The 71,150-nt window shown below is 41.2% G+C and overlaps 5 protein-coding genes across 6 annotated transcripts in view; 2 read left to right on the top strand and 3 right to left on the bottom strand.

The window, feature by feature from the left end:
- LOC111224327 (phthioceranic/hydroxyphthioceranic acid synthase-like) overlaps window positions 1–4,238 on the top strand; it is a 6,730-nt gene extending 2,492 nt beyond the window's left edge. The window contains exon 6 of the mRNA XM_022748764.1: window positions 1–4,238. This exon is cut by the window's left edge and continues 1,258 nt beyond it. Within this exon, the coding sequence (XP_022604485.1) occupies window positions 1–4,238 (4,238 nt within the window).
- A 1,996-nt stretch (window positions 4,239–6,234) lies between these two features.
- On the bottom strand, window positions 6,235–13,878 carry LOC111224325 (phthiocerol synthesis polyketide synthase type I PpsD-like). The gene is made up of 6 exons (XM_022748763.1): window positions 13,821–13,878; window positions 13,535–13,688; window positions 12,797–12,957; window positions 12,419–12,625; window positions 12,063–12,244; window positions 6,235–11,793 (listed from the first exon to the last, which is right to left on the bottom strand). The coding sequence occupies exons 1-6, from the start codon at window positions 13,876–13,878 to the stop codon at window positions 6,235–6,237; spliced, it is 6,321 nt and encodes a 2,106-aa protein (XP_022604484.1).
- Window positions 13,879–15,358: 1,480 nt separating this feature from the next.
- LOC111224335 (retinol dehydrogenase 12-like) lies at window positions 15,359–20,498 on the bottom strand. Its single transcript, XM_022748779.1, has 7 exons — window positions 20,328–20,498; window positions 19,978–20,093; window positions 18,940–19,095; window positions 18,731–18,835; window positions 17,054–17,263; window positions 16,764–16,956; window positions 15,359–15,825 (listed from the first exon to the last, which is right to left on the bottom strand). Exons 1-7 carry the CDS (start codon window positions 20,339–20,341, stop codon window positions 15,723–15,725), a joined length of 897 nt encoding a protein of 298 aa, XP_022604500.1. The 5' UTR covers window positions 20,342–20,498; the 3' UTR covers window positions 15,359–15,722.
- Window positions 20,499–52,034: 31,536 nt separating this feature from the next.
- On the bottom strand, window positions 52,035–57,431 carry LOC111224337 (carbonic anhydrase 1). Its single transcript, XM_022748784.1, has 7 exons — window positions 57,249–57,431; window positions 56,780–56,977; window positions 54,898–55,016; window positions 54,190–54,282; window positions 53,979–54,041; window positions 53,717–53,872; window positions 52,035–52,213 (listed from the first exon to the last, which is right to left on the bottom strand). The coding sequence occupies exons 1-7, from the start codon at window positions 57,274–57,276 to the stop codon at window positions 52,094–52,096; spliced, it is 777 nt and encodes a 258-aa protein (XP_022604505.1). The 5' UTR covers window positions 57,277–57,431; the 3' UTR covers window positions 52,035–52,093.
- Window positions 57,432–59,264: 1,833 nt separating this feature from the next.
- On the top strand, window positions 59,265–61,815 carry cunh8orf59 (chromosome unknown C8orf59 homolog). Of its 2 annotated transcripts, XM_022748785.1 has the most exons (5): window positions 59,277–59,342; window positions 59,783–59,863; window positions 60,765–60,880; window positions 61,007–61,123; window positions 61,229–61,815. In XM_022748785.1, the coding sequence occupies exons 3-5, from the start codon at window positions 60,770–60,772 to the stop codon at window positions 61,295–61,297; spliced, it is 297 nt and encodes a 98-aa protein (XP_022604506.1). In that variant the 5' UTR covers window positions 59,277–59,342; window positions 59,783–59,863; window positions 60,765–60,769; the 3' UTR covers window positions 61,298–61,815. The 2 variants fall into 2 exon arrangements, with proteins under 2 accessions (XP_022604507.1, XP_022604506.1); XM_022748786.1 differs by lacking the exon at window positions 59,783–59,863 and having other exon boundaries at window positions 59,265–59,342.
- The last annotated feature ends 9,335 nt before the right edge of the window (window positions 61,816–71,150 follow it).

Here is a 71,150-nt window from a genome sequence, read left to right as displayed (position 1 = left end):
AAGTCTTCAACGGCAAAATTTGTGTTGCAGCTTTCAACAGCCCTCAGTCCTGCACACTGTCAGGGGATTCAGATGCAATAGACGTCCTCTATGAAAGGTTGAAGATTCTGTTTACGGATAAAAACCTCTTCCTCCGTATCTTGGATGTTCCGGCGGCATACCATAGCCATATGATGGATCCCATATTAGAGAACATTGAGAGAAGCATAAATCTTTTAGATGCCAACGAAATGGAATGCAAACTTTTTTCCACAGTGACTGCGGACAGGTGTTCAGACGGTGACTTCTGCACTGGCAGGTACTGGGCAAAGAACATCCGAGAGCCTGTTTTATTTGAGCAAACACTGCATGCTGCCACTAAACCCCAGCAATCTAGGAGAAATGTGGTCTTAGTGGAGATTGGACCTCGTAGGGCTCTCCAAAGGAACATACATGAGACGCTGGGAAACGACACCATAGTTCTCTCCTCTGTCCAGCCAGAGAAGGGTTATGACACAATCTTGTCTACCTTGGCAAAAGTATTTGAACTGGGCATAAATGTGGACTGGCATCGACTCTACAAGGGTTACGAGACATCGCCCGCAGCTCTTCCAATCTATCAGTTCGACCACTCAAAGAAAGAACTGAATTTTGAAGATGTGAGGAAAGGTGACGAATTATCTGCTTTTCCTCCCCATACCTTCATATCCCAAATAAAGCTACATGACAAAGAGTACATGTGCAACCTCTCTTTAGAGGCTGCACCATATCTTTGGCAGCATAAAAACAATGGTGTTTCCATCGTGCCGGGTGCGTTTTATGTTGAGCTAGCTTATGCCTCGGTGATGGCGAGCTTAAAACCAAAGAAACCTGTTTCTCTGCTGCAGCTCAGTGTTACATTTGAGAGTCTCTTTACACTCAGCTCAGACCAGCATCAGATGAAAGTCGTACTTGAGCATGTAGACAATGAGACCTCTTTTAAAATACAGTCTTCTCTCGCAACACATGCGTCTGGCAAATACAGGATCGCAGATGGCCAACCACTGTTAGAGGAACCAATCATTGTTCTCAACATGATCTGTCAAAGGTGCAAATTGCTTATGAAGAGAAAAGAGATTTATTCAATCCTTTCTCGAGCAGGATTTGAATATGGCTCTGTCTTCAAACAGCTCGATGATGTGCATTTTGGGGATGAATTCAAGGAAGCTGTGACAAAAATTCAAGTCCCTGGAGAACTTCTAGAGCACCTTCATGACTATTTCATCCACCCTGTGTTACTGGACTATTTCCTGCAAATGACTGCAGTGGTGGCTACTGGACGGCTAACAGCCAAGCAGGGATTCCCTTCAGCTATAGGTTGTGTCGCCATTTCAGGACCATTACAAGAGGAAATGGTCCTATATTTACGGGCAACTCAAGAAACCCCGGACTTCCTTGAAGTGTGTGGTTGCTTTTCTACCACAGAGGGGAAAGTACTAGTGGAACTTAAGAGAGTGAGGATCTCATTTTTGGGCAATTGCTCGAATGTTCTTCAGTCGCTGTTCTATCACAATGAAGTAATTACAATTTGTGACAAGTCGGATTTGCAAAATAGCAAAATAAAAGCACTCATTTTTGAAGACAAACTCTGCATGACTAAAAGACTTCGGCCATACTTACACCCAGAGTCAGTCGTCGTGGAGAGCAGAGATTATTGGGTGTCCGACCAACTGCGAGATTTAGTGTTTCGCTCACTCGACGCTAATGTGGATTTGGAAAATGTTCTCTTCATTTGTGGAGTAGAGAACCTCAGTTACTTGTCGTCTGAGCAGACACTGGAGAGCTTGGTTACTTGCTGTGAGCTGTATCGCCAGATTGTGTTAGCCTTGAAAGAGAGAAGACCGTCTTGCACTGTCCGCGTCATAACCTACCGATCAACAGAAATGACTGTGGACCATGTCAGTCCGGGTTTTACGCTTTCTGGTATGACAAGGGCTTGTGCAGCAGAGATGGCAGGTTTCTCTTTTCAGCTGATTGACCTCGCTTCTGTTACCAGTGAAGATATCCAAATGCTGGTTCATGTAATCAACACCTGCAAGCAACAAGAGGTCGTGATCACCAAAGGGCAGGCGTCGGCAACAAGAATCGCGCGGACCCCAATGATGGGTGTGGCTTCGTGTGAAGGTGATGTGCAGCCGGTGTGTCTGAGCAACTTTGTCCTACAGACAACTGATCCATACAGACTGGCTCACTTGTCTGCTGTCCCCTTCAACACAAATGTAAGTCCCATCCAAGAGAAGTCAGTTGAGATTCAGCTCACCAATGTGTGCACGCACTCACCTGATTACTTTCCTGTCACCACCACACATTTAGACTTCAGCAAAACGATATACTGGAACCGTCATACGTCTCAGAGTCACAAGCTTCTGGTTTTAGATTTTAGTGGCGTTGTCACAGCTGTCGGGACAGATGTTCACAGTCTAAGAGTGGGAGATCATATCGCTTCATGTTATCCCGTTGCTGCCACGGCGAAGATTAGAGTTCCTGAAGCTGTGTGCTATGGTACAAAGAGACTCCCATTTCTGAAGGAGACTCCATGCGTGTCTTACTTCATACTGGCATGGGAGATCCTGCAGAGAATGCTGCCTATAGTAAAACAGACGCACAGGAAGCTGACCATCGTCTCCTCTAACTTAGCCTCGGCTCTGATGAAAGTTTTAGCTCTGACAGCAAACAGGTCAGGTTGGAACGTTTCCTCTCGGCCACATTTCAGCGGAGCACCTCTACATTTTGATCGGAGTCATGCATTTGTTTTCCTGCCCCCATTCGATCACTCTTGGCAGGAAATACAAGACAGTGGTGGCCTCGAGAGACACGTTGTTTTTGTATGCAGCAGCCACATGTCATCCTCACACTCAGCAGACGTGTTTGCATCACAGAGTGAACACGTGCACGTGCATAAACTTGATGTGGCTAATGTTCTCCAGAGAGCCAATCTGCAGGTGCAGAGCAGGAATATCTGTAACTGGCTAACGTCATTAGGTTTTGATTCAGTATCTCTACCTTTGAAAAAAGAGATATTTCAATTACCACGCAAGAAAGAGAAGCAGACCGACGCAGATTCTGAATCTTATTTCACCAGAACAACAGTGCGGCAGGTGGTTCTAGATGATGGAGAGTCTCATTTTCCGGTGTCTGATATCCCTTTGCTCACCAGGCCAGGACAGCTTTTTAAACAAAGCTGTGTTTATATTGTAACTGGAGGCCTTTCTGGTTTGGGACTCGAAACGGTGAGGTTCATTGCCCATAATGGTGGAGGTTGTATCACAACACTGTCTAGAAGTATCCCAACAGACGCAGTGAAGTTTGAAATGGAGCTCCTCCAGAAAAGATATGGGGTTTCTATCTTAAACATCCAATGTGATGTTTCTGTGTCGATGCAGGTGGTGGATGCAATCTCAAAGATTGAACATCGATTCTCTTCCTGTCCGATCAAAGGAGTGTTTCACAGCGCCGCGGTGTTGCACGATGCGCTGATTGAAACCCTCGACAAGTCTCTCTTCCGAAAGGTGCTGCAGCCCAAAGTTAGTGGCGCTCTAAATCTTCACTCTGCGACACTCCACAACAAACTTGATTACTTTGTGTGCTACTCGTCCATCTCTTCGTTCATCGGCAACGCCTCACAGTGCAACTACGCCGCAGCCAATTCTTTCCTCGACTTGTTCTGTCATTATCGGAGGAACCTCGGTCTTGCAGGACAGTCCGTCAACTGGGGGCCTTTGAACCTTGGTCTCCTGTTGAACAAAGACCATTTCCAAAAGTTCTTAGAGGCAAAAGGGATGACGATAATGGATGTGTGTGAGGTTCGTGAGGCACTTGAAAAGTGTCTCTTGATGAACAGACCACAACAAGTCGTGTGCAAGTTCAACTTCAGAAACCTCAGCGTTCACGTTCTTTCACAAAATGCGTCTCTCAGAGAACGACTGTCAGCTTTAATGGAAACGGAGCTCAGAGATGACGTTAGTAATGAACCCAAAGTTCTGCATTTGCCTTCCACACATGAAAGCCTGAGAATAATTGTCAGTGACATAAGCAGTGTTGCTGTGGATGAGCTGGAAGATGACTCTGCTCTGTGTGAGCTGGGTATTGACTCCATGATGGCCATGACGCTTCAGAACAAGATTTTCCAGGAGACAGGAGTGAATGTACCTTTGGTGAGAATACTGGATCCTAACAGCACATTGGCCACTTTGGCAACTATTGTAATGAACAATGGATGATTTCATTTACTATGACAAAGAATACTTTGAACGATGAGTCAGAAATGGCTTTGTGAATGCATGAAAATGCTTGGATTTAATTTTACATTTTGCACAGCGACTGCACGGTTTCACTGCTGTGACATTGATCTCATAGCAGTCAGATTGTTTTTTTGTCTTGTTTATATAACTCTACATCTAAGTATATTTTATAAATGTTTTTCCACTGGTACCTTGTGCTACTTTCTGATTTTTATTGTAATGTGTATATTTATATTAGTGACATGTTCTCTGTTAAAGATCTGTACAGTAACTGTGGTTTTCGGTGTGATTCATAGCCAGTTTATAGTCTTACATAAATCTGCTTGATCATGTCTGAAATCTAGTTGCAGACCAGCTCATTAAATCATAGAGATTAGATATTTTATGCTTTAATTATTATCATCATTAAGTCCTGAGGAGAAAAACCCCACAATTAATTAAACATTAATTTTATTTATGGCCAAAGCCTGATAGAGCTTGTGTTTTGTTGCCATAGAACATTGTTTTTGTTGTGTACTTTGTCGTAGGTGCAGTGAGACACTGTTAATTCCTTTGTTAATATAATAGGATTCAAAATGAAAATGAATTAAAATGTCTTGACCTTTAAATGCTGTTTTGAAGCTGTGCATTTTTTTCCCTTTTGTTCTAAAGTTTGTTTTGTTGTGATATTTCTACACTCTTAATAAATGTGAGTTTGTGTAATCTGTAAATAAACCAAACTTATCAAGTAAATAGAGAAACTGGCAGTTTGATTTATTGTGTCATGATGAAACAAAAATGAAAACAAAAACATTACACTCGTTGCCAAGATGCAAGTTATTTGGTGTCATATTTGCAACTACAATAATGTCCATTAAAGTTTACTGTACAAAAAAAGTAGAAATAATATTTTATACACACGATTGAAGTCAGCCTGATTGTCAGGCTTTTTAGTTATAAGGGACCCAAATGCAGACCTCCCAAGAGTAGGTGAAATCGGTGATTTATTAAGTGAAAAAAACAAAAACTTTATGAAATCAAGAATCAAATACACACCAACCAGGAAGAAGAAAACCCAGAAAGCAGGACAAACTAACAAAGACAAAGGGGAACACAGAGACTAAATAGACACACGGGAGGCAAGAGTAATTGAACACAGGTGAAACATATTAGGGCGGGGCAGACAATCAACAAGGAGGGAAACAGGAAGACGACAGGAAGTAAAAACGAGACACACAAAACAGGAAATGACCAAACTAATTAAGTCCAACCCTAAATTGTCCGTCACAGCAAACCATGAAAAAGAGGAGGAATTGCTGCTTTGGTTGTGATATAATTTTTCTTTAGTAGGAAAACACTGTCGTAAACACCTTAAACTACCGTACCTGTTGTTCCTGTTGTCCTCCAGGAGAATGTCTTTGTCTTTGTCTACATGTTGTGATAAATTAGAGGTTCAAATAGTTTATGGGACATGTCAGAATACTGTATCATATGTTTTTTTTTTTTTTTCCATCAACATCATAAAGTTGACAATCAGCCAGAATCATTGAGCTTATCAGTGATAAGAAGTCACCATGACCCATAAAGATGAGTGAAAACAAAACAGGCTGACAAAAGGCTGTCACAGACTTGAAAAATTACAAAGCTTCAAAGATTGAAATTTATTGACTATTAATGAAATAATATAAAAGAATACACATTTATAAATTATTCTCTATACATTTAATACTTTCCATTTTCGTACAATTTGCATTTAATTGTAATGCTGGCAGTTTTTCATATTTTCATTGTGAACATATCAGTAAACAAAATGAATAAAATTGTGATACAAAACACCAAAAAAGTGAGTAAAATAAAATGGTGTATGGTTATATCAATGTAGAACAATGTAAAACTACGATACAAAAATGAACTGAAAATATAACCAGGGCCAAACATTTACAAAAAAATAAAAAAGGAATGATGCTGTTTACATTATATCTGCCTTTGTCATTTTTTACAGCCTGGTTGAAAGATCCTCCATGTCTTCAGTGCAGTTACTACTCACTGGGTTATCACTGGCGTCTTCGCCTTCAGCTCCTTCACTCAGTATGGCTACCACTGTTGACAGTGTGGCGTTGGGATCCAACAGTTTCACCAAAGGCACATTCACACCTCTCTCCTGAAAGATCAGATTCTGCAGAGTCATGGCCTGCATGGAGTCGATGCCTAAGGACGAGAGAGGTGATTCGTCTTTCAGCTCGCTCTCATCCATGCCGATGGTCTCAGTGAGGAGCGAGACGACGTACTCTTTCGGTGACACAGATTCGGCTTGTTTAGTTTGAGAATCTGTGTCTTCGGATTTTTGAAAAGCCTCCTCCACTAAGGCGGACAGGCGCATGGTCAAGGCCGCGTTTTGAGATAGGATGTTGTACCTGATGTTCCTGAAGTGAAACCTGCAAACGGCCTGTTGGGGTCGGTTAAGCACAAGGCACTGCTCCAAGCTTTTATGAATTTCAGCCACGTTCAACACCATCATCCCTTTCGCCTCTAGAAATCGCTGGAAATGCTCCTTGTTCAGGAGGAGGCCGAGGTTCAGAGCTCCCCAGTTGATGGACTGTCCGGGCAGCGCGAGTTTGCGCCTGTACTGGCAGAACATGTCGAGGAATGTGTTGGCTGCTGCGTAGTTTGTTTGTGATGCATTTCCCAGAAAGGCGGAGATGGAGGAGTAACACACAAAGTAGTCCAACTGACAGTGCCGTGTCGCATGGTGCAAATTAAGTGCACCGTTTACTTTCGGTTTGAGAACTTTCTCATAGAGGGATCTGTCCAGCGTCTCAATCAGCCCGTCATGCAACACGACTGCGCTGTGAAACACTCCTCTGACTGGACAACCAGGGAACTTCTGGCTGATGACACTGATAACCTTACACACCTGCTCAAAGATGGATATGTCGCACTCAATGCTAGTGATGGAGTTTCCACACTGTTTCTCTACATTGTGTAACTCCTGCTGCACATCTGGTGTTGGCCTGCTCCTGGAGAGTATGACAATATACTCGCCCCCTCTTTGCGAAATGAACTTGACGGTTTCAAAGCCCAGACCAGAAAGACCACCTGCCACTATGTACACTGCTCTCCTCTGGAAAAGTTTTTTTTTTGTTGGCAGCAGTGGAATCTCAGACACTGCACCATTGACATCTTTTTCCAGAGACACTACAGCCAGTTTCTCTGTGTTGAAGTACGATTCTGGTTCCTCAAAATGAAGGCTCTTGCTGCTGTCAGCTTTCACGCCCTGAAAGGTGAAGCTTTTAAGGGCAAATTTCGTGCTCAAGTTCAAGGACTTGAGCCAGTGATGAATGTGTGGCCTTTGTGCTCTCAAGGATCCTTTTTGCAAAATGACTGGCATCTGAATTGTCTGCACGTGAACACTCTCCTTTACACTGTGGAGCACGTCCTGAGCAAGCGAGCCCTGCGCCTGAGATTCACAGACGATGACAACATGTTGGACGCCTGGAAAATCGCAAATTTTGCCAATCAGGGATTCATCAAATGGAGGCAGGACGACAAATGCGTCAATTTGATTGACATCTACAAAAGACCCATTGTACTGTGTTCCAACAACCACATTCCAGCCTGATTTGCAAGATGTAAGCGTCAAGACTTTCGTCAGAGCAGAGTCGGGGACAGAGGATATGATTCCTAGATGATGTTTGGCTTTGGGCAAGGCTTGACGCAGGATTTCCCATGCCAGCACAAAGTAGGAAACACAGGGTGTTCTGTGAAGGAATGGGAATCGTTTGGTGCTGTAGCACACGTCCTCTGGTACTCTGACCCTGTTGGCTGCCACTACAGGATAACAGGAAGCAATGTGGTCCCCCACTTTGAGTTTCTTGACATCTTTTCCCACTGCTGTAACAGTACCACTGAAATCGAGAGCCAGCAGCTTGTGATTCTGTGATGAGTGTTTGTTCCAGTACAGCGTCTGGCCAAATTTCAGGTGTGTAGCACTGACAGGGAAGTAATCAGATGAATGAACGCATATCTTGCTGGGCCGAATTTCAACGTATGCGTCATTGATTGGCTGGGCCCCTTCGTCAAAGAGAATGGCACTAACTTGAGTAATCTTATGTGCATCGGCTGTCTGAAGGATGCAGGGCTCAGGCATTGTAGAGATAAAACTGCCCCCTGAACTGTCAGTGATTTTGGGTGGAGTACGGACAATGGAAGGTTTCAAAATCAGCCCATCTTTCACCACCAGTTCTGGGTACTTGCTGCAAGGGCACGATTGTAGGACTTGAGACAGAGTTGCAATGTCCTTAGCAGAGACAGTGCCTATATCAATCAGCTGAAATGAAAGATCTGGTATCTCTGCAGCAAATGATCTCGTCATACCAGCAAGAGCAAAACCTGGACTTATGTAGTCTAAAGTGATGTCAGAGGAACAGTAGGTTACTACTCTGATGGAGTGTGGGAAGTGAATTTGCTTGAGCTCAAGGACTATCTGGCGGAAGATCTCACAGCAGTTCACCAAATTCTGCAGGATGTCATCGGCTGACAGCGAAGTCAGGTTTTCTTTGCCCCATAAAAACAAGACCTCGTCAAAGTTTTTCCCGATATCTGTGATATTGCATTTTGCCAAGAGAGAGGGGAAGCCATGGCTCAAGATATCTTTTGCATGTGTGAATGAAATGTAACAAGATCTCGAGTCCAAATGTTGTCGCAAGCCTATATGAATCCCAATATGATCGCAGAAGACCAAGGCCTTAGGATGAGGAGGAGCAGATGTGATACTCTCAGGTACGACACTGAAGGTATTGTGGTAGAAGTACTCCTCAACCACATGAGAGTGACTGCCGAGATACTTGATTATCACATGCTTAACTTCAACCAAAACTCTGCCCTCTCTATCTGCAAAGCATCCACAAACCCCCAAGTGATCAGTGCCCACATCCGTCGCTCTCAGATAGACAATCATCTCCTCTTGCAAAGGTTCAAACACTGTCAAACTTCCTATTTTGGCAGGAAAGCCCGGCCTACCAGCAAAAATGTGCTCCACTGTAACCGGGAGAAGCTGCATCAGAAAATCCAACACAACAGGATGAATGCAGTAGTCGTGCAACTGAGGCCGCAGCTCCTCTGGAACCGAGACAACTGCAAAAGCCTCCTTGAGATGTTCTCCGTAGTGCACAGTCGCCTTATTCTGAAAGACGTCTCCATACTGGAAGCCTCCTTGGGACAGATACTCATAGAACTCCTGAAAGCTCACGACAGATTTGCATCTTTTGTAGATGGAGCTCAGTGAAATATGTTGCTCGTCAATCAGCCTCTCTCTTTTGGAAACGACTGTGCCTGATGCGTACACCGCAGATGGGGAGAATACCCTGAAACTGGTTTCTTTCTCTGTTTGTTCCAGTTGCACCTTCACTTCAGGCAAATTCGGGGTTAAAACACATGGACTGTGAAAACTGACAACAAGCTGCAGTGAGTTGAGCGGTACCTTTGGTTTGGCAGTGGCCATGACTGCGGCTAAGCCCAGCTCCACATAGAAGGCACCGGGGATGATGGGTATATCGTTGTGTTTGTGCTCTTTCAGGTAGAAACAAGAGTCCGACATCAGATCACAGCTGAAAATGTTGCTTTCACTTCCTGTCTGACAGAGCACAGGATGATTGCTCGCTGTGTTTTTCTGTGCTGCTCCGATGATAACATCTCTGTCTGAGCAGTCAAACTTGTATTTCGGGAAAGGCAGTGGCATTGTCTTGTATCCTCTGTAGAAGGTGTTCCAATCTACCTGAACACCCAGTTCAAACAACTTCGACACAACAGATGTCATTGTTTCATGATCTTTCTCTGGCTGCACCGAGGCCAGAACAGCTGTGTTGTTACCCAGAGTTTCCATGATGTTTCTCTGCAGCGCCCTTCTTGGCCCAATCTCCACAAAGACCGTATTCTTCATTCCTTTAGCTGCCGACCTCACTGCCTGCTCAAACGCCACTGGTTTGCGAATGTTTCTTGCCCAGTATTCACCTGTGCAGAAATCCCCCTGCTCGATTTCCTTGCCTGTCACCGTTGAGAACAACTCTGTGTCGAGATCGTTCACCCGTAAGGAGCCAAGTGTTTCTTCGATTTCTGGCAGAATCGCATCCATCATGTGGCTGTGGTAAGCAGCGGGGACATCCAGCACACGGAGGAACAGGTTCTGACTGTTGGCTGAGGTGCTTAGCTCCTCGTGGAGGCTCTTGATTGCGTCTGCGTCACCTGAGAGGGTGCAAGACTGCGGGCTGTTGAACGCAGCGAGGCAGGCTCTACCAGAGTAACGAGGGAGAAGAGCAGTTACCTCTGGAACTGCCATGTTGCTGATCACGAGCATTTTCCCCCCGGTGACTTTGCTCTGGAGGGTGCTGCGGACATGGATGACTTTCACTGCATCCTCAAGAGAGAGGAGGCCCGAGCAGTGAGCGGCCGCAACCTCTCCCACAGAGTGTCCGAGTATTGCATCAGGCTTGACACCCCATCGCCTGAGTAGCGTGCTAATGCCAACCTGGATGGCGAAGAGTAAAGGTTGGACAACCTCTGGGTTCTTGAAGTCAGCGCTCTCAAACTCGCTCTCGAGTGTCTCCAGGATGTTCAGTGCGCTCAGCCTTTGGAAAAGCTGCGCAGTCTCTTTGATTTTATCTCTGAACACAGGCTCGTGTTGTAGTAGCTGCTTGCACATGCCATGGTAAGTAATGCCGTTTCCACAGAACACAAACACTAATCTCAGATCTGACTGGGATGGGCTGACATTTTTGCTCAGAGCAACTCTTATCTTCTCTTTAAGATCGACCACAGATGACACCGTGACGGCCTTTCTGTATTTATGTTTTAGATGGCTTCTTCTGCAAGCTGATGTGTACAGCAGAGAGTCTAGATCAACTGTACTGTCTGCCTCGAGCTGTTTAACGGTGTCTTCCATCATCAGGGAGAGAGATTTTGTTGAATTTGCCGACATGACGAAGTACTTTGGTTGTGTCTCATCATTCTTTTGCCTTGTGGGTGACTGTTTGTACTGTTTGACAATAGCATGCGCATTCGTTCCCCCAAAGCCAAAGTTGTTCACCCCTGCGATTCTTGCACCGGAGGCTTCCCACTTTTCCGCTTCCTTGGGAACCTTGATGTTCAGGGCTTTGGCATTGACACTGGCAGTTTCCTCAGAGTAGAAAACGGAGGGAACAATGGTCTCGTGCTTCATCATTAGCAGAACCTTAATGAGCCCGGCCACCCCAGCTGCAGATTCTGTATGTCCGATGTTGCTTTTCACAGAGCCGATCCGCAGTGCTTCTGAACCAGGAGGTCTGGCTTTAGCGATGACGTTGGAGATGCTCCCTGCCTCCGTTGGGTCTCCGACTGGGGTTCCAGTCCCATGTGCCTCTATGTACTGAACGTCTGCAAGGTCAGACTCGGAGTAGATTCTTCGCAGCAGCTCCTCTTGTTGCGTCATGGAGGGTTTGGTGATTGGAGTGACCATGCGTCCGTCTTGGTTGACCGCTGTTTTGCTGACGATACCCCAGATATGGTCATGATCTTGTATTGCCTGTAAAGCAACAACCAGACAGAAATTACACGATGAGAGGCGTCTTAAAATTATGATGTTTAGTCCTGATTCAAATTGTGTATAAATATGTTCTGAACTTCTACAAGAGACACAGGGTTAACTAATAACATTTATGGGTGCTATTCAGACTGGTTAATATTTAAAAGAAACAAAATGTTTATTTATACTGAGTGAGTCAGTTATTAATTGATGTTGCTCTTATATCTGATATGAAAAGTAAGGATGGAAATTGTCACATTTATTTTGACCTTTTTCAGAGGCTTGAGGAGAACAACCCCGCAGCCTTCCCCTCGACCGTAGCCATTTGCTCTGTTGGAGAAAGGTTTGCTGGTCCCTTCGGGTGAGATCATCTTGGCCTTGCTGAGAGCAACAAACACTCTGGGCTCTATGATACAGTTGACTCCTCCGCAAACAGCCATATCACAGTCGCCTGATAAGATAAAACATTTTATCATCGCACACAATAATATTTTAATGCCCTTTTTAACACGGATCCTTGTCATAAAAATTACAATCCTGAGGTATGACTTTCCATTAGAGTTACGATTACACATTGCTCTCCAAAGTGCTATTGCCATCAGTTACACATGTGCTACAGACGGACCTTGTTTAATGGATTGGCAGGCGAGATGAAGAGCCACGAGGGAGGATGAGCAGGCACAGTCTATGGACATCGAGGGCCCAGTAAAGTTGAAAATGTACGAGACTCTGTTTGCTGCTATACTCATGGCGAGCCCGGTGCCAGTCCAGTGGTTGATCACACTTGGGTGCACATGTGCAGCATTTGTTTCATAATCTCTGTTCATGAGGCCTACATAAATATAAAGGAAAACATGTTGGATCACTATTTAGTATTTAGAAATTTTGGAATGGGTGATTTAGTCAGTTTTTTAAAAATTGGATAGAAAGAAAGAAAAAATATTAATGTAGAAAAGAATTATATCTTTAGTCATGACAAGCCGGTATGTTTTTACTGTCTCACCGAAATACACTCCTGTCCGGGTCCCACTGGCCTTCTCCATAGGAATCCCAGCATCCTCCAAAGCTCTGTAAACACACTGAAGGAGCTGCTTTTGTTGAGGGTCCATTTGTTCCACTTCACTGTCACTGATGCCGAAGAACTTGTGGTCAAATTCATTGAACCTGAAAGCAATCGATCAAAACCTCTGGGATCAATTTAAGTTTCTGATAAATATGTTTATTTCTCTCCATATATATTTATTCATTTAATTCTTTTATACTTAAAAATAAAATCTATTTTATGTGAGAGACTTCCCAAACACCTCTTGCTTGGTTTGAGTAAATATCAAAGTCTGAAGTTTTTGATGTGAGGAAAATAAAACACTTCTATCAGGAGTTACACTGCTTTTCTTAGATTTTATATATTAGTGTGTTTGGTTTAAAGATATATATATACTCCCCACACCTGTTGGTAATCTTCAATCAGTGACATCATTAACAAGCGATGCACACCTGAGTTCATCACAATTACTTAACAGTTGGAAAAGTCAAGTGAATAAATCAACATTTCTCATTAACTCAATGTAAAGCGCATATAAAGTAAGGGCTACCAAGAAATGCACAAATAAATAATATAGAGACATAAAATGTGATACAAACAACATACAAACAACATTAAAATATAATTTATTTTCTATTGCATGTTTACAAAACACAGGTTTATCTAGATGGGTTGTATAGTAAGACTGAAATACCATACCCATCAATGAGAGCAGCCTTGGCTGTGCGGGATTTACCCGCTTTGTTGTCGTCAGGATCATACCAGTCGGCCAGGTCAAACCTCTCTTTGGGAATCGGCACAGAACAGTTTCTTCCATCCACAAGAACCTTCCAGAAATTGTCAAGCCCTTCTCCTGTTTGGAAACACAGAAAGCAGAAAAGCCACCTGTTTGTATTCAGCATTTTGTAGTTGCCTGATTTCATATATACAAGTTATGGTGAAAAGAAGAAAAACAAAAACATGGCTCCCAAATCTCGTGGCTTACCCCCAGGAAAGTTGCATCCAATGCCCACCACTGCAATGCCGTCTTCAGCTTCCTCCATCCTGACTGTACATCACTAAGACAGAAAATCAAAAACCTTTACTGCACCATCATGTCAATATCCCTCCTCCTTCTCTTGGCACCATCACATCCAGAAACTAATGTGGTTAGTATTTCTCTAAGACTTGCGTAATTAGTCCAGTTTAGTCATGCACCACATCATCCTTACATCCATACCGTTTGCCTTTTCCCCCGGTGATGCTATCGCTGTCGGACCTGCAGCTGATTCTTATAGCCAGCCTCTTTTCTCTATTAAAAATTAATGATTGATTGTATACGTGGCCATGGAGATGAAGGACCTCAGTGAACACATTTATGGTGCCTTGCAAATGATTAGACTAAGTTTAATGAGTAAATCAATATGTTATACAACAAAGAGGTGATTCTAGGTCTTGTCTCATTGAAGCTTATCACAGTTTTCCACAACTGACAATCAACCAATCAATAAAGGACATTCGGTTTTGAATTATTCTTGTCTTCTTCTTCAAATTAAACCTTTTCATTGCTTTCCTCTTAAATTTGATATATCAATAATAATATTTTACCAAACTTTACATCAAGTAATAGCAAATATTAAGAAATAGGCGATGTAGTCAACAATATTATCAATACTCCAATACCTTACATAATATAAAAAATACACACTGTGGAAGAGGGTGTCCTTAGTTGATATTAACTTTATGTTGTTGATTAGATAAGTCAAGGTCAAGGTAGATGTGGAAAATGTTACTGAAACAAACTGGAACAAAGAAGCAGAAAAACTTTTTAAAAGCTTTTTGTTTTTTTAATCACAGTCTTTAGATGATTTAAAACATCCAATTGATCCTCAGCTTCTTTTTTACACACAATCCAATAAATAACCGCATAAATGACAATAACAATGTATGTAAAGTTTCCTTTGGACACTGTGCAACTCCAAACATCCTCAGAACAAACAGAGCATATGAAAACATGTAGAAATGATTGTAAAAAAACGATGTTTCCTACATCTAAATTCCTGCATTTGCTTTAATTTTTAATTATTTCTGTTGAAGCACTTCCGCTTTCTTTACAGTCAGATCAAGTTCAATCAATGATTTCACTGAAATCAATCAAAACCAGCGTCACATTTGAAGACAGGATTAGGGTTTTTTTTTTGGTTTGGGTAGGTGATGCACATATTTAGCTGTAATCTTTGTTTCATTGCCTTTTATCAATCCACCACAGTCACACACAGATCATACAATGGTATTAAAGGTATTTCCGTGGGTGTCTTTATTACTCTTTGTCAAAGCAGTGAGAGAGGTTGTTGGTAATAAAAGACCTGGGTAACCTGATGAGGAAGAAACTTATATACTTAGATATGGTGAATTAAAAATGAAAATATACTGTTTTGTCATGTTGTTTTGTCACTTTTTTCCACATGTAACTGGCCAGAAATGTGTTTTTTTCCTATTACCTTAAATGTGAAACATGTGCAAACAGGGACAGAAACAAACGTGTGGAGTGTGTGAGAGAGTTTAATAAGAAAACACCAGCACAGAAAATCGGTTGATACGTGTAAAAAAAAAAGTAATCTGACTTATTAACTGTGAAACTTTTATCAAGAGAGATTATGGTGATTTCTGTAAACTTAATGTGACATATATACTTTTGCATTTTAGAAATAGTGCCATGTTGTGCAAGTACTTTATGTTACTATGTAAAACAAACACAAACAAAAATACATATTTAACTGTAACAAAAGTCATTAAGATAATATTTTGGTACGTCATTTCTTCACAAGCAGCATTAGAGCAACAAGACGAAACTGCACTGATTTGTGGAGGAACACGTGAGACTGTAAAAACTGGTCGGTTTATTGATTCATTCCCACGTCACGGAGAGCAAACGACAGCTCAGCTCCCACAGCTTCTGCGCCAGCTCGTCGTTCTTTCCATCCGCCGAGCAGTTCGCCGGAGCGCAGTCACTGTTGGCAAAGACAAAAGATCAGCGACTTTTTATTTACTTTATATCAGACTTTATTTTATAATTTACTTCCTGCACATATCTGTCCTTCTCCGTTTTCTGCTCCTTTGTTTTCTGATACAAAGGTTTTATTGTGAGGGAATTTTTTTCCTTATCTGAATCAAAAGGTTTTAGGACTGAGGGAGTAAACAGATTGTAAAGTCCTCTCTGAAAACCGAAAATAAACTTGACTTAAGAAGTTCTCTCTTTAAATCCCTGTGGCCTTGCCTGTCTCTAGCATGTCGCATTAAAAACATAAGATTTGTCACATTTAAAACATAATTTGAGCTTTAAATTGTTACTTACTTATATAGTTTACATATTTGTGTCATTTAAAAAATATATTTTTATGATGTTATTTTATATTTCATATTTAGTGCTATAGGTTACCATGGTAACAATACTGGGAGAACAAGTCCGACCGGGCTTGTATCCCCCAGGTGAGTGAATGAAGATCTGTGAATATTAATATATTAATGTATATCCAATCTGAGGGAGAAAGTAATCATATTGATTTACAGAATGATAATCTGTGTGTGTTAATTAATCTTTATCAGTATTTATAATTGAATTTTTCATCATTAGTTTCATCTCATTAATATTTTAAGTTTCCTTTAATCATGTCTTTCCTTCAGGCTGAATTGTTTTATTCAGACCGGGTTTGTCTCCCTCAGATCCTGAAGCGTTTGTAAGCAATAAAAAAAATTCAGTGACTCGACATCGGAGCTCAACATCGTCTTCCACACAACGCAGAGACTGCAGCCGTCATCGTTTTCAATGTAAAAGAGATTTACCGGGGGAATTGTGAACTGTATATATAAATATTCAGGAGCAGAGTGAACAAATGTGGATAGTTCAGGATCAGATCTTGTTGTGTATGCATGTAAAAATAAAAAGGACCTGTAGTATCCGCCGCTCTCTTTCTCCAGCGACGGCTCCACTGCGCAGTAGATGGTCGTCTGAGCTCCCTGGGAGGAGTTCTTGGTGAAGGGGGTCGCCATCTTCCATAGGATCTGCTGGGGGCCGTTCAGATGACGCCATAATTCCGTCTGGACGACTCCAGGGTGGAGGGAGTACGTCGTCACACCCGTGCCTGTGAAAGAAACAAAGTGAATGAGCTTTTACGTTAGAAGGAAATGAAGGAACCAAAATGAAGGAAGCCAGATAGGATGAAATAACAGATCCTCAACCTTCGAGTCGTTTCGCCAGCGAGCGTGTGAAGAGGACGTTGGCCAGCTTGCTCTGGGAGTAGGCTTTATTCTTGTCGTAACTCTTCTCGCTGTTGATGTCCTCCAGGTTGATGGAGCTCCAGTTGTGAGCCATGGAGGACACATTGACAATCCTGGCCGGTGCCGACTTTTTAATCAGGTCGAGCAACAAATACGTCAACAGGAAGTGACCTGGAGAACGAGGGGGATATGACGTTAGAGAAAGCAGAGTAAAAGATAGTGTATCTTTTGAGGGATTGCAGCAAAGGTGACCTTTAAGAAAAAATGTATTTGCTTGATAAACTTGATAAACAAGAACCAACTGTGCTTCAAATAGATGGTCAAACCAAGAGTTTTCTCACGTCTAAAATTCTGTCACTTTTGTGGAAAATTTAAAAAAGTGATTTTTAGTAACACAGAAATTTGAATCTACAGTAGAAGTGTCTGTTGTAACAGAAAAACAGCTGGTAAAAAGTTCTGACAAAGTTAATAACAGTGCATAACATATTATCTTATATTGCACCTGGTTTTACTGCACTAATCAATCCCATTAGGACCCAATAGATTAATCACTAGGCTGTTCGACAGATATTTAAAGTTTCAGATCTTTGATTAAACGTACATTCAGTCGTCATCATGACAGAAAAGAAAAATTATAACTGCTCAGATGAAAGAACATCTTAGTAGTTGAGTATATTTCAGCACCAGGTCTGAAACTACCAAAGGTCAGGAACAAACTGGGGGCAACTTTAATGTGTTGACAACAAATCAGATAAGAAAATGACTTTGGCAAACAAGGGCTTATGGGACATTCCAACAAAAAAAAAAGCTGGAGACCGATTTATCCAAGTTTAAAACTGTTGATTATATTCTTATTTTCACTCTGCGCTCTAATTTCAAACATATGAAGCTTTGAACAAAACACACATTTGACTGAACCTTTGACTTTAACTGGCAGCGTGTGACTCACACCAGTGTCCAGGTTGTCTGTGCAGGGGTCAAGAGGCAGAGCAGTGACGACATCCGAGCAACACGGAACAAATCATAGTGACCGAGTTTGCGAACAAGGAATTTATTAAAAAGTATGTCGTTAAGGCTGTGCTCTGTTAAACCTTGGCAGAATGCAATGTTCTGACAGCAGCGCGTAAAACTGTTTTCTTTATCTTCCCGGGGGACAGTTTGTCTTATCTGACATCAGCACAGCAACCTCTAATTATATCAACACCGATCAATATTTAACAGAAAAAGGATTTTACTGCCAAATACTGATGCACAACAGATACAGGGAAGGGGTTTGACACTTAAGTAAAGTAGAACATGTTCCTCAGTTATATGTATTTGCAGTTAAATTCTGATATTTTAGCTTGTTTTGATATCAGTAATTTATGGTTTTAATGTGAATCCATTAAAAACAGTGAGAACATGAAGAAAGTATTATTGCATTCAAGCTATTCTGTATCCAGGAGGAACACAAAGCTGCCAAGTGGGAGGTCAAACAACGCCTCCTAGTGGACTTTAAGTGTAAGTATAGAGACTGGTGCAAGTGTGTTAATTAGGGAACCACTGTTCTAGATAACAATTTGATGGTCAAATATAAATAAAGGAAAATCGGGCTATTTTTAATGATCCTCACCACACAGATAAAATGGTTTAATTTACCCATGTGATTGACGCCGATCTGCATCTCAAAGCCATCTGCCGTTTTCCCATAAGGACACACCATCACTCCAGCGTTGTTGATGAGGATGTTGAGTTTCGGTTCTCCTGTAGAAAAAGAACATTAAGAAGTTTGTAACGCTGCGGCTTTTAAGACCCTTCTCGTGTGCAGGTTTTTCTAAGGAACAGCTGTTTTTGGGGGGTTTTTTTACCGTTGTTGATGGCTTCAGCGAATTCCCTTATCGACTTGCTATCTGCCAAGTCCAGTTTCATGCAAAGGACATTTTCGTTGCCCGAGCTCTCGATGATTTCCTTCACAGCGGCTCCTGCTTTCTCCATGTCCCTGCATGCTATGATGACCTTTGCCCCTAAACAGAGATATAAAAATAAAAAAGCAGTAAAATACAACAGCATAATACTGCTTCTCTGTATGCGCACACACACACGAATCAATAGATACACAAGTAACGAATAAGTGAGTGGGTGGAGAGCACCCTCTCATGACAGAGGGTGTGCATTACTCAATGGTTATTATAGGCAGGAGGTTTTGATTTCATTCTAATGTGGAAAAGGAAATACTCTGGTTTAACAGTGTGTTCTCAATTTCACTTTGCTTTCATTTTGCTTTGCTTTTATTTGGCCATTTGAAATCTTCCATATATCCAAGGGGTTATGACTAAGTTCTTTGAATTCTCAGTGCTGCACTTTGAAATCTGGAGTAAAGAAAGTCACATTTTCAAATATTTTCTGGTTAACTTTCATGATCTTATTGTATAAATGTGGGTATTTAGGGGAAACGAGTGCATATCATTTTTAATTTAAACCTCTTTTATTCTCTTTTTTAAGCAGAACCTCTGTTAAAACAAAATTAAACACTGATGCATGAGACATTTGGATTATTTTGTTAAATAAAAAAGCTGCCTGGAAGTATTTTTATATTCCTTGTCAGTGGTGTAGTGGTCCCTGGAGAAGTGGGTATACTCTCAATTTTTGCCCTTTTTTAATGCAGCCCAGAAAAACACCCTGTTTTAGAAACAGTGACATGTAAGACTACTCTATTTAGTTTGCTTGGCTGGTTTATTGTACTCCTCTAATCTGTGGATCTAAAAGTCAAAATCTCCTTTCATAAAAAACAAAGGAGGGCTTGAGCAACTTTTTTTTTTTTTTTTTTTTGATTTCTAAGCATGTCAAAGCAAAAAAAGATATCAGTCAAATATCAGTCAGACTCACTCTTTCTAGTGTTGACTCACCTCTCTTGGCCAGGTCGATGGCTGTCTCTTTGCCAATACCCGTGTTGGCCCCGGTGATGACCACAGTTTTGCCATCCAGCTTTTCATCAGATGACCAGGCGGCCCGGAAGAAATTTCTAGAAATATTGAGAAATCACTTTTTTTTTTTAACTGTCTGAGCCAGTAAAACGGGTTTGATTTGACAAGACGTTACTTACAGAAAAACAATGTTTTCCTTCACACAAGCCGCAGGGAAAAGAGAAGCTATGTCAACACACTGACAACACCAGGGCTGTATTTATCACTAAAGATGAAATAAAAACCTAAAACTACAGGTTGGTCAGACAGTTGTGTGTAAAGACAGTCCTCACCTTATCGCCTGCATGTCACTTTATTACAGCAGTCAGTCCCGACGCGACTAAACCTGAACACCTGAAATCAAATCTTCAATTTCACATCCAAATAAAAACCTCAAAACCTCAAACTTCTTCAAAAAGCGTCAGGGGATTGAGTATTGGCGATGCGGAAGTGTCATTAGATGTTATCTACTAATGTTGGATTGACTGCGATTTTTAGCCAATCGGATCCGAGGCTATCGCTCTCGGAGAACGCTGATTGGTTGTGGTTTTCAGATTGGGCCCGCCCTCTACGGTGAGTGTATTCGTTTATGAATGCGGGCTGCGCCTGATGGGTGGGGAGTCCGTCCGTTTCTAATAAAAAGAAAGTACTTTTTTTTATTTATTCATTATTTATGAAGAATTTGTAGCATTGTGGCATAAACAAAAGCTAACCGGAGTCAAACCGGAAGTCCAATCAATGAAATAAGAATGGAGGTGTAGGTTAAGGCTAATTTGACCTTATTTGAAAATAAAATAAAATGGAAATAAAATAAAATACAATTAAATAAAATAGAAAATTATCAAAAAAAAAATAAAAAATAAAATAAAATAAAAATAATATAAAATGAAATAAAATAAAATAAAAAAATAAAATAAAATAAAACATTTTGAGTTTGGAAACATCTGCTGATGTGAAACAGGCCTCACAAAGAGAGCTCAGACGACATACAATCAAGAATTGTTGATTATCATAAAGCTGAAAGGGTTACATTCATCTCAAAGAGCTTACATATTCATCAGTCCACAGTCAGTCACAGACAAACTGTCTATAAATAGAAATTATTTAGTTCTGTGACTATTCTCTACAAGTGTAGTAAAGACACAACTCAGAATGATCAGTGAGGTAAAAATGAAGCCCAGAGTAACAGCTAAAAGCTTGAGGGAATCATTGGAGCTGGTTAACAACTCTGTTAAGAGGAGTCGAAAAACACAATTCATGGATCATGGTGCATGGACACCACAGAGGAAGCTGCTGCTCTCCAAAGAAAACGTCACTGCGCACGTGAAGTTTGCCAAAGAGCAGCGTGACTCTCCACAACACCACTGGGAATATGTTTTGTGGAATGATGAATCTAAGGCTGAATTGTCTGGGAAGAACACGCAGCACTGTGTATGCTGCAAAAAGGGAAAATATCATCCCAAAGGTGAAGTGCAGTGGAGGGAGAATCATGATTTGGGGCTTTGCTGCCTCTGGGCCTGAACAGCTGAATGTTGTTGGAGGGGAAAATTAATTCAAGTTTATCCAGGTCTCTTACAGGATAACGTCAGAGTGGCTGTTCACCTGCTGAAGCTCAGGAGAAGCTGGTGATGCAGCAGGACAGTGACACTAAACATTATAGTAAATCCACTATATAATGACTTTGAACGAAGACAAACCACCTGTTGCTCTATAAGAACATTGAGCAGCTAAACAAAACACTTGTTTGAGGTTACTGGTGCCAAAGCAGGTTCAACCAGTTGTTACAACCGAGGGTTTGTATATTTTTTTCCGCCAGCATTGTGAATGTTTTAGGCGTGTGTTCAGTGAAGACACAGAATAACTGTAACTGTTTGTGTGATATTAGCTTGGGGACATTGTGTTTGTCTGCACTTGTGACTTAGATGAAGATAACATCACATTTTATGATCAGTTCAGGCAGAAAATGAGTCCTGCCACTGAGTTTTCTGAGTCGAGTATTTTCAGTCTCTCAGTTGTTTTGTAACTTGTAACTCCAAGTCTGCATCTGGGTCCTTCATCTACCTTGTGTCAGTGTTGGGGAATTAACAGCTGACAGCAGGAGGACCCAGACAACGTGAAATAAATATGCAACAGACAACACCCGATTAAAACGGACATGGTAGTAGTATTTGTCCAGCTGAGTTGTGCTGCCAGTTTCTAGTCTTCATGGTTTATTTCAATCACTTTCTAACACAAAATGTTAAAAGGTTGTAGGTATAATTGGGAAAATGTACTTAAAGTATTAAAAGTACTAGTCTAGAACAATGGCACCTACATTATACATTATACATTATCATGACTCATACATCGATGTAAACTGGTTGAGGTGGAGGTAGTGTTGAACTCTTATGTATAAGGCCGCAAATAATGATTATTTTTCTTTATGGATCAATCTGCTGGTTATTTTCTCAATTAATTGATTGATTGTTGATTTAAATCATGAAAAGTGTTGCAAATTAATTTTTTGTCAATCAATTTATTGTTTCAGATGTAGTTCTGGGTAGTTTCATTTGTTTGTAGTAAAAAAATACAATATTACTCAGTACAAGTATCTCAAATTCATACATAAGTACAGAACGTACTTAGTTACATACGTAATAATCTTTTAAGGGTAAATCAGAGTCAAACAGTCAGATTCTGGTTTCTACTCAGTTTCTTTCAACTGCGTCTTGGTTTCGTTGTTCAGTCCTGGACCACACATTTTATATAAAATATAGTCTGCTTAAAGTACAGTATGATAAGAGTAAATACAATTATTATAAATGAAAACAAAGAACCCCCTCCAAATCTTCCAGGGCATGTTATTCCATGAAAATGTAATTTTATTTCATTCAATTTATGCGCACTTTTTCAGTTGTCACCACTGTGTATTACAGCATATTTAACCAATATGCTGGAACCAATTTATCATGAATTATTATTGATAAATAACATCATATTATATTCTATAAATTAGCTTATAGATAAAAACTAAGGGAAAAAAGAGAGTAACTAACTTAGATAAAGACACTAACAAAAGCATAGACATGAGCATCCCATGATTCCACTGTACCGTGCGTCTTTCTCCAGCAGGTGGCAGCCAATGACCATCTACCTGCACGCAGTAGCCCGCGTTACTGTGTTGCGTCTATACACAGATTAACAGGTTGGTATTTGGGTAAATCGTGTCCTTGGCTCAGATCTCACTCTGCTGGCAAATCATTTGCGGGAAAGACAAAATACCTAATCGCCCATCATGCTCTCTGCTGAGTTCACCACAGCGCTATGAATGGTTCATTCATACTTTACAGACGTGATTACAACATACAGTTGGATTACACTGTAGACAGCAGGTCATTAGATCAGGAAACACTGTGGCGGGCATCAGCTGATTGTGCGTAAGCAAACGTTTCCTTCCCTTTTCTCCAGCAGACCACTCAGCAAAGCAGTGTGGGGGTGTGTGTGAGTGTGTGTGTGTCTGTGTGCACATGTATGTGAAAAAGACAGATAGAGAGAGTGTCTTCATGTGAACAATCAGAGGGAGTCTAAATCAAGCTTGTTTGTGCTTATCCTGATTCCATGCCCCCCCCCCCCTCCTTTTAACTTCCCTTTTCATATTTATTTAAGCAGAAAGTGCTGGCAAGTAGTTGTTGCTACATTTTTCATATACTGTATTACAACATCTGACAGTGCAGATAATAATCTGGTGACTGCCACCCTGGTTCGACAGATAAATTAAAACACAAACTGAGTTACGTCATTCAAAGTGAGATAAAAATATCCGAAGTCTCTTTATTCTTATTCTATTATTCATTCATATTTGTGCCACAATAACAATAATCATGTCATTTTTTTCATGCCGTATGTTTGCTGTTGTTGATGAGCTAATGTTTTGTCATTACTGGTTAGGAAACATCAGACATAACAGTTTACCTAAGCTATTACTGGCGCCGCATTAGCAGCTTCCCAGAAACCAAAGACAATGGAGAGGCAAAAGGATGCGCGCCATAAACTATGAGAACAATCCATTAGCTATAATGGGACTATTAACATTACTTTGGCAGATGGTGAGTGAGAGGATGCAGATTTTTATTTTTATACAGACGGAAAAAAAACAAAAAGTAAATATAATCCTAACTGCTAACTCACCCTGCTGCGGCTCTAATCTGATTTCCCAGTGAACGTTTGCACCGAATGTGAAGGGATTCCCTTTCACAAGGCCAAAATCATGTTTTGTGAGGCCACCGTGACCTTGACCTTTGACCTTTGACTCTCAAAATCTAATCAGCTTATCCTTGAGTCCTAGTTAATGTTTGCACAAAATTTAAAGAAATTCCCTGAAGGTGTTACGGAGATATCGCGTTCACAAGGCTTAAACCGCGTGTTGTGAGGTCACCACAACCTTGACCTTTGACCTTTGACCACCAAAATCTAAGCAGTTCATCCTTGAGTCCTAGTGAACGCCTGTGCCAAATTTGAACAAGTTCTGTCCAGGCCATACTGAGATATCGTGCTCACGAGAATGACACAACCCGAAAACAATACGTCAGATCTTACTTTGAAATTCTTTAAATTCCTTCTTCTTCTTCTCTCAAATTGAAATAGAATCAATGTTTGTCTCGTTTCAAAAGTGTCACTGCTGTACACGAGATACCTTCACTAAGTCTGCTGCCAGTGTGTGCGCACTGGACAGTTCAAGTTACAGCTAAGATATCTACTCGTCTTAGACTGAGATTCAGTGTGACAGAGAGAGAGTCTCTCAAATGGATAGGCGCTTTAAATATCTCGACTATTTAATGTAGTGATCACATCCATGACAGCTCGAGGAAGGAGATTTTCTCATGACTTTGATCAAGACTCAGACTCAGACTGGGAGTTCCATAATAAACCGTCTAAACATAGTGATTTTGAGAATCACTGTGGTTGAGGAAAAGAGAAAACCTCATTTTTTTTCTTGCCCTCTGCTGCAGGTCAGAAGCAACGCTGGCAGAACGAGCAACCGTAATGTTGACATTATAACAATATCTTTCCAAGGTCACATGCCTCAGCGCCTCCCCTGACACACAAACACACACACACACACGCAGGCGACCAGCAGTCTGAGCTCTCATCTACAAAAAAAAAAAAAACCCTCAAATTATCTGAAGCTGTGGGACACACACGATAAACATCTCCAAGCTTCCTCATCTGCTGCCATCACCTTTACTGTACGGACAAACCCTCGCTGCTTCATCCATCACTCATCTTTCTGTTTAGTCTGCCTTTGTGTGTGTGTGTGTGTGTGTGTGTGTGTGTGTGTGTGTGTGTGTCGCCTCTCCCTCTCCCTCCACCCCCTGCAACGCTTCTGTATTTGGTTTCTCACCCTCTCAGCCTCCCTCACCTCATCGAGTGGTTGCATAACACATAAACGGTGCCATTCATTTTGCTCAGGCCGATCCGATCTCAGATCTGTAATGGCTTTTTCAACTGCTGCAACATTTCCCCGAGATACAAATCTATACCTTCATAATTACACCCCCTTTTTTTTTTTTTTTTTTTTTTTGAACAGTGGTGTTGTTATACACCAGATGACAGACCCCTTCATCTGACCAGACACACTGCACCATTTAGCTCGGCCACACCGGCTCCCTTGATGATTGGGCTCGAGTCTTTTTCTCAGAGCGTTCCTTTTCTCTGGAGAAATCGAACTGGAAGGTCATTTAAAGGTTGTTGTGGTTAGTCTTTTTTGAGGAATGAAAAGTGTTTCCTCCCTCGTGTATGTAAATCATACAACATGTTAATGAGGAGAAGAAGAAAGAAAAAAAAAGTTACACAACACATCCATGTTTTCTCTTTGAGCTCTTGTGATATCGAGGTTTAAATCTTGAGATATTTGTTTATAGATATCTGCGTCGAACACTGGAAATGTAATGAAAATGGCATTTAAAAAACAACAATCAACAGCTTTCTCTCTCTAGAAACGGTGTCCCAGTTACTCTGGTTAATCCACAAACACAGTGTTTCTATGTTGTTAAATAGGTGAAGTGAGCTAGCTGGGAAATGCAGCATAACATTTTTAAGTCTGGTGGGTTGGTAAGTTAAAATGAACTTCCAAGCACGTGTAAAACTTGCAAAATGTGGTGTCAAATCTTACAGTATTTTTTTGTAGAATTAAACAGTCATTGCTACATGCTGCAAGGTTAGAGGCGTCAAGGTAAAAGTTTGGACGTGGTTCGGTCACATTTGCTCGCACGTAAACAAACAGCCCCACGACTATCGTTATTCAAATGTTGCTAAATCTTATTGGGCGAAAAAAAATTCATCACTTTTTTTCCACAAGAGCAAACATTAAATAAAAGAAATGCGCAAATGTCTCATGTAAAATAACAAAAAGTTACGAAAAGCCCCTTGTGGCCGAAATGAGTACTACAGAATCACTTCATCACAAATTGCACAAAAAAATAAATTAACAGATAAATAAAATAAATATATAAATATCACTTGCCTCTCAGAGCTTCTTTAAAGAACAGAAAATATATATATATTTTTCAGGGCCTTTAACTTGCCCTTACCTTACTTACCTCTCTGCCACAAGAGATGCATCAGTGTCCTCCACCTTTTGATCTTCACCGTTTCATCTTGGCGGCGCCATGCATCGTCGCGAGCCGAGCCCTGAAGTCACTTTGTGTCTCTCTGAAAAATTGGGAAACAAAAGAACAGCATCAGCGTCGAGGTGCTTGTGGTTTCAGAGACAAACAGACCTAAAGCCGTTACTCTGCTCCGCTCTGTCCATTAACGGGATATAATTCAAGCGAGATGCAAGATGGCACTGTGGTGAATTTAGGTTGTGTTGCCCTTTGAAGGTGAGCAGACAGTCATTAGTGCCCTGCTTTGAGCCGCAGGAAACAGGCGTGCGGTGCTATTTATAGAGCTGTCTCAAGGAGTCAATACTGAAAGTGAGAGTTGTGTAAGTGTAGTCCTTTGGGGGACAGGGGCAGTCTGCTTTAATGGCTGCTTTATGACATTTATAACAATATGAGACACAGTAACGTGTTTCATTGTAAAAGTCTGGGAGTATCACTTTATAGCACAGAACGTGAGATAACGTAAGGATGTTTTAGTTAATGAGGCAACTGTAACTCGTTGACTGAGGAAGCGCCACATTGTTGACAGCTCTCGATGGCCTGTACATAAATAATAAACTCTAATACAATTTATTTAGTTTTCCTTTGTTTCAGCTTTGTAACTCCATCGCCTGCTTGTGCCGCTGACCTCCATCTTTGAGCTGCTCAAACTGCAAGTAGGTCAAGGAACGCTGAGAGCATTTGAAATGCCAAAAGGTTGGCACACTTTTCTTTTTTTTTTTTTTGTTAACAAGGCACCAAAACACCAGCCAGAAATCTCAGCACTTTAGCAAAGAAATGATCTTTATTGGATTTATTAACTGGGGCTGTTTTGTGCCACTTGTCTTCTTGTACCTTAAATGACTTCTGCTGGGATCTGTAATTGTTCTATGATCTTTCTGCAGTGTACCCTTTCACAGGTATGTACCGTAACTGATCCTGTACTATCTTTACATGTCCTCACTTCATGACAAATTTATTTTTCTTGTCACTGCAGATGTCACCTTTGCCAGATACTGAATGTGGGAGCGGCACTCTAACTATGTCATTATGGCCATTAGATCCTAATATATTACTTTACACAACCCTGCGCCCACATTCACCGGCATGCGTGTCAAACCTTATCAATAGTCTTTACATTTACTACCTCCAGAATGTGTCGTTTCTGTTAAACTGTAACCCTCTCTCTTCTTCTCTGGCTTGAATCCAGTGCCAGCCTCCTCATCCTGCAAACATATCAGGTGCGGTTTCAGTAAGCGCGAACTTTATCCCACACCGAGCGCTGAGAGATCAGCAGTAAGTCCTCACAGTCAGCCCCTTCAGCACTTGAGCAACTGGTGTCTGCCGCAGCAGCCGCAGTGAATCTGATCCCTGAGATGCACTGATGACCTTAACAGGATCTCTAGTAAGTATGACCTGGAATATTTACTAGTGAGTAACAACAATAAATTCATAAAGGAATAATTTTGAGTCAAGGGTTTGCCCTGTTGCATCCACTATGTGACATGAGACACTGAAAACGAATAATTTAAAGTGTTAAAAGTGTAATAAATTGTGAAATTCATCCGCATCTTTATTTTTGTATCTGTTTAGGACATGATATCCTCTTTCCGCCATTTATATTTTATTTTCAAAATAGTGCAGGAAATAACTATGAACGGAGCTTTAAATTAAAAGTCTGTTTTTATTAGATATTATACCTTAATCATCATAAACAAATTATTATTGTTGGTTGGATAAATAGAATTACAGGTTGATTTTCGTACCTAACAAAAACCAAAAAAAAACCCAATGACGTCTCCATGTTGCACTCCGCCATCTGGTCATCCATTCCCGTAACAGGGGTTGGAATGAAAACAGTCTTTCTTCAGTTACTGCAGTGATGCTGACGGCTGAGAAACCCAAGAGAAGTTCCAGTATAATAAGTAAGGTCCAAGAAAGAGACGGAGAAAAAAGAAAGACAGCAGTGTGAGGGAAAACCTATAAAATATAGGTAGCCAGAAATAAGTGTTGGGTACCTTCTGGGTTTGACTGACGATCATCAGGGATGTGGCTCTGCCCTGGAAGATGTGATGGAAGCAATGGTGAATTTAATAAAAGGTGAAAAGAGCAAAGGAAGTAAAGGATGAAGGATGATGATGGAAACTACTCTTACTCCTTCCCTCAAGTGTGATATTCAGAATAAAAAGACGGATCATAGCCTTGTTTTTTTTTTTTTACGATCCATTTATAGTCATTTTAATTGCGAGGAAAGCACGAGCCAAATTTAGAGCTTCTGGCTCCCTGGATCTTCTGTCAGGTGGGAATTACAAATGAAGTATGAAAAGCAAAATGTGACTGAAGCAGATTCTCTTTCAATCCGTCTAAAATAAACTCAGCATCTCTGATCCCTCCTCAGAAAACCTGGTTCATCACTGGATCTGAAGATGGTGTGTTCACTGCTTCCTCTTGCAGCCCGATACTTCCCAGCAGAGTTTACAGTGCTTATATAAGTCTAAACATAGACCGATTTACACCTTTGCCTGTTTGTTGTTGTTGTTGTCCATCCTGCTCTCGTCATTTGACATTTATATCTCGTAACTCATCAGCAGAAGGTGGGAGCAGCATGTTATGTAATATACAGTATGTAATATATGTAAGGTTGTAAAGGCAACCATTCTCTTCAGCAGCTGTTACTTTATTTTCACGTCTCCCTAAAACGAACAATCACTCATTAAGCGTCAGTCGTGCGGTTTCCTGTGAGCGGCCGGCGTCTTGTATCCGCGGTTGTCGGGGTTTAGACAGAGCCGCTGTGTAATGACAGCTGCAAGCTCTCTGATAAATGAACCCTGAAGATCCCTGATAAAACGCATCCCTGTGTGCTTCTATTCAGGGCTAATCAAAAAGGCTGACCATGATATTTGAATAACTAAATTGTTATCTATTGGTCTGGATGACTTTGCATGCCCTGGAAGTCCTGAGGGTGTCGTTGGTAATGCTAATGTTGTAAAACCAAAGTTTACCCTTGATCTGTTCTTATCTGTACCTTCAGTCTGTATCTATATTTAGGTGTTTCCAGCTCGGCGTTGCAGTGCCGATCTTTTTCTCTTGTTTGCTGCTGATAGCATCTTGTATCCAACCATGTGTCTTTGAACTTTGCCGGGATAATTTTTGACTTCCTGCTGGAAGTCTGGGACCTGTATTATGAAAACACACTCGCTGCTACCGACAGTAGCCACAAGTGCCACTAAATGAACCAGAGCTAATCAGTATTTTCATATAAACATTGGATCACATGACCACTTCCATGTGAAAGAGATGAACTCACAAAGAGCACTTGGCTCTGCAGCTCCCATCAGCTTCGTACAACTCATCAAGTTTGCAGATAGCTGGTGAACACAGAGAAACATTTGGCCTCGAATGAGACAGATATTCTTCTAAAAGCGAGTGAATATTGGACGAAGATTTGCCAGGTGACCAGAAACACGATTCCAAAGGCATCAACCAATGCTAACTCTTGTCTCTATCACCTCTTTTCTTCTACTAAGTTAGCACGCTAACTAGCTAGCCCCGGCCCGTCTCGGTCACTTTCTGATAGCAGCTCACCACAGCCTCCAGTCTGCCCTGAACACGTAGCGCTGCTCAGAGGACGGATTATAACCTCTTGTCTCGTAAGACGCCTCACTTCTTGGCAAGAAACCACGTTGGGCAAATAGCCCCTTTAATGTATGTGCAATTTAGTTTGCTTACCTACCTGCAACATTTTGGACTCTATATAGTAATTACTAGCGTACAGTAATTACATAATTGTACAGAAACAATGCAGAAATTCAAAGCACGTCCTGTGCCTTTGCTGGAAAAGGTCATTTCAGTCACACACAACAGACAGAGGCCCGTGAGCCCCGAACACACACACACACACACACACAAACAAACAACATACAGAGGCCCGTGAGCCCCGAACACACACACACACACACACACACACAACATACAGAGCGCATTTGGGCTGACAGCAGAGATCATGATGGATGAGTGGCATGGAAAAGCATTTGAGCGGCTCCCTCTTGCAAGAGCGAAAGACTGTGACCTTTTTCTGTCCTCTTCCTGTGCCCAACAGGCTTCTCAGACAGACGGCGTCCAAAAAAAATACACAGGCTGAGTCCAGATGATTCATTTGGGGCGACTGGATTGGGGACAGTTTACGTAATCCGAGTGGTTTACTTTACAGACACAAATGATGACAACAGTACGAAATCTGTGTTTCCTTAATTACACGATTCATTCAGAACCCAACCCAAGACACATAATCAGTGTGTGGGATGTTACGCCTGATAATTCAGACAGTATGCAAGCGAAACTTTGGGTCTGCTCCGGGTACATATGGCATCTCAAGAGGCGCAGAGGAAGGAACGATAAGAAGGATCTGGCAAATGTTTAAGTTGAGAGGTTTGTTTTCTTTTCGGGTCCTCTCGTGTTTGCTTCAGGGAACAGAGTCAGCAGGGTATTTGGAGGAAATACATGAAGCTATAGGCTTTACACATCTGGTCAGTGTGTGTTCAGTGACGGCGGGTTAATTGTGTAAATGATGGTAGTGGTATGCATGTGTGTGTTTTTAATGTTTTTAGGCAGTTCAACCCTTTTATGAGACTCCCACTGAGGGTTAAATGAAATTCCAATGAAGTCCGCCAGGACACAGCTTTGATTTCATCTGTTTTCCTTTCAGGGATTACATTATGTAAGATTTCACATAATCCCAATTTGTATTTAAACTAGATTTCAGCATTTATCAAATGGATTAAAAAATTTAAAAAAAACCCCACTGACTCCAGCATCTGTTTCTTTGCTTTAAAACAGTAATTTTACTGAATCTTCCTTTTTAAAATGATGCATCCATGAATTCTGATAGCAAAGTTTTACTGGAGACAAACACACTGCATGCAGCTCTTTTCGTGTTCCCTCGATCTGCAACCTTGTTTTACAAAAACCTGGAAATTTGCCATATTTCTTGTCTGCGGTGAATCCACTAGTAGGTGTTATTTTAAACACTGCACCATACTGCATGCCAGACAAGTATGTAACAACTACTGCAGCATGTAAAGAGGAGATAAATCACCACACACACTGTATACCCTCATATACTGTATACAGTCATCAAAGTTTCTAAAGTAAATACTCTACGTGCAGAAGAATGACGACTATAAATAGACTCAAATACATGATGTTCGTCAGTGTTGCCATGCAAAGCACGTCCTCCTCTGCACAGTTTTGTCACTGTCAAGAGGGAGAGAAGAGGTCTGCGGCAAAAGGAGTCCAAGGAGCTCTTTGCTATTCACCGGACACACTCACAGTAAATGAGCTGCAGAGCTGGAGGGACAGAGAACTAGACTCTCAAAAGAAAAAAGCGAGCCAGAGCACAAGGCTGAGAGAGAAACTCGCAGGGTTCATATGCATCTTAATGAGGGAGGAACACGCTGGATTTAAAGTGTGATCCTTGGCAATACTTTCTATTCAACAACAACAACAAAAAAAAACTTCTCTCCAAACTCTCCAGCCGTCGACTATTCATATTCCACTCATGTCCTCGAGTGTGTGTCCCTGAGGGGAACACAAACCTTCACCAAGGAAGCTACTGTATAAACACTTAAGAGGTTTGTTGACCATCGGCAGAAACAAGCCAGGACCTCACTGTATTTATCTCCCATTCATATTAATGTCCCAAATACAAATACATTTTCTACAATTATCATTTGTGGTTTGCAAACACCAAAGCTAAAGCTCCTCTGTGGAATACAACAACAAAGAGAAGTGAATGGGTATTTTGGATCAAGGCCTTGAGGCTTTTCTGGTTTGCTTGCATGAACTGAAACAATTGCTCTGTTGGAGACGCAATGAGGCAAAATCCATGCATTTCAACATATTAAAAAAACAAACAAAACAAAAACATCAAATTTAGCTTGGACAGGATAATTGCTTTTCTTAATCCGTAAGCATCCAAATGTTGACTTTTCATGGAGGAGAACTTGAGCTCTGGTTAAAGAGCTAAAACTGTTTCACTACACTCCAGAAACATTTTAGGCGAGGTCCAAGTGTCAGTCGTCTCTCCACGGTGGCCCTGAGAACTAAATGCTCCGCAGCTTATAAAAACACATGTAAATACACAAAACACAAACAAATTCAGAAAACATCTTCATCAACTTGACAACACAAGGGAAGTGTTTCCAGGGGGGACACTAAAAAGTGATGAACCCGGCTGGGACACACTTGTCTTTCACAGCTTTGTGATTTTTCACGTTAAAAGCCGCTGAGGTTACGGACTACGCCGCCATGGTTCGCACTCTGAGCCACAGGGAGCGCCCTCGCATCAGTTTTTTGTGTCCCCCCCTGGAAACACGTTGTGCTGTAAGTATTTTTATTTGCACGTGTTTTCTTAAGTTGCAGTGCCTTGAGCTCTCAGGGCCACTGAAAAAAAAAAAGTTAAACTTGAGAAAACAAATTCAATAAACTGAAATATATGAAGTTGAATCAATCAGATTTGCATTTTTACAGTTTAAAGAACCAGTTAATGCAAAAACCCTGCAGCTGCTCCTGTCTGAGCCACGTTGCATTAAAGTTAATAAAACGTATATATTTAAAAAACTGACAACAGATTAGTCGATATTTTACAGTGTATGGAGCGTGTGGCGAGTTGGAGCGTTGTGGATGTGAGCGGAATATTAAAACCCTTTTTGCATCTCAGCTCTTTTGTTTGCCGGTGCAGCCGGCTCACACCCGGTGGGTGATGAGCGGGTGGCAGGCGGTGATGAAAAGCCAAAAAATAAAGGGTGCTGAAACGTCTGTCGCCGTGCAGCTGACAACGTGCGCAGACGAGGCTCTGGGCCGCTACTCGGCCATATTCACATCTTGTTATCCGCGGGCATCCTCTTGCTGCTGGCCTCGTTCCTGTGCCGCCCAGTTACAGGACGGTCAACAGTGTTATTTGTGGGAAGACTTGGCGCATGCGATGTGTACGCTGAATCCCCCCACACACCCGTTATTCCTGGCCTTCCCAGTAACCCATCTCCCCCTTGTTTACTGGCAAGAAAAGCTGTCTTAGTCCAAAAAGAGCCACAGGAGCCAAACAAGACAGTGTCTGTGTGCTTGTTCAGGGTTTCTTTGGGGACTACATAGTGGACAAATGGTACCACAGTGCTTTCTTATTCATAGTCGGTTCATCTTCTATTTTATTTGATTGACTGATTTTGCGCAGACGGGCTTCCTCAGGTGAAGAGGGAGAGTTTCCATCTGTGGGGGAGACCATCTGTTGAAAATATTAAATGTAAAATTCCTCAGAAATGCTCTGCAACAGTAGTCCCCATTCTGTCATAAAATGAAGTATTTGTTGAAGCTCAAAAAGAATTTGTGTTTGTGTTTCAGTTTCACACAACAGTTCCTTGTAATCTGCTCCAAAAAAAAAAAAGAAGAAAAATCTACTGCTTTGTGGATTTATTGAACTGCTTATTACCATTACAAAGGGGTTTGGTTTGAAAGTTTTGGTGCGTAGAGCGTCGAGAGTTGCCTCATGGAAACCATAAATCACATGAAATATTAAAGGATCTCTGATAAATGACGGCGTGGAGAAATGGAAAAAGGGGAGAACACTGATAACTGCAGGCCTTCAGATTCCTGGAAACCTCGTTCTAATGTTCAGCCCATGAAATGATGGATTATCTCTCCGTTGGATCCAATCCCTATATTAAAATGGACACCATTTATATAATCAGTTCTGTCACCATACTTGTACGACGATCTAGAGACTGCAGGATACAAATCATATAAGTGATTGTCCAAGATGCACACACAGAAATTATCACATAGAGGTTACAAAATCATAGAGTATAGCTTTACCGTTAAATTATTCATATTCTTTAAACACTTTGACCTATTTAGGACACATGCGTTTATTTTAATCAGTCTTTCACTGAGAAATCAATCAAGTGACATCTGATAACACTGATTATGTTCATACATCTGTCTCTGGTTTACATAACCCTCCATTCACCAGCTTCTATTTTTAACATCTATTCTCTTTCTATTTCCACATTTGTGTTCTCACACTGCGAATCTTAAACCCTGTACTGCCGCACTGACCTTAATTTCTGACGTATACTGCAGCCCGATGATATTTCACTGTAGCTCATCTCCGCAGGGCTGGGTACTGAACCCGCCCGCTGCCGCCGCTACAAGTTACTCATTTGGGTGTAGTAGTAGTAGTAGTAGTAGTAGTAGTAGTAGTAGTAGTAGTAAGCATCAGTGTAAAAGAGGCATGGTGGGTACAGGGCATGAAGTGCACTGACGTCTCTTTTCTCACCAACAAAACAAAAACAAAACAAACCTTACACATGGAGAATTTAAGCAGAACATAAATGCTGAATGTAAACGATAAAATATTGTCTTGACTTTGCTGTTATAGTCTATTTTTCTGCTTCATCATGAAAGGCCTGCTACTATTAAGCTGCACACTGCGTCACCACTGGTCATGAATTGTTGACTGTTGATGTTAATCCTCTTTGTGCAATTGCAATAAATACAATAAATTAAACTTCTATTGTCATGTTAGGACAAGGAAACCAAGTAATAACATTCATGTTTTCATTCTTGGTCACGTGTTTACATCAGTATCACTCTATTTACTTCCACAACACAGTCAGACTCCTGACAAGAGATATCATTGTTTTTTTGGTCCATGCCGTCTCCTTCCTTGTCAAAACTTGGCGCCTACACATTTCCCACAATGCAATTCAATAGAGATCTGGGTATCTCACTTCTTTCTAAATCCACACCCCCTCAGATTTCTTTCATTTTCAAACTTGTAGTCTTCACACAAATATCTCTTTAGTTTCTCTTAAAATCTGCCGCCCCCCCCCCCCCCCCCCGGCTTTTGGTTTCCGTAACTACAGGAACCTTTAATGTAAACATTTATTAACGCCACGGTGCCACGTTCCTTCATCTGATCAAATAATGTCTAAGGCTTGGTGCAGTCCGACCTGCGGAGTCAGGTTTTAAGTCCGAGGGGGAAAATTGAAATGCGATAAACCCGTTAAACCTGTCTGCTTCTGATATTTAATGGTCAGTGAACTTGCAGTCTGACAGCCGGTGACTGCGTGTGTGTTTTGCAGCGAGGCTTTGGATTAAAGCTGTTGCGCGCTATATTAAGGTAATGAGATCTACCTTCTAAGGAGGGATCTTAGGAAAGACCTTGACATATAACTGAGAGGGAGAGACGCACAAGCTCAGCACGTTAACACAACGTTTTTCATTGTTTCTTCAAGAAACTCTCGGGAGTGATGGAGTGCTGCGTTGGATCGAGTTAAATTCCCAAGAACCAAAACTAAGCCTCAGGTGCAAACCACCACTGAATTAACATAATTAAAGCTGCCTTAATTATCGATAAATGCAGACCTTTGTTCATTCATAATCACCTTAAAGAAAATGCTGGTGGTTTAAGCAGGAGAGGGAAGTAGGTTACTGTAATCCCTGTAATACCTGAAAACAGAAGTTTTGTTGTGACTCAAAATATTAGCCTCTGAAACATCCATTTACCTCGTTAAGGGTTAGAACAAGTTTTCCCTTATTTATTAAATGTTCATTATGTTTACAAACCTTTACTGACTTGCTGCTGGAAGCTACACTTGACTGCCCTTCGTCTCTTTTTGAATTTTGAAGAAAATTACGCCTTGACATTATAAAAGAAGAGCATTAGCATTATTTTTTTTGAGATTTTGATACAGACATTAGCTGTAGAAATTACACACAGATAAAGGTCCCGCAACAACAATACATGTACGTTGTATACGCTACGTGTGTCTCTGCATCCCATGACCCACACCGTGCACTATGTGATGTACATACAGACATTTGTGCGATCATTATCCTCGATCACCTCTGACTTTCTTCCCTCGTCTCAAGCGGTACGTGTTTGTGTTGACATGCATATGTGGGTCCCAAAACAGATTGTGTCTTGTTGCATAAGAGGGCCTGACGACGGTCCCCTCACACTTGTCCCGCAGCTCAATGGGGAGGAAGTATGATGGCAATCAGCTAGCCCATTACTCAATTTGTTTTTACTTTAAATGCCCGAGGCGCTCGCGTTGTTTTGCCAACACTGAGACAACACTATCTGGTTTTTGAGCTGGGGAGATGAGGTGGAGATTGTGTAGGTCAGGGAAATGTCATGTAATGGGGTCTGCTTTCCATTTATGAATTGGCCTTGAGTGGACACTGAATAAATCCTACTAAAACTGTGCATAAAATCAAGCACTATTTTTATGTTGCTGATGAGAACGAACCCCCGAGCAGTATGTGTCAAAAAAATATTAAAAAAAAAAAAAAAAAAAGAAGCACCCAGACGCTGAATTGAGGTCAGCTGGCTTATGCAGCAGGAACAGGAACAGTATCCCACATGAGGCGCAGGGACAGAAAACAACACCCAGTCCAACCAGCTTCCTGATGTCCTCTGTGTATTACAACACCATAATTAACTGCAATCATCATTATCTGCAAAGAGATCAGAACAGCTCGTCAAAGCGCTGTTACATAATTTTTGATGCTCCCTTTTTTAGCATCCCCCGTCTCGCTTTACACGCTTACACTTATGTCCAAACATTGTTGAATTCGCTTCCTTCCCCTTGAAACGTTGTGTTATGAATATTTTGAAAGGCCGTGTTGTTTACACCCCTGTTTACATTGGTTGTCCCTCTTCCTTCCTGCCTTTTGATAGTGCATTTCTTGGTGCGTTGCGGCCACCCCCTCCTTAAAGGAACTATTTGTTTTGCTATTGCTACATAGCCAACGTTAGCATTAACAGCTATTTACCTACCACTCTTGCAGAGAGCTTCAGCCATTATTGTGATTACATTCGCCCTCTGAGCAACGCTACAGTGACTCGGTATTGGAAAGTGACGGAACGGGCTGGGGCTAGCTGGTTAGCATGCTAACTTCAGTAGAAGAAAAGACGTGACAGAGACAAGAGTTGACATTGGCGTTGCTTCGCACAGCTGGAGGCAGCTCTTGTCGAATAAAGGAACAAAGTTTAATACTGAACTTGCAACGTTTCCTGTAGACTGGTATGTAAACAGCTGTTGATGCTAACGTTGGCTACGTAGCAGTAGCAAAACTTACAAATAACTCCTTTGAATTTAGCAGACATGGCCACTCTTTGAGGTAAATTTTTAGCACCATCACATTGGAGTAATTCAATGCAGTGTAAGGGTCATGCGTCATTTGCAGGGAAATTAGCATTAACATTTAGCAAACTGTTCAATGCAAAACTATTGGAGACTATGCACAAGAGATGCTGCGTATTAGAGCTTGGAAAACAAACGGCAGAGCTAATAGTTAGAGAAATACGATTGTCGAGGTGTCCAAGTCAGTGGATCAGGCTGCTGTGGAGCATCTCTAGAGAGTAAACTGAACAAAACACCTGCCCAGGAGAGGCAGAGAAGACACGTCCATCTGGTGAAACAGCTGTAGTGACTCACTTTGGAACATGTCCATGAATGCTTTGCCAGCAGTCTTTGTTTATCTATCTCCGTCTCTCCCTGTACACTCGCTCTCTCTCTCATTCACACACACACACACACACACACACATACACACACACACAAACACAAACACACTTGCTTCGGCAGCCTTGACCCCCGAGGTCTTCCTCATGTCGTGCTATTTGCCAGATTTACAACGGGGCTGTCATTTCGTATTCTCTCGTACAGCCACTGGGCCTCCGGGCGAGGGACTGTGTGGGATGACACTTCAGTTGTGTTCAGTTTTTTTGCTAGACTGCACAGACATGCTGCACAGAATCAGTGTGAGCTTAAACTGCAGACACTGTTCTGCAACCAATGCAAGATTTAGAGCATTGTAGATTATAACTATATGCTTTTTTTTACTGCGCAGAAGGCAAATATTGATCTTGTAGAAACGATTAAATACTACAGTGTTGCCTCAAATTGAGGAAGTCATTGAGGAAGTCCAGTGAGGTACCGACATTGCTGCAGTATTGAAATGTACCTGACAAAAAAACAACACTAAAAACAGATGACAGAAATTTTACATATAATTAAAATGTAGGTGAGATAGACTTCGGTTGCATCCCATGATGATTTGGCCAGTTGTCATGGAATAGTGCCTTAAATTGAAACTGAAAGCTGCAACATCTGCTGAGGGAGATCATGTAGTATATTTGAAAGCCCCAGAAGAGATACTAAATGGAAATAATAATTTCTATGTAATGTAATAAATTTAGTTCAGAGTTACAGCTACTACAGATTTGGGTAGTCTTTTCTCCCCTTTACAGTCTCCTTAAAAAAGAACATCATCATCAGATTAACTGTATGTTATCAGAGAAGTCTGGAGTACACAAGGGACAGTCACGCCCTGTGAAGCATCAGATACGATGTCTTTTCTGTGCAGTTTGTACACAGCTTTCAAAACAATTTGTACGTTGATCATTAATAAAATACTGAACTCATAACTCGACCAGAGCTCGTGTCACCGTTGTCGCTTCTACACATTAACTTTCTGTCGGTGTTCTGAGCGAGGGGAACCCGGGTAAACCATTAACCGTTACATGACTACACATAAACAGCGACCTGTCAGTGCGTCATGTTACGGTTCACATAAGTTAATAGGTGTGACACAAATGGAGAGCAGTGATAAACTTTGGTTTATGAACATATTTCATCAGATAGTTTTATTATCTATTGGAGATCCTTCAGTGTAAAACCCATTCATTTTTCACTGACAGTAAAAGAACTTCTCAGCTTCCCAAACAGCACAAATTCAATTAATTAAATGAATTCAATTATGTATAATGCTTGAATCAAGGTTGGCAAAGAAAGAAAATTTCTATTTGAAGAGCATATCACTCCAACATTAGCAAGGACCAGTCCTGCCTTCTCAAAAATAAGTTATTAATTGTTCATATCTGCAAAACAGTCAATCTATGTTATTTGCTCTACCTAAAGTATCTGCTCCTGGCAACAAAAAGCAGTTGCTAAGTTTATGGAAACATTGCGGTCTTGGTAAGAAACTGAAAAAAGTCAATGCTGGCTGGAAGAACACGACATGATTACTGCAACACCAAAAGCCACAATTTTCCCTGTAACCTTAACCAAGTGTTTTCTTAGCTCCAAAACCCACAACAGGAGCAGATGCAAGTTTTTCAGTGTCAAAGTCCTGTTGTTTTTCACACTTCACCATCTCCCCACAACCTTTTCCCTGCAGGAGATGTCACATACACTCAAGTGGAAAAGAAATTTAATCGTGAACGTTATTCAGACAGTAGTTGCAGTGTAGTTAACAAAATGTCCTTAATTTAAAGGGTTAATCGTCGCTACAGTAAACTCCTCAGGACAAACTGGATAATCCAGGTTTTTTTTGAAAACTAGTTTTCTCCCCATGTTCGCTCACATCTGCTTCATGAAACTTCCGACATGGGAGCGAACTGTCGTCGCATCAGAGACCGTAATGGCTGAAACAGCTAACCAGCCGTGTCATTAATCATGGGTGAATTTGGGTATGTATTTTGCACGGAGGCTTGGAACACTTTAGCTAATGTTACATGTGCTTCATGTGTGTGATGTGTATCACCTGTCATGGGACCTCCAGAATCTCTGCCATCTCCAGCCTGTTGAAAGCCGATGAGGGCCACTGCTGTCGCCCTTTATCACCTCATCACCCCTCCGCTGCAGCGGCAGACATTTCCTCTCCGCTGGAGGGTCGTATTGAAGCTATTTGGACTATGCTGGACTATCAAAGGCGTGATCTCTTTCTATACATTGCTGTTTACGCTGAAGGAATTTCCTTCCTCATGTTCAAGACGCCAGACAAGTGCTCCTTTGAAATGATAGGGACTCTTTAGAAATATCAACAGTAGCGGTGTGGTGACAGATATTTCAGTTTTCTGATAAGTGCTCGACCTTTGTTTTTTTTTTTTCTGTTTCCTTTCGACGCCTTTGTCTTTGCGTATTTTCAAGGAGAACAATGTGCAGTGTTCTACCACAGAAAGGTTTTGATGTGTTTTCAGAAATATAATTTCAATGTGTAATAGCAGATGAAGCACTTTCAGGTGACCGTAGAGTACAACAGTTGAAATATTTAATTTGTAAATCAATCGACTACGTGACATTTTACTGTCATGTAACATGTTATGTAATCATCATGTTACCTTGATCACACCCAAAGTAAAGACGTCTGACATTTCTTTTTGGAGGAATTTAATATATAAATAAAAAAATATATATATCAAAACTAATAAATACTGAACTTGGGTGACACATTGGGTCTGTAAATAAAAATTCTCCATATACTTATTTTTTTTTACTTGTTTTTATGCTAATGTGATTAAATTGAACTTGTTAACTCTGCCAAGGAAGTTAGGTTTGGTTTTCATCCCTGTCTCTTTGTTTGTTTGTTTGTTTGTCAGCAGGATTACGCAAAATGTACCGAACCAATTTGCACTTAACTTGGTGGAAGATTGGTGAATGGGCCATGGAAGAACCAATTAAATTTAGGGGTGGGGTGCCCCGGTGTCTTCCTCTGAAGTCTGGTATATGTTGTTTGACATTGGCTTTGGCGGAGATCTGCGCTCTCTCAGTGGCCTTCTAGTTTCCAGTATGATTTTTCATATTTTACACGAAAACAAATTAGATTAGAAATAAATCAAATCAAACAGATTTTTGTGTTATTACTGTACCTGGCAGTCACAGTATCTTTAAATGATGATGATGATTCTTTGAATGATGACTAAAAAGTAGATTACAGTAATCTTTTAACAGCTGATGCAATTCAACAGAAAAGTAAACCAAACATTTGATCTTTAATATATAATCTAAAACAAACACATACACGCCTTTAAATACCGATGGCGGTCATGGTCCAACCTGTTAAATGTAATTACTATAACAAAAGAAAAGGACGCAGCAACTCCCTATCAGAATAAAAGTCAAACATTATTAAAGCCATGTTATCATCAAGGAGAGAGATTTTTTTTCAAAATAAAATCCCTCATCTTGACAAAAATTTTTTTTACGTGAACAGCTGAACGGCAAAAGTCGCCATACCTTCACCTCATTGCTGCACTTCCCTAATACTACCCAGCTAACAGGTGGTAATGTGAGAGACATGCCCTCCTGCAGCTCTGCAGGAAACCCTACTCCCATGGGTAATGCTAGCCAGCATACCACCGAGGAAGCACAGGAGCATGAACAGAAATCCGGCCCACGGCTGGATTAATTTGACTGTGGTCAGGAGCGGTGGAGGGGGGAATCAGTGGATAAAAGCAGTGACATTAAAAAGGAAGAAGAAGATGAGAATTTTTTTTTTTTTTTTTTTTTTAGGCTGAGCGACTGGGAAAAAAAAAGGAACAAAAGGAAGGAAGGAATGAGAGACTGAATGAAACTGACTGTTGTTGTCTATTCAGGCGAAACATCTCTCCACCTCAAGAAGTTTGTCCCCTTGCCTGTGTGAGAAAAAAGCAAAAGGGACAAAGAGTGAAAGAAAGCGAGTCAAAAAGCCAACAATGAAGTGGACGTAGAAATGGCTGGGACTGGTACAGGTTTGGCAGACTCTCGCTAAGCCTGATAGCCTCACTGAATAGACTCATTCTTATCAGTGTGGCCAGCAGAGCAGGAGGGGGAGCAGGAGGAGGAGGAGGAGGAGGTGGCAGCAGCGGCGGTGAAGTTCTGTGTAGGTGACCTAGATAAGGTTATTCCTGTGCTGTAAGAGGCAAGTGGGGCAGCCCCCATAGGTGGCACACCCCTCTGCTATCAACCCCTTTTTTTCTGTCTGTTATCAGCAGAAAATACTGACAGGCTAGTTAGGAGATATCACAGCGAGGGACCTCACGCCAAACAGCTAAAAACAGAACATCAATACTTCGTGTTACCTCATGGACGGTGTTTGCTCCAAGATCCCACACTCAAACTCAGCTACTAGTTATGATTTTTATGCCCACAATGACTATTCAACTTGAAAATACAGGAAAAAAAACAACAACAACAGGGAACATGACAACATGAAGGAAAAGTGCTTCATGCCAACAGTTCCACAAAGTCGTCACATATTTCAACATCAAACGTTCAACAGAAACGACTGAAGCAGGGTTGTCCAAGCTAACCTGGATAATCCTGTTGCTTGGAGTCATGTGTATCTCTTCCAATACACATGGCTAAAGTGATAGTTTGGGTTGTTTGATGTACTTTATATATATATATATATATATATAGTCATGTGCTGCTGTAATGTTATCTTGCCATCAAACAGTCCTTTCCTTTGGAAATGCAGTTTGTGAACCGTTGAACTACCGTATTCCTACGCAGCGCACACCGTATCACTCCGCAAAAGACCTTCTTTTCCCTGATCTGTGTCGGCAAGAATTTCTGTAGCTTGTGCACATAACATGGTTTCAGGTTCACTGTTGCTTACCCTGTAGCAACTGCAAACACAAACAAGGATTTTTTTTTTTGCTTGGGATAAATACAAATAAGAAGTTGGTAGAGACCAAAAAGCATAAGCGCAAGAAAAAACGATTTTATTACTTAGAGGAAGCATGTGTATGTTATTACAAGGGAAAGTGGCAGTTCTGAGCCAACAGACTTGACATTTGAAAAAGAGTTGGATGGCCTGAACTGTGCCTACTTCACAACGCTGCCGTCCAAAGCGTATGAAAAAACAGTGGAAAAAACCATGATCACCGCTTTGCCCAATGATGTCATCAACATGAATAAGCATCTTGAGGATTATGGCACACGGACCGGTGCAGGGAGGCCAAACACAAAATGTCACAGTCATCATTTTCCAGCCTGACCACAACAGGAATGACGAAATAATGAAACATAAACAGATGTTAGGCATAGCGTGTCAGTGGACGGTCCATATGTCACAACAGTTTGTAATGAGCCGCGGGGTAATCGTTGGAGATAGTTCGGTTCAGCAGTAGTATGACCCTGCCGTTATCAGGGATTATCCCATGATCTCATTAAAGTTAGAGCTACAGTATGTAGACTCGCCATACGTAATGCACTTTAAGTTGCTATATTTAACAACATAACAACCTATTTAGCATTTAAGGACCAGTTTGTAGAATTTAGGGGGGGATCTACTGGCAAAAAAAAACTGAATATAATATTCATATTAATGTTTTTATTAGTGTGTAATCACCTGAAACTATAGGGATCGTTGTGTTCTTGTGAGATTAGAATGAGCCTTTTATATCTGGGGAGCGCATCCTCTTCCACGGACCCCACCATGTTGCACCGAGACTGTCAGTCGTCTGTGCAGGAGGTTATTATGACACATAGTTGCGTTTTGTTGCTAGGCAACATCTAGCGCTCGTAGTACTTATGAAAGGGTGACACACTCCTATGGGTCGTATCAGAGGGTGGAAAAAAATAAACTACCTGTGTGGTTGTTCAGGTTGGTTGCAGGTGTTGGTTGCACCGCCATGTTTCTACGGTAGCCCAGAACGGACAAACCAAACTCTGACTCTAGAGAGCGCCACTGTAAGTTCTCTGCAACCTCACTGCTAAACGCCAGTAAATCCTACACACTGGTCCTTTAACACAGTGGGATGAAAGGAAGAAAAAAAGGATGGGGGATGGTTAATGTTTTTAGGCTAAATCGGGATTTCAGTTAATGGACAAGATTAAAATAAATATTTGTGTTTATTTGCTTTTCCTCATGAGAAACTAAATAGAGTTGTTCCACTTCATGAATATTTGTACTTTAACTTTGTTTATTGACAGAGCTCGTGTTTTCTGGCCACCAGCATCATCCCCATGGATTAACATGTGAAAACACCGCTGTTGATGTTTGAGGCAAATATCCTGTCGTCCCAAAGTGTCTTGGCTGCAACCACAGCACTGAAAGTTTGAGTTTAGTCTACGCATTTTTAATAAATTTCAACAAATTTGAAAGTAGTTACACTTTAAACAATAACTAGCTTCATACATTATTCCCACGGGATTTCCTTCAGCTTTAAGTTACTGATTGAATTACACACTCACTTCGCCTGTAGAGGTTTCTGAGTCACACACAGGGTAAGGGACTGTGAACACCTTACATGTCTTGAAGATAAAGTACACACTATGTGATTTAAACAAAGGCTTGGCCCATTAGATGTAATATATTTGTTTGGATTAGATCTATCTCATGTGTCATATTGCCAGGTTAAATGCCAGAGTGTGTTGAAACATTTATTTCCTAATTAAACATTAAGAAAGAATAAAAATGAATCACACTTTTGTCACAGTGGACTTTAGATCTTCCAGATAAGTCAGTGAAACAGACACCAAGAGAAGTGGATGTTTATATAGAACGGCAATGAAGACTGAGGGCAGGAAATTACAGAGGAAATTTGCTGTTGAAATGTTTGTAGAACCATTCTTGCTCACAGTTTAAAAAATGCTTAGCGCTAAGTGGAGGGCTTCCTGAACACTATCTCTGAACTGATGACTCCTGGATTCTGCACGTTAACATGAGGAGCTTTGCTGTACAAGCAGATATGAAATGAATATGCCATTCATATTGCTTTTGTGCTTTATCTTTTAAAACAGTGTTTTCAAAAAGTGATAGCAGTGAATAGCAGGAAACAACATTGATCCACGTTGATGCCTGAAGGTGATGCTGTACTCACCGAAGAACACATGTAGCACTTCTGTTTTCTCGCCTGAATCTGCTTTTCTTGCGTTAATCTCTTTACAGTGTGTGTTAATGTCCTGTCCTTCGTTCAGGTATTTCAACATCAGACAAACCTCACCTATACGTGATCTCGCAAGGGCTGTTCACATCCCAGCCTGGAAATATACTGTATATAATACAATCCTAATCAAAGAGAGAAAATAAAACCACTTCAGTTTCAACTGTGTGATGTTACTGGTCCCTCTTTTAAAGGCAAGACACTGCCCCCACCTTAACCTCAGTAGAGGAAAAGATGTGACAGAGACACGAGTTGACATTGGCGTCGCATTTCCACCTCTGGAGACAGCGCTTGGCGAGTAAAGGAATGAAGTTTGATGCTGAACTCGCAACGTTTCCTCTAGACTGGTGAGTAAAAAGCTGTTAATGCTAACGTTGGCAGTAGCAAAACTTACACATAGCTCCTTTAAAGTGCCCAGAAAACAATGTTCTGTGACAACTGGGCAAACTGTATCTGCTGATGAAGATCATGTGATTTAAGGCTTGTATTTTTAACACTACCGCTTTATTTCTACCCCGCTTAATTTAGTCTTTACACTGTGTTTGTAAACTGATGCACCATTTCCTCTGTGGAAATGAACGTCACCAGACGACCAGAGGTGAGAGCTCGCCGTAGCTGTTTGTCTCACCGAAGTGCAACGTCAGATCTACCGACTGCATACTGCAGTGGTGTGCATTCGGATGGCCTTCTCCTCCGACTCCCTCGCCCTCTCTTCTCACACTTTATGGATGAGTGTGTAGTTCCTGTCTCCTTAATATATGTCAGCCGCCTGACACGCTTGATTACGCAACAATCTGCAGTGCTGGTCAGAAGCCTGGAGAGGGAAAAAATGTGAGACATGCTGACCGTGGCGTGGCAAATCTCTGTTATACGCTGACCATAAAGTAATTAGCCCCGATTTGTTTGCCCTCACCTGACATGTTCAATAAAATCCATTTAAACAACAATGCGCCATCATCATCATCACTTGTATTTCATGCAACGTTCAGGCCAGAATAGCTAATATAAATCTGTTATGAAATCGAAGTTTCTGACCTTGACAAATATCCATACTGAAGACTAAATGACAAGACCATGTGTTACATTCTCATCAGTTTGTGAAGGCATGTGTCGACTGAGACAAAACATGCAAATGAGCGTGGCCACATCTGTGTTACATGATGGCACCCGGCAGGATATTTTTCCTCTCACCCAGCTGTCACAACACCAAGTGAGATGAAAAGATGCAACACAAAGGCAATGATGCTGGTAAAATAACAAGACTGTGGAAATAGGAAGCTGCACTGAAATGTCAACAGCGAATGAAGATGATCGGTGGCAGCTAGGGTAAATAATCCAGCATAAAGGATGATAGAAGACATCTTTGATTTCATTCACATGTTCAGTTCAGTTAGTTTGTGCAGTGATTGTAATTTAAAACAACTGAGCACTTGCTATTAAACACCTTCCCAGAAGAGCAATTTCACCTTAGCAACCATAGCTTAGCATGGCAGGTCTCTTTCTTTTCTATTGAAATGCCGCAATTGTTAGCATGTCTGCTACCCAGAGCAACCAAAGCCCTATTTCCAAGCTGACTTTGTTAACTTTTAAGATTTAAAAAGAAAAAAGTTCCCATTCACCACTAGCACATCCACTGAGTCGTTGTGTGGTCCTGAGTTTAGACTAGTCAGCAGCACTGTCCTGCTTTTTATTGGATTTGGCAAAGCTTACACTCCAGCAAACTCAACCTCAGCCAATATTACATTACCTACACATCAGTTAGTCCTCATCTGAAAAACCATTTTCACTTGTAATAAAGTGAAGCAATGCACCCCAACAGGATTGTATGAACAGAAATTATAAGTGCCGCCATGAATTATAAGAGAAATGCTGTTTCTTTATTTATTTTCCCTCTGCATGGATCATCATCTGGTCAGGATGTTGACATGCAGCTTTAACCTTTGTACGTAGACATCCGGTACATAGTTAAAACTCCTTTTTACAGATTATTGTTTTAAAACATTGAATCAACACTTTGAACCTACTCACAGAGCCAACGCTGACGTGGTAAATCTGCCACTGTGTGAAGTTCACAGACGCGGTGTGGTAAGGGAGGCGGGGCCTGGTGAACGGACAGTTCCAGGAAACAACTCATACATAAGGATTTTTTTTTTTTTTTTTTTTTTTTGGTAAATGAGGATTTACAGTAAATCTGATGAGCAAAAGTTCTTTATATTCAAGAAAAACTGGCATAACAAAGTGTTGTAACTGGTTTGACCACAAGAGAAGGTAAATGAGGGAATCCAGGCATCACTAGTTTGGACCATTTATCTCCTGTTGTCTACTGCTGGCTCAAAAAATAGCTGACCTTGTGGTATGGCTGGTTATAAAAGTTTTCCCAGGGCAGCTTCTAGCGATCACATGTGACCTTAAACAAACTTTTCCACTCTGGTTTGTATCAAAGAGGGTTTTTTTTTTTTGTTTTTTGTTATACAAGTCGTTATTGATTCTGACTGGGTTAGTCAGACAGTCGATAGCTCTTATTTTTATTGATATTTTGTAGGACACATCGGGGTGACTGAGGGCACACAACGGGACTGAGGATGTTCCGAGGACAAATCCAGCTCTATTCAGAGCTCTGTGCGGTCAAGCCAGCTTTTCCTGTGTATGAAAGACACACACATTTCTCTGCAGACGCTCAAAACCAGCTGGAAAAAAAAAAAAACTGGTAACACCCACCCTCAAGCAGAGGAAGCAGAAAAGTTCTGTTGATTAAAATTTGTCTCATCTTCCTGTGGAGGGTTTATAAGAGAGGTGAGAAGTCAAGTGTTGCTCACATTTCACGCAGGGTGAAATGCCACAGCTGATTAAAATCTTCAGTACACTTAGGTGTCAGCTGCTAGTTGGCGGTTAGCAGTGGTTTCTTATCCATACAGGATGAAATTAGGTCACCTCCCTTCACTCACCATCTGATTGGTGCTGGCAGTCATAACTTTTAATCTGTTCTTACAGAAGTAAAATTATAATTGAAAAATACACTATCACCAGTGTTGAAGGTTTAGTGCGTTGTACTTCTTGTCCTTGAAAACCCAACAACTGGAAACCTGGAAACAAGACCAACCAGTGAGCTCATGTTTATTCACTCTGGAATTGGTCTGGAGACGCCAGGCTAAACAACTGGAGCTAATGTCTCCGTACAGCCAAGGCCTTCTTCATGTTGCAAGTGGTTAAGTAAAACTAGTAATGCCACAGTGTTGCATACACTGCATATTGCGCAGTTGTGGCTGTGTATCAATGTGAACAGGAAGTTTGATAAGATCTGATTTTTTTTTTATAATGAAGACATAAGTGACTTTCTAAGTACACAGAGTTCAACTTTGAGATAAGATAAGCTAATCTTAAGGGTAGCCTTCATTTCAAATCCACACAGAGACATAGTCTGCGGCAGAGTGCGAATTATACAATGATAATCATGGGGGGGTCAACTTTTTTTCCAGTACAGCGCAGGCGTGTGCTTCAGTGAATTGAAGTCTTACAATTCTTACAGTACCGTACTTGTTTAACTTAATGAATCAAATCCATAACACCAGCTCATGAAGCATGTACCACACAACAACTTTTGTAGTCAGGGCTCACCAACAAAGTATTCAAGAGTAAAACTGCCAGAACATCAGACCCACACACGCAAACATCAACAGCAGACCATCATTTCCACTCAAATACAGACCCACACGATGCTGTAGCAGAACCAGAAACACCATCAACCTAACAAAGAGGTCTACTGGCTCAAAAGCCTAAGATGGAGTGAATCCTATCTTTCCATTAATTCAGAAGTGAGAAACATATGAATTCTATGAAAAAGGTCCTGTAGAGTATGAATTCATTTTTTTCAAGGAAAAAAAAAACAGTTGACAAAGTTAAATTTTTGTGTGGTCTATGTCTTTAAGGAGTAGCTAGGTTAATGTTTCAGTCCTTAAAGTAGCATAATGCAAATTCTATCAAATCAGCCTTACCTTAAAAAACTGACCACAGAGAGGGAGTGGAGCCTGTTGCTAGATTTTCTGTCCATGTCATTAACTGCTGAAAATTCCCTCTCACAAACACGGTCACCAGATAAATCTGCGGGGATGATGAGGGGTCATGACTTTTGGTGAGATATTTGATCATTTCAACATTTATAGAAATTAAACCATGTGAAAAGTTTAGAGGGAAAAAAAATCACTAGTTGGTAACTGTTGACAACTCAGACATCTGAAATTTTAGAGATTAAACACTGCTTTTTGTAAGATGTAAGATGCAAAAAAAGTGGAAATGTACTCAATTACTTTCCACCCCTGATAATACAATTACTGAACCTTCATCACACATATATGTTAATATTGTTCAATTACCAAACCAGATAAAATTCGTGAATTCCTGAGTGAACCTAATACCAAAAAGGTAAAATATTAACTAAGCCACCACAGCCACACAAAAGACTATTAATATAAATGATAAACTCTATATTGATATGAAAACTTATCTCTACAACAACTAATTCCCACTGTCTCACTGTTAGTGACTGAGCACCAGTGTTTGCTAACATTAGATATAGGTAATGAAATGACAAGCTAACATTGGAAATGAATGGGCGCTATCAGCTAGCTAACATTAGTTAGCTAAACTGTAACTTCCGGCAAAAGTTAGAAACAAGATAACGTGAGCGTTCATCTGTAGATACTTCACACAGTCTCATTCAGAAACTGTGTGGGTAAGACAGTAAAGTGTATTAAACCAACTGGATAGTTACTGAAACTTACATTTACCATCGCTGTCGCACGGGGGCAGAGACGCAGCGCGAGCCACTGACGCAAGTAAGGAAAGTTAGGAAATGGTACGGCCCACTTTAGGGGTGTTTGAAATCGTATCACAGGATTCTTCCAAGTATAAATATGGGAATATATATTGTAATAGTTATAATTACAGGTAAGAAAAATATATGGATGTTGCAAGTCCCGCCTTTTGGGGCGGTAAAAACAACAGTAACCGTAATTGTATATACTGTATAGTATTCAGATATAGGATACATATATAAAGCAATTATATTGCAGTATAGTATTTGTTGATCCTAGTTGGGTAGGTGATGACAGGTGAAAATGGAGTCACTAAAGGGGGAATTAGCTGAATGGCAGAAGACTTTAAAATCTGATGGCCTTGAATGGTAATGACACAAAAAAGTATTTATGTTTGTGTAAGACAAAGCAAAACAAGAGTAAACAGAGAAAACAAAAGACATGTTTTAGTCATAAAATATATTTATTTAACTAGTAAAACGTCTACTTCCAAAATAGAATGACAACACATACTCCAGGGATGGTGCTAACAGTGATTGGCATAAGGCTTTTTTTTCTTTTTTAATGCTAATTACGATCTTTCTGGAAAAAAAACACATCATTTTTTATCTTTAATGTTTCAGAAATGCATACAGGGCTAAACCCTGAGGTCCCAAAGCTGAAGGGGAGCTCACATGGTCTTTCATTAATTATTCTCCTATACAGGGCCTGACACCAGGCTGACACTATAATCTTATCTGTTGGCAGCTTCTCTTCTTCCTCAGCTGCCTTGGCAAGGTAATTTCTTCTTCCTTGGCTTTGTGCATTAGCCACTATGGCATTGCCCAGAAGGCGACTGTGCGTTTTAAGCATTAGCACTTGACACACTGAGGTTTCAAAACAAGACATGAAGGGATTTTCATTTCATCTATTGCTATATCATCAGGGCATGAGAAAATGCAAAGAACTTTGGGTAAGGAAACATAATTTAGGAATCACTTAAGACTTATTTTGCATAAGCTGTCAGACAAAAAAAAAAAAGACATAATCTATAATAATAATAATAAAAACACAACATGGGATGATTTGAAGATTAGACTGTAAAACCAGAGAAATAAGCCGTTGTCTTGATGTTCAGTAGCTTGCACTAACAGCAGTCTTTCCTCATGTCCTTTGTTGCTGTATGTTGAATTCAAATCAATAAGCAGGTCAGTGCCTATAGGCATCATGTCTGCGTGAGACTGCGTGTGCAATGTTGTGTGTGCCAGAGGGGGATTTTCTGAGTCAATCGGTTGTGATGGAGGCGGCTGCAGCGTTTCATTAAGCTGTTGTGATGCAGAGGCTGGCAGTCATTCAGAGATTACAGACAGACTGGCAGCAGGACTGTATGTGTCTTGTGTGTCTGTGTGTATGTGTGTGTCTTTTTATCTGCACCTTACCATCCTCCTCACAGATGGTGGTATAGTTTCATCCTCCCCCTGGCTACTGCAATGAGCTTGTGCTTCCTGTGACTTGCTGGCTCCAGAGCACCATTTTGACTATAATTTGTCTTTTATTTTTCATCTCTGTGGCGTTTGTTGGATCTACACACACACACACACACGCTGGTGTAATGTCTGTATAAAAAACATTGGCACCAGATGCAAAATCCTGGTAAACGTGTCGCCTCCACTGTGAAGTGTTTGCCTTATAAAATAAATTATGACAGGGTATTTTCACTGCTTCATCTCACTGTTAGACTGAGAGCAACAGGGCCACAGGAATTTCATTTCGTTTAAAATTGGACGGAGAGAGATATGTGTGCTTTTGTGGCTCACTGCAAGAGAGGTAACTCTGGGTGTCTGACTAAAGGGGGGGGGGGGTGGGGGGGGGGGGGGGTGGGGAGGGAGGGAGAGGGCAACAGGGCATAAAGGGCGACTGAGGGGGAGGGGGCATTACTGGAAGGAAGCACGGACAGCGCGACCCTTGAGCGGCTGGGGAGGGCGGTAGTTGTCCACCATGCAGCACTCGGCCTCCCCCTCAGCAGAGAAGAGCAGGCTGCGGAATTTGGCCATCTGTGACAAGGGAGGAGACATCCATGGGGTTAGTCATTCCTGCTGACCTCCTGTGACTGTCACTCACGCAACACATCACTCATCCCACCGAGTCACTGAAGTGAATTAAGAACCATCGCTCGGCAGTTGTCTTATTCATGCTTCAAAGTAGCTGGACATCCTGAGAAATAAACTCATTCACTTTCTTACCAAAAGTCGCTGAAGCTTCAGTCAGTATCTGGTTAGCCTAGCTTAGCATAAAGAGTAGAAACAAGAGGAAACAGCTAGCCCTGTTCTGTCTCAACATACCTCTAAAGCTGACTAAAAAACACATTGCATTGTTTTGTTTCATTTCTAATTTCTCTCTTTCGTGTTTCGTACAAAAAATATGTAGTGAAGTCAAAGTATAAAGAATATTTAGAAACAAAAATTCGTGGTTTTACAAGCCGTTATGTGAGGAAAAAAACTACTTGTAGTTTTTACACTTTGGTTTTCGTATAGATTACTGAGCTTTAAAGGTACTGGTAGGCGAATTTATGTAACCTTCAGACAGAATCAGGCTAGCTGTTTCCCCCTACTTCTAGTCTTTATTTTAATTTAAGATAACCAGACTAACCAGCTGTAGCTTCATATTTACTGTACCTGATAAGAAATTAAATAAGAGCATTTCTCAACCTATTTGAGATTTGTCATTAACTCTGGCTAATGAATTAGCCCGTGGTAATTAAACTGCTGCAGCCACTTGAATATAATGTACACAGTGAGAACCTAGACACCAATGGGACAAATTAATTCAGCTGGCGGGTGTTAGCTCTCACCCATTAGCTAATAACAAATCATTAACTAATGACATGTATTACTGAACATGAATGACTTCTTTATCTGCTTGGCACCAAGTCTAAAGGTTATATCCACATGTCCCTCATGTTTACCCTTGAGACACCTACTCGCTGCCATGAAATAAACATCTGACTGGGCAGTGCCATTTCTCACACGGCCTAAAGACTGCAACCACAGGGACAAACCTGACTAGAGAGGCTGTTAGTTTAGATTAATGGGTGGTTACGAGTCAAATATCCATTTCACTGGTGTAATTTTAGAAGGAAATACTTTGCAAATACAGGTATTATGTACCAGTATACTGTGTGCCCTCAGTTATGGTTGAATTCACACGCTGTCTCTTAACCTAGAAAATGTGATACATGTGTGATGAACACTTCCTGTTCAGTACCCACATAATGACTCAGAAATACACTGCTAAAGCAGCATTTCCTACATCTGTGTCATCTGGTAGTTGTGCTTGTTTTCTTGGTTGCACCATTAATGCATCCTGAGAGTGAATGAAGCTGCTGTATTGCCTTTCCTCCCATTGCAGAGCTAGTTTCAGCCGTGCAGCTAATCTGAACAATTAAGCCCTTGATTTAGATCGCAGTAAAAGAGAGGATTTGCAGACGGGGCTATTCTAGACCGTGGGCACACAGCCAATCCCTGTTCTGCTAAATGGGACTCTCCGAGAAGACATACCTGCTCAGAGCTGACGCTGACTGGCTCTTTGCAGACAATCCAGGTAACGCTTTCCAGCAGAGGGGGTGTGGTCAGGGAGCCGTCGTACGTCCAGTAGTCTAGGCAACCAGGGAGCAGAGTGGCGGGGTCGAAGTCAGCGAAAGAGGTCTGCTTGCCCTGAGGATAAAAGAGAAAGTGAGGAACAGATCAGTCACATGTCTTATCATAAATCAAATGCATGAAAATGTGTGTTTTTTTATTTCTTTATTTTATAGAAACATACTTTGGCCTTGATGACATCAAAAGCATCAAGAACCTTCTGGAGATTTGCATTTTCAGCACCAATCTGAAAAACAGTTAAATAGAATCATCATCAGCAAACGGTGGTAATTAAACTATATACATTGTGATAAATGACAGCTACGCAGAGTATGCAAATGAGTTATGCTAATTGCTGTAATACTGAAGAACGTGCTTGAATCGCTCCAACAGACCTGCAGGAAAACTCCAACAACGGCGAGTCCGTCGGGCTGGCTCGCGGCTTCTCCGAAGCTTGCATATTTGGTGTTCCAGTGCACCAGGTGGAGCTGGGGATAAATGACATGGATGAATAAAAAAATTCCTATGGCGATGTTCTATTTACAAGTAGATACTGAACTGAAAGACTGATGAGATTTGCTGAGCTGAACTGAGAAGTACAATATTTAGCTTAAAGGCTATTTTGTTTTCTCTGCCACCGAACGTGGAGCAGGTGGTGGTAACTGTCACTTGACAAGAGCTTCGGCCAGTGTTGCGTTCAGAGTTCTGAGCAGCTCTACGTCTTCAGTGACTCGCTATCGGAAAGTGACGGGATGGGCCGAGGCTAGCTGGTTAGCGTGCTAACTTCAGTAGAAGAAAAGACGACTTCAGTAAAGGAATGAAGTTTGATGCTGAGCTCACAACATTTCTTCTCGACTGGTAGGTAAACAGCTGTCAATGCTAACGCTAGCTACGTAGCAATAGTAATACTTACTTTCATTAAAATGTGTCCCAACTAATGAGTTTCCTTCTTTATTAGAACAGCTTTGCTCTTAACAAACATTAACGACCTCCAATACACACAAAACTTAACCTCCCCTCTTGTTACATCAACCTCAGTCTGTCACAGAGTAAAGCTTTGTCAGCGTTGCCATCGTCATCATTATGGCTCAGAGCATCTTTACCTCAGCAGGATACTTGGTCCCGGCCACAGTGTGCTCAGAGCCCTTGTCGTCAGAAGCCCCCCAGTGGAAATGAAACTGCTTGAGCCTGTAGATCCCTGAGATTGGTCCGTCTGTCAGAGCTGCAGAAAAAAAACACACACACACATACACGCTTTTCCCGTCAGTTCATCCCACACTGAACGTGGGTGCTGCCACATTGTTATGCATCTTACAGACTGTAAGATGGCTGTATATCTTCCTGAACAGAAAATATGAGAATGCAAGGAACAGGTTATTAAGATGAATAAGGTGCAAATGTACACACACACACACACACACACACACACTGTGTACACACGGTGTGTGTGTGTGTGTCATGATGGCAGACAGACTTCCTATTTCATGGAAGCAGACTCAGTTCCTGTTGTGTAAGACCTGGTCAGACTTAGGGCTACATGTCCAGGTATTGTTAACATCAAACCTCCTTCCAATGTTACACAATGTACCTATTTACAGTATACAACGCGGCTGAAACAGCAGCAGATAATCCTCTATATTGTTCTATTTCTGGAGCTGTGATACCAAATGCACAAACACACACACACACACACACAGACACACACTTCCCTCTCCAAACAGGATATTTGTTTCTCAGTAGCCGGGTTCAAATGATAAGAAGAAGGTGCAGATCTGATCCTGAAGCAAATGGATGAGGAAGGTATCGACATTAAATTACTGGTGCTGTGATATTCATCTTTTCCATGGTGCATGACACGACCTACCCTGACATGACGATGATGCAAACATAGCTCGTCCTTTTTTTAGAGGGGCATGGTGGAAAATAAGTGCAGTGAAATACCAAGGAAGACTTCAGAGGCCTCAACATATGCAGTTCAGATTCTAAATAAACCTGTTTTGTTTTTTTTTCATCTTGCTGTGTGTCCACTGGAAATAAAACCCATGTGATTCTGTTGATTATGTAACCATATTCTTCATTATCCCATATCAGATCCGCTTACAGGACGACCAATCCAAAATCCTAAACAAGAACAAAATAATCTCAAGCAATTGTTTCTTGTCTCTTTTTAAGATTAAAATCTGATCCAAATGAAAATCAATGAAACAAAACAGAGACAAAAAATCAACAAAGCAAAATGCATCTTATATCATGAAGGAGGGTAAAAAACAAAACAAAAAAAAAAAGATCAAGCGTCTTTTATCTGGTAACTAAACACATTCCCATGCACTTTGGCACACTAATAGTTAACCAACAGCGGCTTTATTTGCAGAGTAACCTTCGTTTTTTGCGCTTTTGACCTCACCAGCAGAGAAAAAAAGAACCGGCGTGGGAAAGGTTTACCAGGGGTTACATTACCAATTCAATTAGTATCTGCACGCTTTGTGTTTGGCTCTTGAATGGAACTCCTGCAGCCTATTCATTTCTTTTATAAAATAAAATAAAAATGTTTTAAAAAAACCCCCACACAAATTAAAAGCCCTCGAGGCGTCAATGAAACTGGGACGCATGACTCATGCATCCATATTAATATTAAAATAATATTAACATGCTTGAGTTCTATAGGCTTTATGCTGGAGGCTGTGAGAGCTGCACAGAAGCCATGTATTAAACCTGAATGCCGCATTGAGCGAATTGCTGCATCCTGACTGGAAATCATCAGAAAGAACCTGCTGCCTTTGTTTGCAAACCTGAGTCCAGCAATAGCTCCGCTGTTGTACCAACAGACATCACAACAACAATTGGAAATATATGAGAATCTTGTGTTTTCTCCAGGTTAAAGACGAAATATTAAAATGCCAATTTCTCAATCACAGACTGGAGAGGTGTGTATAGGCAGCACTGAGCGGCCGGATTCATACAATATTAATAGGCTATAACACTAACTTGAGCTGTCGTTGTCATCTACGAAGGTCACTTGGAAGGAATGTCCGTTGTTGAGGATATCAAGGCAGGTGGAGGGGTCGTACTTCAGGTTGAGCGCCTTCAGCCCCGCGTCGTATGATGCTTCACCAGGTACGATGTCAATGGGAGACTGGCGGGGTCCATTGGCAATAGGGAAGTTATCAGCCCATTTGTCGGGTCCTAAAATGATATCATGATAACACTGTGGTTATTAGTATGTTAGTCTTGAAACATGGGGGTTTATTCGTGAAATAATCTGCGCATCTGAGGGTGGTGATGTGCTTAAAACGCGCGTAAAAATCCCCCAAAATGTGCAGTTTAAAAATCTCTGCATGCACCGTCCTCCCATTCATTCACCCAGCACCCTGCCTGTTGGTATGACTGGTGGTAGCAGTCCTCTCAGCAATGTCACCCACTACATGATAGCGTGTACGCGTCGTGAGCGCCTCACCGTTGTTCGCTGCGTATCCCCAAGACATTGTTAAGAGTTTGAATGTGTGTGTATCTAGAGCTGTAATCCCCTAAAGCGAGTCGTCTCCCAGCGCAAAGCAGCCAGTGTCCTCCACCTGACAGCTGCACGACTTATATAGGGTCCCCTGTGTGCGGTGTGTCAGTCAGGCTGGTATTGGCCACATGATGTCCGCGCAATGACCGGGAGGAGTTTAGATGCGCAGCAAGGCTGCAACACTGTGGATCAATGAGTCTCTCTCTCTCACACACTCTCTCTCTCACACTCTCTCTCTCTTTCGCTCTCTCTCTCTCTGCAGCGGTAAAATCTTCATTGACAAGCTGACTGGCTGCGTATTCCTCGACCAACGTGCGCTCAGCTAACGGGTTTAACTTGCCTGTAAATGTCAGGAAATAACGGAATTACGCAACAGAATGCAGCGTAGTGTCATTTTGAGACTGCGATGTTGTTGAAAGGAATACACTGAAGTTACTGAACAACAGCACAGTGCAACAATAAACAGACATACAAAATATCATCAACATATTAAGTACTTGTTGAATCACAGAGAGGTGATCCAATGAGAATGGAAATATTTAATGTGCCAGCCCCTTATTATCCCCCTTAATAGCCGAAAATGAGACACACCTAATATGGACATATATGGACTGTGCATCTTACTCAGTGCAGGGTCCCACAAAACCACATAAAAAACCCCATCAAACCATCATCTGATGACGCCACTTCAGTGCTAATAAAGATGTCAGAAGTGAGTTTATGTGAAAATCTTTCAAAAATCTTTTGACTAACATATGACTTTTATTCATTTGCAAACATATTTTTTTCAAAAAAAAACATGAACACAAGACAGAAAGGTTATCTGGCTGGTTCTTGCAGAGTTCAGGAGGACAGATAACAGAGTGAAGGCCTACTTTGCGCAGGATTTGTCTATCAGTGTTATTGTAGGCCTCCTGCAGCAGGAAGACAATACAGTGCAAAGTATGGGCCAAGTTGATGACATTTATCCACATCCATACACATTAATTAAAAGTTTTGAAGGTACCAGAGTCATAGCAAACCAAATGTTAAATAGAATAAATCATTAAACAAAACTGACAGAAATCTAGACTATGTTTGATTTCTGTCAGTTTTGTTTTTAAATATTGTTGAAGCAGTTTGTAAATAGACAAAAAAAATGCATCTGTGTCTGTAAAATGTAAAAAGAAAGAAATACATTTCAGAGTCAGACAGAAATAACTGATTATGTTGTTGAGGGATTAGTCCATTCCTCTGTTGAACACTAGGCCTAAACCTCATATCGCTCCCTAAAATCTCCAAAACAGTTTGATTGCATCCTAGTGGCCAGTCCAGCCCAGAATACAATGGCATAATGCTCAGTTTTTCAGAAACAGGCTGCAGTGAACTCAGCTGTGGTGGTACTACGATGCCACCTGCTGTTGGTCGATGATACTACAAAGCTTGTAGTCAAAGACAGTCATAGATTAGAGCTTTGCAGAGATCAATCTTTTTGGTTTGTCTTCATGCAGGTTTAATGGGGAAACTAACACAATGAACTTTAACCCTTTTTTTTTTAGTCAAATAAAAAACAAAAATGCATGACGAATATTGTAGGTGTGTAAAATGTTATGTTGCTGTACCTACAATGAATCTCGATATTGGTTCCAATGGATAATTGGCAAAAAAATATGTTGCCAAACTGAACAGTCTTCGCCATTATGAGATCTGTTGAGAAAAAAAAGTAACATATGACAGGGATTTAAACTTTAAAGCATTTATTTTGAAGGTTGGACATACAAACCGGAAGTATTGTTTTCGCTTAGTTTTGTTTTTTTTCGTCAAAAATCTAAATAATCAAGTTATATTTTTGTTTTGCTGCGATAACTTAAACACAAAGAACTGCAAGATCATGAAGAAGAAGAAGAAGAAGAAGAAGAAGAAGAAGAAGAAGAAGAAGAAGAAGAAGAAGAAGAAATTTGACGTAACTTACGTCTACTGTCGCGCACAAGTGACGTAGCAGAGGGGTCACGTTTGTAGCACACGCGGATATCAACACCAACCAACCACTTCACATACGAGGTTTGTCTTTAAACGTATTTTACAGCCGACATGTTCAGTTTTATACACACAGAGTTTTATTCGTTTTGTTAAATCAACGTAACCGAGTGATTTTAGTCAAACTTCATGAGAAAATGAAGAAAATACAAACGAACACACGTAGCTTCACACACACACACACACACACACACACACACAGTTGTACAGTAAACAGACAGGCACACAGTCAGCTGTCAACAACATTTGGACGATGCGTGTTTTAGTGTTTTAGTTGTATTAATCTTTATCTATAGGTTTATCAGGACATCCATTCACGTGCCACTTATCTATTTTTTTTTATATCCCAGTCCTGGTATCTGTTTACATTTAGCCAATTTCCTGTTTAGGATATTTCACAGCCAATTTCACACCAAACAAACAAACCTAACCTCTTTAAATGTCATGTTTTGTCCGGCCAACAGCTCAAAACCCAAAGATATTCAATCTACTATTGTGTGGAAAAACAAAAACATCAAATCCTCAGGAACAGTAAATACGACAAGGTATTGAAATGATTATTGATTGATATTAATTGACTCATTGCCTAATTATTGCAGCTCTGATGACAACATGTGTTGATGTATTTTATTAAAATCCCTGCCATGTTTAGGTGCTGCCCTATTGACTAGTAATAGTATTGCTACTACTACTATTACTACACTGGTAAACAGGAACAGGAAGCCTGACACCAAGAAGTTGTGGATGTATGTTGTTTAATACCAGACTCTGCCATCAGCTCCTTAAAGCCTACAGCAGGATGTATTTGTCTAGACAGATGGAGTGTTTTTCCACTCCAGGTTTGGTTCTGACTCTCCCACTGCAGACTGACAGAAGCAGCATGGTCTGCTGCGAGCGGCAGCGTCAGGTTTATAGTGCTGTGCTTTTATTTTATTTTTTATACGTTGATACCCTTGAAGAACATCCTTGTTTTTCAGCCTCAAGGCCACATACTGAGAGGGTTTGTTTTTGTTTATGGTGTAACTGCTGGTTAAAATCTAGACAGCATGAAAATGCGAAGAGGTTGAGCTGAGGAATAAAATAAATAAATAAATAAATAAATAAATAAAAATGTCTGAACGAGTTTGTTTGGCCTCAATTTTGCTGCATTGAGAATCACTTTAGCTGCGCTTATTATAAATCATCTGAACCTCTTGAACCTGTTCAAGTGTTATGATTCACTGTTTGAAGGAGTGAGCTTCTGGCATAACAAGGTGTCACTAATCAGGAGTGTAGGAAGCATGTGGGGAACCTGGAATAATCTCAACATCTGTCTTGTTCAGAGGAGTCGTGAGGTCATGTGATCGATGTGGACGCCGCAACACTGGATAAAAAAACAGGACACACGGCACAAGAAAACTCTCCCATGAAAATAACTGTGCCGACTGGCGCTTTGTCTCTCCCCAGGTGACATGGCGAAGAATAAACAGAAGGGGAAGAAACAGAAGAACGTCTTTCAAGTGGCAAACAAGCACTTGAAGCACAAGAACAAAGCCAAACCTGTCACAACAACACTCAAACACGTAAGATCTCTCTCCTCTTCCTTTTTTTTTTTCCCTTCATATTTTCACACATATTTTCATTCTTTCTCGCCCTTGCATGAAGCGTTTGCTGTGCCCACTCTAGTAGCGTAATTTGTGGCTTCACAGATCAATGCGGTGAAAAATGAGAAGGTGGAGAACCTCAATCAAATCTTCACAGAGGTCCAGAGGGATTGTAAGAGCGTTTCAAAGTCTGTTGCTCCTGAGCCAAAGAAACAAACACAGGTAGAGGAGGAAGCTGTGGACATTTAAACTTCTTCTTCATCACCTAACATTTCAATTCTCCTGATATAATTAATAATAATCATTTTCTTTTTATTATCATATTAGGTTGCCAGGGTGCCACCAAAGGAATCTGTAAATGTTGACAGCGCTGCCCAACTCTTCTCTCAGCTATGACGGACCAGGAGAGAAGGACTTTGACTGAGGGATCTACTTCTCTGTGCTCATGTTCAGTTGTTGAAATAAAGTCTCAGAGCAGCTGCAGAAATACATCTCATGCCGAAACACAGACTGCAGAAGAGTGTAGAACGAGAAGAGGCTGCGGTCGTGGCATGATGGTAAAATGTTTGTGTGTAATTTAAGCACCCTGTATATTGTGTGCAGAGAAATGTTATCACTTTTGTCACAGTTGTGATGTTGTTTCAGGAAGATAGGATATTTCGTTTGTTCTTATCTTTAGTGTGGAACTAAACATTATTTTCATTATTAATTGATGTGCTTTTTATCTTCTTGATTAATTGGTTATTATTGTTATTTTCTTTATGAAATATCAGAAAATAGTAAAAAAAAAAATGCGAATGTTTTGCTTGAAATGTAGCAAAAAAAAAGATGAATAAATTAAGGAAATAGTTGCCAAGTATTATCTTCTTGAGTCTGTATGTAGTGAAAAGTAATTTATAAAGGTTATTTTAACCCTGGAGCATGTTTTTGAAAAGAATTATTCAACCATGTGGACTTTATTTTACTGTCTCTGTGAATGTGGTTTCAAGGTTTTCACACCCTTCTTCTTTTTTTTCTCCATGTCCCTGATTCAGTGTTAATGAAGCTGCTGCTTGTGATGATGAAGGTGTTTGCTTTCGAGAGTTTTGTTACGCACGGTTCTTATGGAAGTCGTTAAAAATTCATGCAGGAACTGTAACAGAATGTAAATGAGAACTCCACATACAGTACAGCAAGCGTCTCTCGTTAAATATCTCATTCTGCACAAATTATTGTACGTGACGTGTTTGGAAAAGGCACAAACACAAACGCTACACGTTGAGTTGAAAGTTAAATTTTCTTTTGTGGTTTAGAGGTTCAACTCATTTCTGAGTCCATACTTTGTGTTGCAGCCGCATTGCACCGCATCACATGCTCAGGTGTCTTCTGTATTTTGTTCACACCTGTATGTACAAGTTCTATTTCAGCACCTCACACCATCATTTCTATTAGGAGAGCAACCTGAAGATGAGGTATAGATTTTTCTTTTGGCACCACCAGTGAGCGGCGTGCAGTTATCAGTATGCTGCTGCCGCCGCCGCCGCCATAGCAGCTTGACATCGAAGGTCACGGGTTGCACCAGTGCCCGGCTAATTGCTTGTCTCCGTGGTGACCTCTGACTGAGTTAGTTGGTCAATAAATCTGGGGCACGAGCAGGAATGGTAAACAAACCGGTGCTCGAGCGTGTTGACATAAATAAGCAAATGACATTTCCAAGGTTGGAGATGACTGTCGTGACGGAGGCGTTTGCCTGAGTGATGGTGTTAATCCGCCTGCGAGAAGACGCCTCGTGTTCACGGAGGTCGTTAGAGAAGCTTAAACCTGCAGTAAATACACCGACACATTATCACTTTAAGACGAGCTTGGTGAGCAGTTCTAGTCACACACCCAGCAGAGGTAGACGCAACATTACACAGTAGCCCACAGGTGGACAAAAGTATGTGGACACGGGTGTATTATGTTATAGTTTTTCTAGAATAGTAGACACGGTTGATTCGGGGCGTTACCAGTAGAAACAGGTCTGTTTTTCAGGGCGTTCAGACTGATTTGATCAAGATGAGTCACAAACAGATTCCCAGATAAAACTGTGACTCCTTTTTTCTACAGCCAATGATGTTTTGACTCCTGAAGTCTAAAACCAGTGACGTCGTAACGTCCGTCACACTGTAGGACTTGATGAAGAGACATGAATCCTGTATCTATATTCACTATATCTACGTTCAATATTCTTGATCTATGTTCAGAAAGACAAACACGGGATGATGTAAATGACAGAGACGCAAATGTATTTACAATAAACAATAAATTCACAGGAAGTGATAGATGCAGAAAAGGGGAGGGGTGGGGTAGGGGGGAAGGGGGAGGGGGGGAAGGGGTTCAGGAAGAGGGATGTGCTGTAGCTAATACCTGTTCTTCTTCTTCCCCCTCTTATTCTTCTTTGGTTTGTTCTTTTTTTTCTCAGACGTTTGTTTATCGTCCGTCGTCTTTCCCTCCTCCTCCACCTTCTCTTCGTCTTTGTTCTTTTCCTCCTTCTGACTCTCGACTCCCTCCTGTTCATTCAGAGTCTCCTCCTCCTCCTCTTCCTCCTGACTCTCCTGCTGTTCCAGCTGCTGTACCTTCCTGCTCCAGTCTTCCTCTCTCTGAACCTGCAGTTTGGCCTCCAGTGCTCCACACTTTGCCCTCCACTCTTCCTCTTTGCTCTCCAGCTCGAGCTCTTTTAGAGCGAGCAGGGCCAGGACATCGACGTGGGCCCTGGTGCGAGCCTGCCTCTTCTTGATGCTCCTTTTCAGGAGCTCGTCTTTCTGACGCAGCTCCTCTTGAAGCTGGCTCTCCACCTGCTTCCATTCGTTCTGCTGCAGGTCAGTTTTCTCCTCCAGAGACTTCCTCTCCTCCTTCAGAGACTTGACCTCCTGGATGGCGGAGAACAGGGCGTCCCTGAGGCCCTGTTCATTGTGATGGAGCTGGTTGGTCTGCAGCTGCACTGCATCTGGCCTGTACTGTTGCGGGCCGTACAGGTCCGCACCAAAGGACTGAAACACGCAAACAAACATGAAGTTCATGTCTAAAACTCCAGTCCAACCTTAACACAACCTCAACTCTTATCCACACAGTTAACTTTGTTTTACTGTCGATTACTCTGGTGAAACTTAAAGTTAATGTTTAGGTCGAGGTTTTTAAATCAGGTCTCTGACGCCTGCTTGGTTAGTTATGTTACAATACAATTTTTTATCCATCGATTAGAGACACTGACAGCAGAGTAATCTGTTTTGAGAGAAACAACACGGCGCATTTCTGCCCAACAAACCTACTGCAATCATAAAATCCTCCAACACTGTTTAGAAGCTTCTGTATTTCTCAATGCGGCTCACTGGATATGAGGAAATTGTTAAAACTCAACAAACTCCAGGTCAAATGAGAAAATCTTACCTGGTTTCTTTGTCTGTTCATTCCAGCTCAGACTGAACGGGACAGACAACAGCTGTGAAACAGTTTTGTGTTCAAGTTAAAGTTAAAACTAATAGTTAGAGATATTTGTCGTTTGGTGAATGTGGACGGTGGGTTTGGCTCGATCACGGAGACACCGCTCAGCTCGGGTTTCTGGTTCTGAACGAAGAGGTTCTGCATCCTGATGTCAGAGTTCTACGGTCATGTTGTAACAACTGAACGTTCTGCTCAAGTGTTATAGATCATCAGGGTTCTAACAGAGTTCCTCCAGGGCATTTCACAGCTCCCGTCTGACTCATTTTGAATGTTCATGAAGAAATGATCAAAGCATTGTGGGAAAATATTGACATGATATTTTTTTTTGTTTAAATGTGTTCAAGCACAGAAAAGCATCAACATCTTTTCAGTGGTAGAAGAAGAAGTGAACAGATGTTTTTCTCTGTAAAACGTAAAGACGAATGACACAGTGTTTCCTGGTCTGACCTCCAGTCAGTATCTTGTGTTACTTACTTACTTATGTCGCGAAAACAGAATAATTATCTTTCGTTTTCTTGAGATAACGGGATAACAAAAATATTTGTGAGTCTGGCTGTCATTTTTCTTTTGCTATTTTTCTAGAAGGTACTTCACATTAAACTCGTGGCGCCGGCATCAATTTGAAGTCGTGTAAGTTCAACATTCACCATCTTTTTTAGCTTGTTTTTTGGTCTCTACTGAGTCCTGAGGGAAATTGTCTGGCTCTTTAGCCACTAAATGCTCCAGCACTATGTTCACCAGCTAGTTGCTAACTCAGTTTGTCTCCCATGTAATGATGGATGATGATGATGGGCTGGTAGTGAACCGTTACCAAAACATTAACATTGCGCCCAAAACAATGAGCTCAAAGTAGCTGGAATGCTACACAAAGCTGAGGGAACCTGCAAAGTCGGATGTCAGTTCTCTCTGGGTTCGTGACTATGAGCAGCCGCTTTCTCACATCAAGCACCTATTTGATCTTTGCTGCTGAAAACGAGTGACAAACCCATTTTAGCATCAACAAAAGTTCCAAAAATGACAGCAGAATCACAGGAAAATTCTCAGCTAATTTGACACATTTACTCTGAAATCCTTTCAGTTGATGCCTTTTGGGTGAAAACATTTATTTATAATACAGAGGGAAAAGGTATTTTGACTGAAACGATTGGTGAGGAGCGCGTAGCAGATGCAGTGTTAAGGTGTCAGCCTTGGAGCAGGTGCTCTCCGCTGTGATCCAGATGACAGCACCACAGCACAGGCAGTGGGGTTGCACCAAAACACACCCTGGGGAGATAGATATCATGCCAGCGCACACACACACACACACACACACACACACACACACACACACACACACACATGTTGAATTCTGAATGTGATCCACGTGAGCTGGTATGGGGGTAGTTGGATGCGTGGATGTGTGGTGGGTTGAGTGTGTGTTTGTGTGTTTGTCATGCCAGAGAGTGCTGTTAGTCATTTCTGTCGCTGCTAGTCATAAAAGTGTCCCGCTTTAAAACTTATTCCTCTGATCCAACTTCAAACTTAAAAAAAAAAACATCAATAATGTAAGAACTTGGCTCAGTGTGTCTCACTAAGCCAAATGGAAAGGAGCGCTAACGACAGACACAACTAATGATGCTGTATTTTATAATCAAAAGTAAGCAAGAGAATTGATTTTCATAAATTACATTCATTGTGTTGTTAAGAAAAGAAAAGGAAAAAAAAATAAATAAAAAATCTCCCACACACTTTTGACTGAAGCTGATTTGTCAGAAGCTTAATTGAATATAATCAAAAGTGACATTTGAGACAACCGCCAGAGCTGGAAACGTCCACAAGATGGTGCTCTGGACGGGCTTATCAATATGCATGGTGACAAGCGGGGAAGTGGATCTCACTCTGTGTGTGTGTGTGTGTGTGTGTGTGTGTGGGAGTTGAGGACACACAGAGAGAGAGAAAGAGAGGAGTGTTGGGCTCTCTGAATGCCAATAAGAAGCTGAAGGCCTATTTGCAGTATGTCATTCCTGCCGCACAGCTGGGTTTTTCACTCTGACAGGACTCGCAGCAAAAGGTTACAGCACCTGCACTTCTTCCTGCGACAGAAATAAGAATTCACTGTTTGTCTGTGCAAGAAGAGAGTCAGACGCAGCTAATGTGTGTGTATATATATATATATTGTGTATGTGTGTGTGTGTGTGTGTGTTGCCTTGCTTGTGTTTGCCTATGCAGATTTGCTTTTCACACTCATTTCAGGTTTCGCAGCAGTTGTCACAACCAAGACTTCGCTGTTTCAGAGCCCTGACGGTGAAATACTCAATATTTAACTCCTTCCTCTTCCTGTTCAGACTTTGACTTTGAATAAAGCCGTATGAATTTAAAATGGCTGCAATTATGGCTGCAATAAAATGCATTCAACTTGGATTATTAGTCGTGATTAAAAATGTAAAACGATAAAATAAAATAAATGATCTTGACGTGACTCGAATGTTTCACTCTGCAGCATGAGCTAAAGATCACATAGTTCTGCCTGAAATGGAAATGAATGAATGTATATTTACTCACAAAACTGTCTTTACTGAAGTCGTTCCAAAAATGGAGACCTTTTCCTGTTCGTTTGAATCTCCCCTTAATGTCTTTAAAGGCATTTTGCCAACCAGTTAGGCAGCCAAGAATCCAATTATGTTTAAAGTTTGCTCTTCGGACCAGGATGCAGTTGAGCAATGACTTGCTGGGTCTTCACGGTAGCCAGAAATTCTCCTCACGCTCCCATGCCTGCAGACTTATCTCATGTGAATCTGTATATTTTGCTTCAATCTCTGTGTTGAAGTCGGGGATTCTTTTCGGCCGCTGCTGTGCCCTCAGTGTGATTTGCTGTTTGATCGAGAGTCCGTCCCTCCAGAAAGGTAAGATTAAACCTGAGCCCGTGGTACTCTCCCCCCAGAAACACCAATACCATCACTGTCAGACGTGATAAGCAGCTAGCATAGAGCTAATATCTTCTTTTCATGTTAGATATGAAATCTTTGAGCAGGAAAGAGAACAGATAACCTACGTTTACTCATGCACCCACGAACCTCTCCCAGAGTCCAATCTCTCTGCCATCCGTCTACACACATAAGTTCAGACTAGTTGATCTGACCGACATTGTCTTCTTAGCATCCATTTAGCTTTTACTCGTCAGTTTGAATTTTTGCAAAACTTTTCATTAGAGCTCTTGCATGTGTTGTTCTTACATGCGGTACAGATGAAGAGTCTTGATTAAGAGGGATTAATTACATGATTTAAGTGGTAGCTGTGATTAAAATGGTTTGGATTCTCTTAATACGAAAGTTGTTTTTATTCTTTTTTCTTTCTTTTTGTGTCTCATTTAGCTTCAAGTGACAACAGACAATTTTTCTACTTTTCCTGCCTGAGCCAAACCAAGTGGTGTTATTGTTAATCAAGGATCAAATATAAGAGCCGCCGCCAGAGAACATGTTCTTTGTTGACATTATCAAACAGACAATGAATCATAGATGTTTCTGGCTGCTAGCAGCGGCATTAGCAACATGGCTACAGTCCAAAGCAAGAAACAAATGTAGGAATCCCAATTTGAACTAGAAACCCTGATCTCAGTGCTGTGATAAAGTATTAATAGTTGTATTAATAAGTAGGCAGGTTTTGTTACTTCTGGATCAAGTAGAAATGAGGACGACTGTGGGCTGGTGGACTGTAAAAAAAACAAACAAAACATTAGTTTCCGCTGGTCCGCTCAGTCTCTTTACTGGTCATCTCCCGGTGGAGAGTCCAGAACCAACCCTGGCGCTCTCCATTGTTTTACCTCGGTTTTTCTATCACTCTCCGTCTCCGCCGAGGCCCACGGGGGAACCAGTCTCAAAGGCCGAAGGCGTCGTTATTCTAAAGCCGTTACGTTGTGGAATCAACATTTACTTCGTTTCATACGTTAAAGCAAAATATAAAAAAATCTACGTCCACTTTAAGAAACGCAGAGGGAGGTTGGTATCCTGGCAAGACTTTGGAGTCTTTAGATCAAGGTCAGAGAAGAAAGAGAATTTTTGAGACTATACAGACCCAACCCCAGTGTCTGGCCTTTGCCTGATAAAAACAAACTGAATCATAATCAAACAACAAATTAAACAGAATTGAAGATTTACTGCTTTATAAGTGTTGTGATACTGAAGTGGACTTTGCAGATGAGAATACAAGCAGGTTTTTGACTCTCACCTTGTATCAGGTCCTAATGAATCTGCTACGTGTTTAATAGTCATTGCTGTTGAGACCACTTCACATTTCAATTCAACGACTTTGAAGAGGAAAAAAAACTGTTTAATCGACGGTTTGCTCTGAATATTCAAACGCGGTCACAGCTCGGGAACCGACCACTATCAGCTTATAAATACAAGCCTCACTTCCCGGCCAAGTTAAGACTCCATCAACTCCACGCCGCAAACTGTATCTGGATCACAACCAAATGCCAAAACAAACAAACTCAAGCCTCCGCAGCTCCATTTTTCCATCTGCAACAAACCACCAGAGCGTCAAGCGACCGCAAGCTGTTTGGCTCAGAGGGAATGAAATAGGCTTTACACTCGAGAGAGCACAACCACACAGAGTTGCTTTTTTAATAGGATCCCGGGCACGTTGTTGCTGGAGTCGCCGGTGAGGTCCCACCTGCGGGTTGCGGTACAGGCCGGTTTGGGGCTGAGGGACGGGAGAGAGGGGGGGTGGGGGGGTGGGGTGTACGGCTCGGAGGAGATCTGGAGAGGAGCGAGTGCTCGCTCTGCAGCCGAGTGGGGAGGGAGGAGAGAGAGAGAGAGAGAGAGGAAGAGAGAGAGAGAGATTTCTGGTACACCTGTCAGGCGCGTGAACAAAGTACATCTGTTCATCCTCCTCCTCCTCCTCCTCCTCCGTCAGATGTCGCCAGCTAAAAACAGGGCCTTTTAAAAAACGCAGCACACTTTTACTTCTGCCAGCCTCTGTCTCACTGTCTCTTTGTTTTTCACACGCCTGTGAGCACAAAAACAAACATACACGCATTCACGGGGAAAGTGGAGCAAAATATGTTCAAAAGCAGCAAACACCACAATGCAAATATAGTCTGTAAAAATACAGTTCCTGCACTAAAGAAGAAGGGCCAGCGTTTCCTCTCTGGAGCTCTCCTGCTTCTACATTTACTGAAGACACATTCACAGGAATGAGAATATAGGATTACAGCCAGCGTATACATGAAAGCTTATATTTTTAATTTAATAATTAAAATAAAAAGTGCATACATCACATTTAACTAAAAATATTAACAACGTTTTTCAGTGCCTTCTTGTTTTCAACATATCTTATTTGTCGGTCCATTTATTCCCAATTGAACAAATGGAATAAAATCTTTGCTCGTCTCATTGCCTTCAAAAAGTTGTTGGATCATTAATGTTTACATCTGTAGTAAAGATCCCTCTTCGTTTTTTCACCTACTTCACTTCCTTTCCTTCCCTCATCACCGATTGGCTCTTGTTTTCGTCACTCCACCCCTCATTTACCTGACAGAGTTCACCTGGGCACTAGAAGATTATCTAAGGGCGTCACTCCACTCGTTCACTCTTTTTCACATTTCCCAGAAGTTTGTTACTGTATTTATCAGGTTGTAACAAAGGAAATTACCACGAGGAAATGTCATGCTGCGTCAATGACTTGCAGAGGAGCAAAACCTTGTGTGCAGCAGTGGGAATTTTGTCACTTAAGATCTAAGAGCAGGGGCCTCCAACAGGCGGCTCGCGAGCTGTACCGATAGCTCGCCCTCTTCTACGCTAAATAATCACTTGTCAGCTGTCGGTCAAACGAGTTACTGTCAAGTTTGATTGCGTCAGATCTGCCGTAGGCGACATGCAGTCATAGCAGCTCTTCTGGATCACAGATCGGATATAAACTAAAACAGGAAATACGTTGCCATGCAGTGAGTTTGTTTTTTTTAAAAGCCTGTTTGTTTACATTTTGGAAAGTTAAGTTTACATTAATCAGCTATTTTAAGTTCAAACTCAATAATCTTTATTCGTCCTCAGGGGGCAATTCAAAGGGCACATACAGTAGACATTAATAAAACACACAAATAGACTGCAGAGAACACACAACCAGTGCAAAACAAACTTCACACATTAAAGAAAAATAGGTACCATTTCATATTCTGACAACTATCAAGAAGCTTGTTTTCTTTCTCTGATTTATGGCAGTTTATTTGTACTGCTGTTCTCGTGTCTGTGTGTTCAGGTTTGACTGAATCATAACTCAGATTTTTTTTGTCTGATGTGAGTTTCAGATGTTTTTTTGGTACAAAATGTGAGTTTTTTTTTTGGGATATTGATATTTGATGTTTGACTTGTTAAATGATCTTCTTCGTCTGATTTGGTTTGGAGATGAGTTTGAGTGTTTTGATCTGATATGTGAAGAAATGTAACCAGGAATATAAGACACGAGCAGCTCTCAGAGTTAAAAAGAAAAAGGCTGGAGATCCCTAATGTAGTGGCTTAGTTCACTTTTTTTAATGAATATTTGATTACATGTGCATGCAGGGAGGTTTTAGTACAAAATGTCTGATTGTTTGGATCAGACATGAATTGCATTTTGTGAAATTTAAATATCTTAAAATCTAAAAATCTTGCCTTTTAAACTGGAGTTATGATTTTAAAAATTTCTGACAATTTATTTTATCATATTTCTCTGAGCACTGAACGGCTACACTGACAATTTTCTGCAAAAGAAAATAGATGTTTAGTTTTATTTCAAATGAGAGATTTCTGCATTTGTCCTCGCTTTTGTCTCTGGT

The sequence above is a fragment of the Seriola dumerili genome, unplaced genomic scaffold, assembly GCF_002260705.1.
Source record: "Seriola dumerili isolate Sdu_G_001 unplaced genomic scaffold, Sdu_1.0 BDQW01000129.1, whole genome shotgun sequence".
NCBI lineage: Eukaryota > Metazoa > Chordata > Actinopteri > Carangiformes > Carangidae > Seriola > Seriola dumerili.
The sequence above is the reverse complement of the archived record's forward strand: the minus strand, read 5'-3'. Positions and strand labels throughout refer to the sequence as shown.

Bases quoted from the DNA above. Each gene is read 5' to 3' on its own strand.
- LOC111224325 (XM_022748763.1), bottom strand. From the start codon at position 13,878: ATGGAGGAAGCTGAAGACGGCATTGCAGTGGTGGGCATTGGATGCAAC. The intron at 12,245-12,418 runs GTCCGTCTGTAG...TTATCTTATCAG, and splicing joins CTGCCAATCCATTAAACAAG to GCGACTGTGATATGGCTGTT. The intron at 11,794-12,062 runs GTCAAAATAAAT...GTTGCTTTACAG, and splicing joins TCCTCAAGCCTCTGAAAAAG to GCAATACAAGATCATGACCA.
- LOC111224335 (XM_022748779.1), bottom strand. The intron at 19,096-19,977 runs GTGAGTCAACAC...ATCTCTGTTTAG, and splicing joins CATCGACCTGGCCAAGAGAG to GGGCAAAGGTCATCATAGCA. The intron at 18,836-18,939 runs GTAAAAAAACCC...CTTTTTCTACAG, and splicing joins CGCTGAAGCCATCAACAACG to GAGAACCGAAACTCAACATC.
- LOC111224337 (XM_022748784.1), bottom strand. From the start codon at position 57,276: ATGTCTTGGGGATACGCAGCGAACAACG. The intron at 56,978-57,248 runs GTGAGGCGCTCA...ATATCATTTTAG, and splicing joins GGGATACGCAGCGAACAACG to GACCCGACAAATGGGCTGAT. The intron at 52,214-53,716 runs GTATGTCTTCTC...CCCTTGTCACAG, and splicing joins TCAGCGTCAGCTCTGAGCAG to ATGGCCAAATTCCGCAGCCT.
- cunh8orf59 (XM_022748786.1), top strand. From the start codon at position 60,770: ATGGCGAAGAATAAACAGAAGGGGAAGAAACAGAAGAACGTCTTTCAA. The intron at 60,881-61,006 runs GTAAGATCTCTC...GTGGCTTCACAG, and splicing joins TCACAACAACACTCAAACAC to ATCAATGCGGTGAAAAATGA. The intron at 61,124-61,228 runs GTAGAGGAGGAA...TTATCATATTAG, and splicing joins AGCCAAAGAAACAAACACAG to GTTGCCAGGGTGCCACCAAA.